Source organism: Eschrichtius robustus, chromosome 1 (assembly GCF_028021215.1).
Source record: "Eschrichtius robustus isolate mEscRob2 chromosome 1, mEscRob2.pri, whole genome shotgun sequence".
In the NCBI taxonomy this organism is placed as follows: domain Eukaryota; kingdom Metazoa; phylum Chordata; class Mammalia; order Artiodactyla; family Eschrichtiidae; genus Eschrichtius; species Eschrichtius robustus.
This window is the reverse complement of record NC_090824.1, coordinates 36,726,057-36,777,647: the sequence shown is the minus strand read 5'-3', so window position 1 is coordinate 36,777,647 and position 51,591 is coordinate 36,726,057. Positions and strand designations below refer to the sequence as shown.

The 51,591-nt window shown below is 46.8% G+C and overlaps 3 protein-coding genes across 6 annotated transcripts; 1 reads left to right on the top strand and 2 right to left on the bottom strand.

The window, feature by feature from the left end:
- Positions 1–646: 646 nt before the first annotated feature.
- Positions 647–17,786, top strand: CHURC1 (churchill domain containing 1). 3 transcript variants are annotated; one of them, XM_068544069.1, is made up of 4 exons: positions 647–768; positions 10,523–10,658; positions 12,215–12,285; positions 17,610–17,786. In XM_068544069.1, the coding sequence occupies exons 1-4, from the start codon at positions 649–651 to the stop codon at positions 17,700–17,702; spliced, it is 420 nt and encodes a 139-aa protein (XP_068400170.1). In that variant the 5' UTR covers positions 647–648; the 3' UTR covers positions 17,703–17,786. The 3 variants fall into 3 exon arrangements, with proteins under 3 accessions (XP_068400170.1, XP_068400160.1, XP_068400180.1); XM_068544059.1 differs by having other exon boundaries at positions 12,212–12,285; XM_068544079.1 differs by lacking the exon at positions 17,610–17,786 and adding an exon at positions 17,477–17,602 and having other exon boundaries at positions 12,212–12,285.
- Positions 17,787–23,249: 5,463 nt separating this feature from the next.
- GPX2 (glutathione peroxidase 2) lies at positions 23,250–26,569 on the bottom strand. Its single transcript, XM_068565296.1, has 2 exons — positions 26,297–26,569; positions 23,250–23,921 (listed from the first exon to the last, which is right to left on the bottom strand). Exons 1-2 carry the CDS (start codon positions 26,516–26,518, stop codon positions 23,571–23,573), a joined length of 573 nt encoding a protein of 190 aa, XP_068421397.1. The 5' UTR covers positions 26,519–26,569; the 3' UTR covers positions 23,250–23,570.
- Positions 26,570–29,415: 2,846 nt separating this feature from the next.
- On the bottom strand, positions 29,416–51,263 carry RAB15 (RAB15, member RAS oncogene family). 2 transcript variants are annotated; one of them, XM_068544027.1, is made up of 7 exons: positions 51,079–51,263; positions 35,942–36,002; positions 34,936–34,996; positions 34,361–34,438; positions 33,589–33,678; positions 32,286–32,351; positions 29,416–32,127 (listed from the first exon to the last, which is right to left on the bottom strand). In XM_068544027.1, exons 1-7 carry the CDS (start codon positions 51,200–51,202, stop codon positions 31,969–31,971), a joined length of 639 nt encoding a protein of 212 aa, XP_068400128.1. In that variant the 5' UTR covers positions 51,203–51,263; the 3' UTR covers positions 29,416–31,968. The 2 variants fall into 2 exon arrangements, with proteins under 2 accessions (XP_068400128.1, XP_068400134.1); XM_068544033.1 differs by lacking the exon at positions 34,361–34,438.
- Between the last annotated feature and the right edge of the window lie 328 nt (positions 51,264–51,591).

The window sequence follows — 51,591 nt, the reverse complement described above, 5'->3', positions numbered from 1 at the left end:
AAAGGTGCTGAGCCCAGGGTAGGAACCGAGTCTAGTCCTGGCTGACTACTGAGTAATTTTGTTACCCTAGACAAGACCTTTAACCACTGTTTCCTTGGTTTCCTCATCTGAAAAGGAAGACACATAGAGAGATAGAAACACGTTTCCCATTGCTTTGTCCTCCAGAGGCCTCTGGAATGGTCATTTATTATTAACATTTTGTGTTTTCAGGAGATTCTCTGCAGAACTATAAGTGCCTCTTCCCAAACACTTCATTTATTGCTTATTCCCCTGCCAAGATCTGAACTATCACGCTCACTGCCCTAAGAAATGGTATGGAAAGGTACCCAAATTGTAATTTCAGCTTTATATACGGAGTAAGCTGAATCAGCAAAAAACAATTCCCTTTCTTGTGTATTGTGACTTGGCTTTCTGTCAGCCTAGCCTCAGGAAGGCGCCTATTGGAACTTTGCTCGGTCCAAGATCCCTTTCCCCTTCCTGCCATATGGTCCACGGTCCCTTCCTCTCTCTCGGAAGGTTTCTAAAGTCCTACCCTTTGCTGTCGGTTGTTGTCTGGGAGACCAGACCCTACCCTAACAATAGTTGCTAAGGGGCGGAGACTTGGAATTAGTTCCCAAGACCCAACACTCCAAGTGAGTCTCTGGACGCATGCGGCGACTTTCTCTGAGCTCTCGCGAGGTTTCCTCTTGCCGGAAGCAGCGGAGGGACTTCCCCGTTAACTGCGTCGCGATGTGTGGGGACTGTGTGGAGAAGGAATATCCCAACCGGGTGAGCGAGTGGGCGTCGAGAACTTCCCTCTCCCTTGGCCCATGGCCGCCCCTGAGGCTTCTCATATCCCCGGCCGGCCTTCTCTGGGAGGCCGGGCGCGGGGCGGACTCAGCCGCTCCGCCCCATCCAGTGATGCGGCAGCTGTATGTAGGCACCTGACAGCGGGATGGCCTGCAGCCATCGGTTCCTGCTGATCCCCGTCCTGGCGACTGATATCAGCCGTCACCCCATTTCTCTTGAGCTCCAAGGGGAAAACAAGTGAAACCCTACCACCACCAGCAACCCAGTCGACAACAGAGGGACACCCCCATCTCTACCCTGGTCTCATCCTCAAGCTTCATTTGATAACGATCAGTGCTCTTCCTGAATTCTAGCGCTGGAAGGGACCTCTTAGGTCATCTCTTCTAACCCAGTTTTGCAGATGAAACTAATGCCTAGAGGGGGAGAAAACACTTGGCGAAGTTCACATTCTAGTTTGTGTGAGAGCCAAGACTAGAACTCAGGTTTCCTGGCTGTTACTTTCTTTTAAATCTCAGTTCCTTTAAAGCTCAGGAGATTGAGAAGTTTGTTTACTCTCATTCATTCAAGGTATACTTACTGAACGTTTGTATGCGTGTAACTAGATTACTTTGCTAGGCCAGAAAGGGATACCCAAGAAGAAATAAAAGGCAGCTTCCGTGCTGCCAAAGAGCTTACATTTTACGGGAGCACGTTATTAACAAAAAATGACTAGTACGGTCCATAAATGCTATTCCGGTTTAGAGAAAGGGGAGAGCAGTAGGGGACAGCGCTGTTCTCCCAACAGAAAGGTGGACTTCAGTTGGGACTTGAAGGATAGTTGTGACTAGGGTTGAAAAGGAAAGGAGGAGCTGAGGCTGGGGGAAAATAACAAGAACCAGGATTCTCATATTGGTTGGGAGGTAGAAAATCTTTATAGTTGGTTCTGTCTCTTAATATTTTGAATAATACTTAGTCTTTTGGGAAGGTTTTATAACAACATGAGCACTCATATGGTACAACCTCTTTGAAAAAGGTCTAGCATTATCAGAAAAAAAAAAAAAGTTAAAGGTATGCCTGCTGAATGACCCAGCAGTTCCCATTTTAGACAGATAAATGCATGTGCCTAGTGTGTTCCTGGAGACTGGTATAAGAATGTTCATAACAGCATTGTTTGTGGTAGTAGACTGGAAAAATGTGATATAGCCATAGCATGGAACACCATGAGTGAATGAGTAATGAAAGTGAATGGAGCAGTGGCTCTCAACTGAGAGTGATTTTGCCTCCCAAGGGACATTTGACAATATCTGGAGACATTTTTGGTTGTCACACTGGGGTACTACTGATATTTAATAGGTAGAGGCATTATGCTGTACCTTTACGTTTCACATTTCTGTGTTGTGTTCTATTTCATGCTTTTTTTTTTTAAGTTTAAAAAGAGATCTTTGTGAATCCAATAACGAAAACTGCACATTATAGGCACCATGAGGCAGATGTTTGCCGTGGATAGTGTTAAAGATATTAGGTTGGGGAATTCCCTGGCTCCATGCTTCCACTGCTGGGGAAACAGGTTTGATCCCAGGTCGGGGAACTAAGATCCCACATGCTGCGGTGTGGCCAAAAAAAAAAAAAAAAAATAGGATATTAGGTTGGATTTTTAAGAGTTGAGCTAATCAAAAGACAAAAATTATTTTGAGAAGTTTAGGCATTGGGCAACTATCAAAAAAAATTGAATAGGGAAATGATTCTGAAATCTTCTATTTAGGAAAATGAATCTTATGGTTGTATGTTGAGATGATGGGATGGGGGAAAATGTAAAAGGACAGCCCTACAGAGCATTTGGGGAACCAAATGGCAACAGTAGTATAGGCATGAGATAATGAAGACCTCATTTATTGATTGATTGATTGATTGATTGATTGCTGCGTTGGGTTTTCGTTGCTCTGCGGGGACTTTATCTAGTTGCGTCTTGAGTCGAGCGGGGACTACTCTTCCTTGCGGTGTGCGGGCTTCTAATTAGGGTGGCTTGTGTTGCGGAGCACGGGCTCTAGGAGCGTGGGCTTCAGTAGTTGCAGCACGCGGGCTCAGTAGCTGTGGCTCGAGGGCTCTAGAGCGCAGGCTCAGTAGTTGTGGCATAGGGGCTTAGTTGCTCCGCGGCATGTGGAATCTTCCCGGACCAGGGCTTGAACCCGTGTCCCCTGCATTGGCAGGCGGATTCTTAACCACTGCACCACCAGGGAAGTACCAGTCCTCATTTCAAAGAAAGAATTAACAGGACTCAACCAATTTAATGTAGGAAGGAAGAAGAGAAGAGCTGTCGATGATCTAAGGGTTCTCAATCTAGGCAGCTGGGAAATTTGGAAGTATTACAGAAATTGGAGCCATCTGGGAGGGAGGGAGAACCAAAATTGGGGGAGCAAATGATCAGATTTTTTTTTTTATCATGCTTCCTCCGAGGTTGAGAATGTAACATGCCAGGAGTCAAGTGAAAATATAGGATGGCAGTTTGGGTAAGAGATTCAAACAGATGAGTCAGCCAAATAAAGGAGTCAAAATAGAAATAATTTGTTCTCTTAGGAAAAGAATGTAGAGAATCAACCAGAATCAAGAACTGAGCTTCAGGGAATAAATTAATTTAGGAAGTGAAAATAAAAGTATAGGAAGAAGAGTAGAGAAAAGCACTGAGGTGACTGGAAAACCAGGAAAGCACCTGAAGCAGTTTTCTCTGATTTTATTCTGTTCTCAAATAAATAAAGGGCTGTCATAAGGAAGAACTGAGCTTTTCTTTGAAATTTCAGAAGGCAGATTTAGAAATAATTAGTGGGTGGATGTTAGGGGGTTGTAGGCTTTGAATCAGTATAAAGAATTTTCTAACAGATTTTTTTTTTTTAATAGAATGGGTAACCTTAGAGGAATTGAACTCTCTTCCTGTTGTTCTGTAGAGACTAAATGACTACTTGAAATCTCAAGGATCCTTCCAACTCTGGGATTTTTTTAAGTCATGAGATATTTTTAAGGGCGGTAAGAGCAGAAGCCACTCTGCTTGAGCCTAGCAAAGGAAAAGGTACTCAGGTGGTGGTAGCAAGTATAGTTCACTCATTCAGAAAGTTTGGCAGAGGAAAATAATGGATTAGCATGTTGGGTAGGTCTAAATGCAGAATGAGGAGGTAATAAATGTTTGATTATTTAGCTTTGGTTTCATAAAATTTCTGGAGTTTTGTGGTGGATGTTTTCCACAGGCTAGAAAATTTCTAACAGAGCTCTGGCCCACTTGCTTGTAAAATTACGCCAAGATCTTGAACTCGAGCATGAATCAGATTGGAAATGAACCATAATAATTTTCTGAACTCAAATTTTTTTACTCAACTGTGAACCAAACTATTTTTTTTCATTCAGAAAAGCATTTAGCAAACCAGTTGGAACTAGAACTCTACTGCATTTTCTAAAATAACTGATCAGGCCCAAAATTGTAATAAAACATTTCCACATCAAACTGGAAATGAAGCCTATATTTCATATAGTTCAAGTTTCAGCTCTAAAATTCTTAGTAATTCAGCAGCAATACAGAAATATAGCTTAAATTTAGGTTAATCAGAAGGAAGTAATGAGTGTAAATTAGTTATATGTTTAAATTAGAAATTATGTTTTATATACCTCACTTAAAATTAAACTATAAAAGTTCACGTACTCAAATTGTTGCTTAGCATTAAACCATATTTAATTAAATGCTGAGTCTGATATATAATTGGTAAAACAATTGTATGGAAATGGATGCTTTAAAATGATGCATTTTTAAATGCCTATATTAAAAAAAAAACAATCTGGAATCAATAACCTAACTTTCCACTTTAAGACAGTGAAAAAAACAAGAGCAGAGTAAACCCAAAGCGAGCAGAAGAAAGGAAATAATAAAGACTAGAGTAGAAATTATGAACTAGGAAATAGAAAAACAATAGAGAAAATCAGCAAAACTAGAATTTGGTTCTTTAAAAACTGTATTTTCTATTTTCAATTTTAAGTACTCCCTGACAAAACATATGCACTGTTAAGTTACACCATCTGAAATAATAGTTTTTTGGACGAAGCAAATTGCCCCAATCATTGTCAGTATAGTTGCGGATTTCTCAAATTTGTAAGAGTTTATCATAATATACTTTCATACTAATTATCATCATAGTATTCAACTATTCTTTTTTTTTTTAAATAAATTTATTTATTTATTTTTGGCTGCGTTGGATCTTCGTTGCTGTGCGCGGGCTTTCTCTAGTTGCAGCGAGCGGGGGCTACTCTTCATTGCGGTGCGCAGGCTTCTCATTGCGGTGACTTCTTGTTGTGGAGAACGGGCTCTAGGCACGCAGGCTTCAGTAGTTGTGGCTCACGGGCTCTAGAGTGCAGGTTCAGTAGTTGTGGCTCACGGGCTTAGTTGCTCCACGGCATGTGGGATCTTCCCGGACAAGGGCTCGAACCCGTGTCCCCTGCATTGCCAGGCAGATTCTTAACCACTGAACCACCAAGGAAGTCCCTCAACCATTTCTTCTTGCACATTTGTGTACCTTTATAGATCCTCAACCAGGATTTAGCTGAATCACATTTTCTAAGGATATTTAATGTTTGCCTTTTTTCCTGTCTTCTCGAAACTGTTATAGTTTACTGTTATTACTGTGGAATTGATTTAGATTTTATTCTTCTTTTTCCTCCCATTGTGAGAGCCTCAAAAGCTTCTCTGAATATTGTGTGCTTTAATTTACTTTCCCAAATTTGGACATTAATAATCTTGTTTCATCTAATAAAAGAATCATGCCTCACTGATGAAGGTTATCCTCACTTTCAAATGACCAAGTCCCTTAGAGGAAGCCCCATCAGTTTCTTATTTACTGTACTTGCATTTGCCATTTCAAGAATTTACTTCCCTACCTCACAACTGATAACATAGATCCCTTTTCTCTTCCCTCAGTGTTTAGAGTTTACATTCTGCCTGCTTATATGGTCAGATTACAGAGGTTAGAGCATATTGTATACGGTGCCTGTGTTTATGTGTGCAGTTCTGTTGAGAGTTCTGTTTATTTGAAAATGGTATTTAGATCTTTATTCTTTTAAGACTTTTTTAAAAATTACTTAATATCTTGGAGTCTTTGGCAGTCAGCTTTTATAGATTCAAGGCAGTCCCAGTTCAAACCCCAGCAGGAGGGGCTTCCCTGGTGGCGCAGTGGTTAAGAATCCTCCTGGCAATGGAGGGGACACGGGTTCAAGCCCTGGTCCAGGGAGATCCCACATGCCACGGAGCAACTAAGCCCGTGCGCCACAACTACTGAGCCTGTGCTCCAGAGCCTGTGAGCCACAACTACTGAGCCTGCGTGCCACAACTACTGAAGCCTGCGTGCCTAGAGCCCGTGCTCCGCAACAAGAGAAGTCACCGCAGTGAAAAGCCCGCGTGCCACATCGAAGAGTAACCCACGCGCAGCAACGAAGACCCAGTGCAGCCAAAGATAGACAAATAAATAAATTTTAAAAAAACAAAAAACAAACCCAGCAGGCTTTTTTGTAAAAGTTTATAAGCTGATTCTAAAATTTATATGGAAATGAAAAGAACCTAGACTAGCCAAATTATAGGACGTAAACTACCTAATTTAAAAACTACTATAAAGCTACAAAAATCAAAAGAGTGTGAGATTAGTGCAAAAGATAGACATATAAATCAAGGGAAGAGAATAGTCAAAAGTAGACCCACATATATAGGATGATTTGAGTTTTCCACAAAGTTGCCAATGTAATGCAGTGGGGAAAGGATAGTCTTTTCAACAAATGTTGATGGAACAACTGGATATTCATATAGAAATAAATGAAACTTGGTCCTTACCTCAGACCATATATAAAAGTTATTTCAAAATGGATCATAAACCTAAACCTACCAGCTAAAACTATAAAATTTCTAGAAGAAAACAAAGAAAATCTTTGCAACCTTGGGGTAGGCAAGATGTTTTAGAAGAAAAGCACAAACAATGAAAGAAATTTAGTAAACTGGACTTCATAAAAATCAAAACTGTTTGCTCTTCAAGAGACACCATTTAAAAAATGGCAAACCAAGACAGAAATATTTGTAATACATATATCTGACAAAGGGTTTGTACCTAAGATACATAAAGAACTTTTCTAACTCAATAAGAGGATAAACAATTTAACTTTTCAAAAAATGGGCAAAAGACTTGAATAGATATTTCACAAAATAAAATATATTAATAAGCACCATGAAAAGATGCTCAACATCACTAGTCATCAGGGAAATATGAATTAAAACTACAATGAGACAACACTTTACATCATTAGAATGGCTAAAATAAAAAAGACATAATACCTAGTGTTGATGAGAATGTGGGAAATCTGGAACTCACACATTGCTGGTGGGAATAGAAAATGGAAACTAATTGGCAGTTTCTTATAAAGTTTATATATATACCATATTTTTACTGTATGACTCAGCAATTCCACTTCTAGATATTTACTCAAGAGAAAGGCATATGTCTACACAAGACTTATACACGAATCTTTATAGCTACTTTATTCATAACAACCAAAAACTGGGAAGAACCCAAATGTCTTATCAACAGATAGATCCATGCAATGGGATACTACTTGGCATTAAAAAAGCAATGAACTACCAATACATACAACAACATAGATAATTAACATGGACATCATTTTAGGCAAAAGAAGCTGGGTGTAAAAGAGTATACTGTATGATCCTATTTATGTAAAACTTTAGAACAGGCAAAACTAATCTCTGGAGATAGAAATCAGGTCAGTGGGTGCCTGAGGTGAGATAGGGGTTGGAGATAGACTGCAAAGCAGGAAGGAGTTCCTGGGAAGACAGAAATTTTTGTATCTTGATTGGGGTAGTGATTACATTGGTATATACATTTGTTAAAATTCTTTCATGTATACCCTTACAATGTGTGGATTTTATTGTATGTAAATTATACCTCAGTAAAGTTTATTTTTTTTAAAGATCAAAGCACTTGTTCTTAATAGCTGGAAATTTATACTTTAATCCCAAGGCTTTTTTTCCCCTTTAGTAGTTATGTTGATGTGCCTATGTTTTAGTATCTCCAAACTGCATAGTTAATTTGATTTCCCCCCACCAGAGTTAACCTCTTAATACATAGCGCTACGAAGGCACTTAGTTAATGGTGGTGCTGGGAATCCAGGAGGGCTTCACTGTGGCATTGGTTAAGATGGGTCTTAACTCCCTCATACTTCGTAAGCTCCTTGAAGGTAGAAACGTATGTGACTCATCCTGGAGTCCTCGGAATCCTCCGCCATGCTTTGCACAGTATCAGGCACATAGCTGCATTGGAGAAATGCGTTAGTTTGAATGGTTTTTAGTCACATTAACTATTAAAAATACCTCAGTTTTTTTGTTGGTCAGAAATGAGGTTGAACTACTATCAAAAAAAAGTAACCCAATTAAAAAATTGGTAGAGGACCTGAATAGGCATTTTTCCAAAGCAGACATAGCCAACAGGCACATGAAAAGATGCTCAACATCACTAATCATCAGGGAAATGCAAATCAAAACCACGAGATATCGCATCACACCTGTCAGAATGGCTATTATCAAAAAGACAACAAATAATAAGTGTTGGTGGGACTTCCCTGGCAGTCCAGTGGTTAAGACTCCATGCTTCCACTGCAGGGGGCATGGGTTCAATCCCTGGTCGGGGAACTAAGATCCCACATGCCGTGTGGTGCGGCCAATAAATTAATTAATTAAATTAAATGCAAGTCTGGCTGATAGAAGCATGGTGGAAGCCCAGATGTGACCCATGCCACTTAAAAAATAAAGTGTTGGCCAGGATGTGAAGAAAAGGAAACCCCAGTACACTGTTGGTGAGAATGTAAATTGGTACAGCCACTATGGAAAACAGTGTGGAGGTTCCTCAAAAAATTAAAAGTACAACTACAATATGATCCAGCAGGTCCACTCCTGGGTATATATCTGAAGAAAATGAAAACACTAATTCAAAAAGATATATGCACCCCAGTATTCATAGCAGCATTATTTGCAATAACCAAGATGTGAAAGCAACCTAAGTGTCCATCACAGATGAATGGATAAAGAAGATGTAGTATATATATACAATATATGTTGCTCATCCATAAAAAAGAATGAAATTTTGCCATTTGCGACAACATGGATGGACCTGGAGAGTACTATGCTTAGCAAAATAAGTCCGAGAAGGACAGATACTGTATGTTTTCACTTATATGTGGAATCTAAAAAATCAAGCAGGGGCTTCCCTGGTGGCCCAGTGGGTAAGACTCCGCACTGCCAATACAGGGGGCCCAGGCTCCATCCCTGGTTGGCGATCGCACATGCATGCTGCAACTAAGAGTCCGCATGCTGCCGCTGAGAAGCCCACATGCCACAACTAAAGATCCCACATGCTGCAACGCAGATCCCATGTGCCTCAACTAAGACCCAGTGCAACCAAAATAAATTAATAACTATTTAAATAAATAAATATTAAAATAGATAAATAAATTTGTTCTATTGAAATAATCTAAAAATAAATAAATAAATTTGTTTATTCAAACGAATGAACAAAACAAAACAGAAACAAACTCACAGATTCATGGAACAAACTAGTGGTTACCAGAGGGGCGAGGGGTGGGAGGATGTAAAGGAGATTAAGAGGTACAAACTACTAGGTATAAAGTGAATAAGTTGCAAAGATGTAATGTACAGCAGAAGGAATATAACCCATATTATATAATAACTTTATATGGAGTGTAATCTATAAAAATATTGAATCAGTATGTTGCATGCCTGAAACTAATTATAATATTTTAAGTCAACTATACTTTAATTTAAAAAAAAGAAATAACATTCTGTAATAACCTAAATGGGAAAAGAACTTGAAAAAGAATAGATACATGTATAACTGAATCACTTTGCTGTACACCTGAAACTAACACAACATTGTTAATCAACTATACGCCAGTATAAAAATTTTTTTAAAAATGAGTAGAACTAGGTAGTTTATGAAGTGACTTTAAGTTCTGAACAATTATTAGTAAGCCTTTAGCAAAGACCTCCCTTGAGCCAGGAGCATATGTTGTTTACAGTTTCTTAATGACAAGTAAAACCCTTTCTCTTTTAAATGCCATGGTGTCAATCTGATGAATTGCAGAACTTACCTTTTCTGCCTGAATCACACGTATCCTAGGGACTGACATCTATAGAGCTGAGAGTTTATTTCTCTTTGTTTATTTTGTGGTATTTTTAAGGCTTGAAAAAATGCTGTTTCAGCAGTCAACTGAGCATCACAGTGGATAAGATCATTTTTATCATTGGCTCAGTGTTTCCATTTTGATTGAATTTTCATTCTAGCTTTATAATATGATACCTCATTTAATAGTGTTGGCTATTAGATTTTTCTGATTTTTCCTTTTCACATGTTATATTAAGACTTCATTAAGTTGTTTCTAAATATCCATTTGCATTTAGTCCTCTTAAACACAGTTGCAGTCCTAAGCTCTAACACTTCTTCAGTTTTATTTACTATGAATAATACTTCTAGAGGAAAGCTAGTAATTTCAAAAATTACTTGGTGTACACTTCAAGCAAGTAAATTCTGGCCATGTTTTTTGCCTTTAGAGACTTTAAGTCTATGAATCATTTTCACCAAGGATTTTGAACTATAAGAAAATTAAAATCCCCTCAAAAAAGAAAATTAAATTCCTGTTTTTCTTATTTTAGGGTAACATCTGCCTGGAGAATGGATCTTTCTTGCTGAACTTTATAGGCTGTGCAGTGTGCAGTAAGCGGGATTTTATGCTGATCACAAACAAATCTTTGAAAGAGGAAGATGGAGAAGAAATAGTCACCTATGATCGTAAGTAGACTTTTTTTCCATCTGAGTCCGTTAGCAGGTATCAGCTTTTGGGAGTTAGGTTGCGCAGTCTTATGAGGCCTATTTCACTATCGTATTGCAACACAAAATCACTAGTTAGTTTTTTAAGAGGAAAATGTTGGTAACGTCTCATTGATGTAGCATCATCAGATAGTCCACATAAATGACTTTTGCAGACAACTGAAGCTTATGATTCAGGCACCAATTTTCTTTTGTTTATCTTTAAAGACTGTGTCTTCTGAAACAAGATACAGGGACTTGTTTTTTTTAACTTAGGGTCATCCATGTGACTTTTCACTTTCTACCATAATATAATACAGTGATGCGCTCCAACAGCTATTAAAGTGTTTAGGGCTGTTTGCCCTTATACTAAATGGCTCTGGGATGCTATGGTTTTTTTTAGTCTTGTCTCTGCTTTTATAGCTTTTGTCTCTTTTGTTACTGTCAGTTTATAGTTTCTTTCGCTACTGTAAGTATGCTACTTTCATATGCTATTCCTCATCCTTGATACTGGGAAATCAAATAAATAACTATAATAAAAATAAATAAGTTCTGAGGTTGGCATTAAGAATCTCTACAAATAAATTAAGTATATGTGCACTTTCGTGCCCAGATATTATGGCAACTATTTAAATTGTTCACATTTCCTTTTTGCTTGTCTCCTGATTTTTTGGTATGTTCTGACTATATGAGGATTAAATGTGCAAATAATGATATTTTGAAAGAAAGGTGCAAAAGACACTAAGCCTTTAGAATAGAGTCAGACTATGGAAAAATGTTCTAAATTAGAAGAATCTTTTTCTTTCTTTGTAGCATGTACCCCTTTAAACTCTATTTTTTTCCAGGTAATAGAGGATAGTGGTCAAAAGCAAGGGCTCTGGAGCGAGAAAGCTTGGGTTTGAATTCTGGTTCCAACACTTCCTAGCTCAGCTGTGGTCTTCCTAGTTCTTATCCATAGTGTGCCTTTGTTTCCTTATCCCTACAAACATGATAACAATAGTATCTACCTCATTGGGTTTTTGAGAAGATTAAGTGAAAAACAGATACAAAGTATTTAAAACAGTATCTGGCACACATTAAGCACTCAATGTATCATAGTTATTATTACTAGATTGTTTTTACTAGAGCCTTTTGTTACTGCTAAACTCACTTTAAAGTCTAGTGTTAGCTTTTTGTTTATGATTGGTTAGTAGCACAATTTCTTTCATTCCTGAGAATAAAAGCTCCTACATAGTTAGACAGGTCCAGCTAGTTTCAAAAACACACTTACATATCCATTAATTGATTACCTTAGAGAGCTTTCAATAGGAATGAATATATGCACATTAAATCTCTGAGTGCAGGCTCTTAATTATATAGTGTTGCTGTGTGACAGAGTCTGGATTTTTTTTATCAAGGTAGATATTATAATGGGTTTCCTGCTATGTTAAATATGACAGAGTTAAGATTCTTTCAAAGCAATACCATGCTAAGACTAGAAATTTTACTGTCTTAGGATACCTTCTAAGACTTAATTAAGTCTCTCTCTGTTTCAGCAGATCTTTGTAAGAATTGTCATCACGTAATAGCCAGGCATGAGTATACGTTCAGTATCATGGATGAATTTCAGGTAAATGTATAAATGTCGGTATGTTATTGCGGGGGAGGGGAACAATAAGAGTACCCTTGAAGAATCTAGGTATAGTCTTCATAAATGAAGTACTAGTGAATCTTAGAGGAGACCCTCTCTTCCACTTGTGTAAGTTGAGAGACACTTCAGATGTGGGTGGATCTGTTCAAACCTGTCTTCACAACAGTCACAAAGCAAAACACATGCCTTACAAATGATATCTCAGTCCTGTCATTTTGCTTATAGAGAACAGCACATTATGGCTTCATATGAGGTTACTATTGTGCCTCTTTTTTCTCTACCCAGTTACATGATTGCACAATTCTTGGCTTTAAGTGTTGGCCTGCCCACTGCCACCATACTTGCTGAGCATGGAAATCATGCTAACGAAATTATCTTTGTTTCCCTTATAGGCATGTAGAGTCAAGCAACTCTGTAGTCTCAATTGCGATATTTTAATATTATTTGAAAAGTAAAATGACAAGATAGGTGTATCATGGTTGGAAGAGAGAAGCTGAATCATATAAGGATAGAGAATAGGGATGTAGTATAAGGATTAGTCCTTATACAATTGTGAGAGCATGTGAAGAATTCTACAGAATTCTGCAGGCTGGTGTAGGCCTGAAGTTGCTGAAGATTCACAGGTCTAATGGTCAGGAAGAAAAGCTGGACAGTGAGGGAGAGCCGAGGACAAACTGGAAAGCATGAGGACACACTTACCTGTATCTGCCCCTCACTGCCTCCGCTTTCAAGCCCTCAGATTGAGTTACTTATTTAGTGTGAACTACATGTTCATCCAGAGGATATGAATGTGAGGTAAGAGTTTTAACAGGCAAGGGAATTTTTTTTAATCCTTTAAATTTGGGTGGTGCTATATAATTAGGGAAAAAAAATCTTCTACAGCAGAATCTTATAAAATAGTATAACCACTTTCATTCATTCTTATTTCAGTGTGGAAGAAGGCACTTAGTCACCTGTCAGAATCTGGTCTAATATCTTGTGGTCTATCTTAACATCCTGACCACGTCTCCCCAGGATCCAAAAATTATGCTTCAAAGATACTTATATGATAGATATCACTTACGGCAAAATCGAGATCTCAGTGAATGAATAGTGGCCAAATAGGGGAATGAACATGTCGGGGGCTTAAAGAAGCAGCTCTGTCCATTCACGGGAGGAAAAGAGTGCTTATAGCTATTTTGCAGCAGTTCCTGAAGCTTCTGTGAGCTTTTTAGAGTCTGTAAGTGGATATTGAGATTGCCTGTTTATACCCTAATTGAGCCATTGTGTGTCACTGCCTTGAGACCAAAGTCTAGCTGATTTTCCTTTATGACTGAGCAGAGCCACTTTCAAAGCTCCCCAGAAGTTCCTTTGGGGTAGAAAGAAGGTAAAGGAAGATGGCTATAGTCACAACCCCTAGATAGTGTGGAATTCTCTTGGAAAAAACTCTTAAACTAGACTCTCCACCGCCAGTCCTTTCTCTCCCCACGTCCACTCCCCACCTCCCCCATATTCTATATTCTGCCACCAGCATATTTTTCTTAAAATAATGCTTTCAGACTACCTCACTGGCCTCTCCGTAGCTCACCTTCAGCTACAGTATAATATCCAAGCTCCCCATCCCAAGGTTCTTGCTGGGCTGGCCAGCCTCCCTTTCCCTCATTTCTCACTACTCTCCTTTTGCACACCATTCATAGCATTGCCCCAACTTTAGACTCTCTTCCTTCCCTCCTGTAGTAGAGATTTTTATTTCCTCCTCTCTATGGCTACCCCGCTGCATTTCCTCAGGAATCTCATGTTATCTTCTCTCTTCCTAGCATCCTCTTTTCTCCGTGAGATTTAAAGCATTTTTACATTAAATATATTTAGTTCTTCTTTATTTGTTAAAAATAAAATCCTTTTGTTTCATTCAGCTCCCTCTTTGATTCATCCTCTGATCATCTCTCCTTTTGCTTCTTTACTTGAATAGCTCTTTACCCTATTTTCCTTATTTCCCTGTGCTCCTCCTAACAACCTACAAACTGGTTTTCATTTTCACTTTACTAAAACTGTTCTCTCATAGATTTCCTATAAGGTGGCCGAATCCTGTGACCTTGCCTCAGTTCTCATCTCTCTTAACATCTCTTCTGGATCTGGTTTTGATAACCATTGTCTTTTTGAAGCATTTCTTCCCCTGGGGTCCATAGATCTAGACTTTTCTCTTTCTTTTTAAATCATTTTGACTGTTCCTTTGCTTACTCTCTGGTTTCCTCTCCTGTTTCTCCCTAACTGCTTTTCCCCTGAGCTTTGGTCTCTGGTCTAGGAACCTTCTCTGTACTCCCTCAGACATTGAGCACACGCACCCTCAGTGTCTGATGAAACCTATCGGATATCTCCCGGATCTCCTTCTTTAACCCTAATGCCCTCCCTGCCCTCCTTTCTTCCTTAGTTTCTCTTGCTTTTGTCTGTCTCCACTGCCACCCACCCCGTGTCAGGGACCATACTGCTGAAACCTAAATTACTGCAGCAGTCCCCACAGTATAGTTGTGCGCACTGCCCTCAAATTAATCTTCTGGAAACACATCATCCTGTCACTCGTCTGCTACTCCATACGCGATGTGCTTGCTCTGTTCCATATCACTGTCTTTATTCGTGCTTTTTCCTTGACTTAACGTGTCCCTTTCGCTACCTTCAAGCCAACTAAATCTTACCTCTTTCAAGCTGAACTTAAATTCTATCTCCTCCTTATTCTTAATAGTTCAGCCCATACTGCTTTCTCGCTTTTCTGAGCTCTTCTTGTACCCACAGCAGGCCCCGACTCCTGTGACTGGCCTGCTGGTAACTTCCATCTTAGTCTGACGACCCCAAGAACTCTTCATGCTCAGCTGCTGTGACTTACTTTCCTCAGCCCCACCCCACTCCAGCCCCCATCTTATCCCAGCAGCCGTTCAGGTTCAAGATGGGATTCCGACCATTGGTAATATTTTGTTTTGTTTTAAATGTCTTATGGGAAATTTAAACATAATCAGAAGTAGGCAGAATAGTGTACTCATCTCCAGTCCCCAGCTTCAGTTTGCTTTATTTGTACCACTATTTCCACATCTCCCCACAGGATTACTTTGAAGTAAATCCCAAGCAGATTACTACTTCTGTAAATATTTCAATATGAATCTCTAAAAGATAAGGATTCTGTTTTTAAACAAATTCATTTTTAACAAAACCATTGTTAAACAAAGTAAGATTTTCTGATGGCAAGAGTAGAGGGGAAATAGAGACATAAGTACAGAGTTTAAACAGAAAATAAATTATAAATGATTACAGGTATCCGGTATTTTTTATATCACCCTAAAATCCATTAAAAGGACTATATATTTGCCTCAGGAAACAAGAGGGAAACTGTGAGACTGCACTCTGTTCCTCTGTGGACCAGGGAAGGAGAGGACTAAGGGTCAGAATTAGCAGGTAATAATAGAGGGAAAAGGCCCATGGGACCCTCAGCGTAAAACAAGGATCTGATCTTGCCCAAAGGTGATTCCACCCACTCCACCTTTCCTTCCAAATCTCTACCCTCAGGCTTTGCCCAGGTGGAGCCTTTGAAGGTCTCCATGAATGACTGGGGGGAATTCTGATTCTCCTAACTTGGCCAGTTTGGGTGAAGGGTGTCCTGATCCAACCATATTCCTGGCATCCCAAGAGAGAATTCTAGACATATTTTCCCACAGAAGCTCTGCTATATGTGGTTAGATTCTATAGTACTTGTGCAGTATAAATTTAAAAGACTCCCTGGATTTCCCTGGGAACCTAACTGCCATGTGCAATGTTACTTCTGTGGGAAACTGCTTCTGAATTCCAAATAATTGACCTACAATGAAATTTGGATTCCAGACTGCCTATAAATTAAAGATTACAGGTGTAATCAGTCTTACTGATTTAGCAGCCTTTCCAGATTATACCATGTATTAGGTTTTTCCTTTCTCCCAAGTTAGACTGTAAGTTTTGCAAGGTCAGACTTTGTCCTTGCCTTCTCTCATGTCTACCGGTGCACCTGGCACATTGCAGAGCCTTTAGGCACTTAATAAAAACTTGTCAATGGATAGATTGGTTGAAAACTCAAATAGTTGTCTAGCTTGACACATTTTCCCATTTTGACTTTATTACTTTTTTCTTCATTTCCAGTGAAAGGTTGACATCCTACTAGTAATGTCTGGTAGGTGAAAGTAAGATTTGAAAGCAGTAAAACCTTGGAGAGAGTAGATTTTAATTTTGTTTTTGATTCATGAGACTCATATTTGTTTGCTGAGCTCTAGCCTTTGTTTCTACTGTGTGTGTAGAACAGACTTTAAAATTAAATGTGGTCTTTAAGAAACAGTCTTTCCACTCCTACAACTAGGTCTCCCTGCTGAACTCTCTAGTAGGAAATGGAAAGGCAGTTGCCTGGTTCTGAGTCTTCGTACTGTAGTCACTGTTTATCTCCGTGACCCTCTCTCTAGTGAGAGACCCATGAAACACAAACTGCCTTGACTGATCAATTTCCAGGCAGCCAACAATCTCAAAGTCAGATGTGGAAGTACTAATAGATTTAGTATAGATGCTTGTTTTCCTAAAGAAGATAAAAAGTTTTAGAGTAAAAGTTTTGAAAGAAATATGTTTCTGTAGTTTATGACCATATTAAATATTCTAGAAAGGAACAGCTGTAAGAACAGGACTTTGCGCTAAGGATTTTTGCCTAAAACAAAATAACTTCTGTCACCAGTCTGGACATTTGTTAAACCCAAGAAACAAAAAACTCCTTAAATAGATCAAATTCTAGACAACTAGCTATCTAAATATGAGACATGACATACTAATGGATTTAACATAATTGTTTATTTTTTCTGGGGTAGATAAAAATAGCTTTTTGGGTTTGGAAATTTTTTTCCTTTTTTGTTGTTTTAAAAATCATTTCTGTTGCTTATTAGTGTTGAATATTCTAGAAGGGAACAGCTCTAAGAACAGGAATTTGTCCTCAGGGGCCCACACTCAAATTGCTTCATTACTTTAAATAGCAGCACTAAGTAAGCCCAGTATGTGTGTTTTCTAAGTCCAGGAAATAGCCATGCATTTCCAAGATGACATTCTTGTATACATAGTAAATAGAGCGTCAGCATGTATTCAATTTATATAAACAAAAGGCTCTGGGATACACAGACTAAACCTAAGATATTGCTTATAGGTGTTGAAGAACTTGATCTAATGTACAGACACCATATCCATGACAATTTACAGAGAACAGTTTTACCAGAGAAAGTTATGAAGCATCTTTCTCCCAGTTCCTCAAGGTAATTGTGCACTTTATCTTGTTCTAGGAGTATACCATGCTGTGTCTGTTATGTGGTAAAGCTGAAGATACGATCAGTATTCTCCCTGACGACCCCCGACAAATGACTCTGTTATTCTAAGGATCCTTCTGCAGCTCTGTAATCACAATGTTGTGTTGGTTTACAATACAGCAAGCCTGATGGTTTGTCTGACTTAGTTTATAATGGAAGTTATTTGCATATTATTTTTTTCTGCTTAGGCTTACCTGTTCTCTGAAAGAAAAAGTGGGACTTCCCTGGCGGTCCAGCGGTTAGGACTCGGCGCTTTCACTGCCATGGCCCGGGTTCAATCCCTGGTCCGGAAACTAAGATCCCATTAATCGAGTGGCACAGCCAAAAAAAAAAAAAAAAAGTAAGAAAGAAAAAGTAATTTAGGGGATTGCTGTTCTCTAGAGCTGAGCTCTTCTGCTAAAGTTCCCAGTGCACATCAGTGCAGCCAGAATGAAGCATCTTTGTTAGCAGCTATGTGGCTGAAAAATAACTAGGATGGAAAGCACATCTAGTGCCCAGATCTTGGTTCCAATAAAAGGAATTAGGACTCCTTGGGGAAATGACTGAGTCTAGGACTGGGGCAGTAAATACACAGGGTGAGCTTGGAGCATCTTGAGCCACAGAAAAGCGAAGTGCTGAAACGAAAAATCACAATGATTGGGAGTATGTCAAAGGGACAGAAGAGCCAGCTGAAGGAGCTCCCAGAGACCAAAGTTGGAACAGTTTGAGCAACAACATAAAGTAGTATTGGATTATAAACCAAACTATAAATATTCATGAGTCCATACTGATATAAATGAATGACTGAATAAATAAATACATATACTGGAGAGAATAGACAAATCCCCCACACAGAAAAATTTCAAATAATGTATGTAGATACTCCTCACTCCTTAAGTATGGGTTTGCATAGTGACTTCCTTCCAAAGAGTATAGTATGGAAAGGGGGAAAAGTAACTTTAACTTTTAGTTCACTGAGAAACCTGACAAACACTAGCCTGGTGATCAAGATTATCATCATTGATGATGAGCCACGTTGATAGCATTACTCTTGATATGATGTGATGAGAATGACACTTTGCCTTTGTGGTCTTCCTCCCCAAAACCCGTAACCCCAGTCTAATCATGAGAAAAACTTCAGACAAATCCCAGTTGAGAGAGGAATCCCAATGGAGGAAAATACCTGACCAATACTCCTCGAAACTGTCAAGGTTATCACAGACAAGGAAGTCTGAGGAACTCTCACAGCCAAAAAAGAGCATGACTATTAAATGTAATGTGGTATCCTGAATGAGATCCTGCACCAGAAAGAGAACATTTGGTAAAACTAGGGAAATCTGAATAAAGTGTGGACTTTAGTTAATATAAATAGAGTGGTTTCAATTGCTCCAAAGGGATCTTAGAATATCTTACCTTGCATAGTTGAAAGAATTCTGGCTTGGGTGTCATAAAACCTGGCATGTAGGCCTCTGCCACTTGGTAGCAGTATAACCATTAAGCAAAGTGTCATTCTGGACTTTATTGTCCCCTTTCTATAAAATTGGACTAGTATAAATTGATGTTATACTTCCTTCACAGTATTATTAGATCCAAATGAACAATGAACATAAAATGCTTTGGAAGGCATATAAAGTTCTAGACAGAACGAGATGGTTTCAGTTAGTTCTTCTCATTATGAAATCAAAACTTAAGGGTCAGGCATTAAAACAGAATTTTTTCCTATTCATATCTCAGATGTTCTGAACTGAGTGAGCAAAGTTGTTGACATCAGGGAAAAGCTTTGTTTTGTAACAGGAATAATGATAATAGCTGAGGTTTATTGAGTACTTACTATGTGCCAAGGCCTTTTTAAGCAGTTGTTTAATCCTCATTAACAATTCCATGAGGGTAGGTACTATTGTTATCCCAGTTTTAGAGCCAGAGAAACTGAGGCACAAAGAAGTTAAGTAACTTAGTCCAGGTTACGTAGTTAGTACAGTGATGCCCTCAGTAATAGTGTTCAGTACACATGAAGTATCAGAGTCTAGCAAGGTTAGGAAGAGGTTGAGGATATCAGTGACAGCACTCTGAGGAATCTAGGCATGTCAGACCAAGATTTATTATTCAGAAAAGTTAAGGCAGCTGTTCCTTAAGCATCAGTTGTTTTATTCCTGGAAAATGCTTTCCACTTTCTGCAAATCTATATCTGACCTGCTGAGGAAATCGTTTGGTGAAATGAATCCAGAAAGCAGAGAAAATGTTTCATTACTTTAAATAGCAGCACTAAGCCCATTACAGCTTCTGAATTGTCCCTTCATGGAGTTTGCTAATGCTTCCAACTTAGTCATTTGGAGCTCAAGAGTATGATTTTATATGCCCCTCCTGATATCCTCATCTCTTGCAGTATGTGTAATTATCTGTTTTAGACAATATATTACAAAAATTTTAAACATAAGATCCTATCCATATATTTCATTATTATTAAACCAGCATTGTACTGTGTTTTGCGATACTTTATCATCTTCTAGAATTCTTTTATGGATCTAATAGAATAAAGACCTCTTGAACTCAGTTCTACTGCATCTATATTTCTCTGTTTAAGTAAAGGGGAACCAGGCAAAGGCATTGGTCTTCTTTGCTTCCCTTTCTGAGATACAAGAAGAAATCACCTGTAGGTGTAGTGGGGAACGTGAACTTGTCCTAGCACCTCATTCTTTCTCTACCTGCTCCGTGATGTACAGGTCTGGGGTCGACCTGGTTAGGCTCTTGGAGTTCAAAGCTCAGCCTGTTTGCTGTTGTGTTGTTTTAGCTAGCTCTGTCTTCCTCAAGTGATCTTGGGTTCTCCCAGTACTAATTAATTGACATATGATATAGTCTAGGAAGAGCCAGATATGGTTTGTTACTTGTAAGTCATCAGTAAGAAGTATACATTCACTGTTCTTTATTTCAGTGTAACAAGAATCCTTTCGCTTTCATTCTTCTGTTTCCTGAGCAAAGCTAAGTTACTTGACTGAATTTGAGGCTCTTAGTTTTAAAATGTATCTTTCTTGACTGTAGTACAAGTCTCTATTGTGAGATGTGCTATGGTTGGGTAGAAAGGAAATCAAGAGACCTGGGTCTGAAATTAGCTTTGCCACCTTCTCATGGTGGGACATTGGGCAAGTCGTTCTATCAGTACCTTGTTTTCTTCAATGGAAAAACAGACATAATCATGCCTCCTTCACGGAGTTTTAAAATCAAATGATAAAATGTAAGTGAAAATGTCATTAGGTCATACAGTGCTGTGGACAGGCAGCTGTCAGCGGTCTTAATGCAGAAACTCTGAGACAGAAGGAAGCACTATTGTGTTGTGGTTAATAGTAGAAGCTTTGGAGTCAGACTGACCTGGGTTTAACTTTCAACTCTGCCCCTCACTAGCCCTTTGTCCCTGAAAAGTGTCTTGCTCAATTACCTTCTCTTTAAATAGAGATGAAAATTCCTCAGGGTCAGTATGAGGATTAAATAACCTAGCATATAGAAAGTACTTAATGCAGTGTGGGCGTATAGTATATGGTAATTTGGATGATGGTTGTAATGGTGATTATAAGAAATCACCAGATTTGAAATCACCAATAAGGGTTTGGCTCAGTGTTCCTTAAACTAAGGAGATGGCAACGGTGGGAACATAGTCATGGAAATAATCATCAGTTTCAGTCTTGTTTGTATCTTGGCCCCCTAAATCACTTATTCCAAGCCATATTTTTTGTAAGAGCCCTCAGAGGAATGATTCCTTCTGTCCCTCCTCTAAATCGAGTAGCATTATCTCAGCACTTCTGGGAAAGCTTGTTTATGGGACTTCTCCTTACTTCCTGAGTGCCCCTAGGGAAATTTGATTAAAAGATTGTTTATCTAGGAAAGTAGGTGATTATATTAAGCTTTGCCTTGTCTGTTTATGACCATAAGCTGATATTTCTGAGGAGGTAAAGGGGACCAACAAGATGAGGAATAAAGAAAAGGAAACAATTTCTCATTTCTGAAGCAAACAGCATTTCCCTGACCAAGTGACGAGCCCTCTTCCTAGCATTAAGGCCCTTTCTGACTCTCTCTGCAGAGTCACTTATACTGTAATTCCCATTCCTTTGGGAGTCTCTAAATAATTCTCTCAACTTGAGCCTCATGGGGAAGACCCAACACATTGTTCTGGCATATCAGGCCCTAAGTTGCCTGTGCCATAATACCAGCATCCAGGATAGCTGGCACTGCTGTTAGACATCATAACAGGCAATAGCACTGTAAAGATGATGAACAAATCATGCTAGCATCCCACATGAATTCTGATTTTATTTCTTCAGGGAAGCAGTTTGTCTCTGCAGTTATTGCTCTAAAATCAATGCTTGGTCCTGCCCACAAACCCATACCCCAGCTCTTGGCTCTGACAGTAGGAATCTTGAAGGGTTTGAGTTCTCAAGAGTCAAATTAAGGATGGCCTTAATTTAGCAGAGAGTCTGCAGAAGGATGCCAGGGGATTCCCACTATACCACTCAGGTTACCGTTTTGAAATAAAGCACCACTGATGACATAGCTTTAGTAGACGGTCAGACAGTAGGGACCCTTAACCTCTGTTCCACATTTACTTCTCAAATGATGCAAGTGCTTAGAAAACAGTTACGGGGAACATCCCTCAGCATTTTCCCCTCAGCATTGGGGTTCTCAAGCTGTGTGTCCAGTTTGGAGAACTGTCCCTTCAGGGCTTCAATGAAGAGAAGTAAAATATTCCATCTAGTGGTCAAAGAAGGAAGGGCAAAATGAGAAGTTTCCAGGAAGAGGTTTGTGGGACAAAGTCAAAGGGCAGTGGCCTGTCAGCTGGTGTCTTTTCTAGAGCATCTGATAGGACCTTGTCTTGGTGGTGCTTTTGAGTATGCCTGTACTAGGTGAGGATTCTGGGGCACCGTCCTTCAAAGCCATTCGGCAGAACTCTGTTCTCACAGAGAACAGCTGCCGTGTTGGCGGGTTATAAACAGTCTGACTGTCTGAAGGGAGGCCCTCTCACATCCCCACCCTCATGGAAAAAGAAGTGAAACCAGTCATTCATGCCTAAACTTGTCTGTCTTGTTCCTGCATTTGTGAATTTGTGAGTGTAAGAAAGACAAGGGTGGAATGTGAACTTTAAAAAAGAGGGAGAGTCAGTCTAACAAAGGATCCAAAACAAACGTTACTCCACAAGGTGATCAGGAAATGGGTAAAGTACTCTTTGTGTTCCCATTAACTGTACCCTCCACGCCCTTGCTGTCATTAAAGTGGACCAAATTCAGCTTCTCAAGGTGCAGGTAACATTTAGTCAGCCCAGTACCCACAGTGAGAGTGACATCTTCCTGACTGGAATCCTCTAACTAACTTCCCAGTGCTTCCTCCACTTTTCTTCCCCTTTCTCCTCGTTATCACCTCCTTTCCCCAGTTCTGAAGAAGAGCCATAAAGTAATAATACAATTCACATTTCCCAAAACTCCGCCTGCCACCCAGACCTTGACCTGAGCCTGCTTTCCAGACAGTAATTGGAGTGTCCCCTCGATCAGAGCCTCCCTCTCCTCAGCCTTTGTGTGCTGCCAGCCCCTCAGTCCCACCTGCAGTTTTATGCCATCCCTCCCACCTCGGTCAAGGAAGAGACACAGTCTGGCCGTTTCCACACCCGCCCTTTATTGGACTCAGCCAGCAGGCTGGCTCCGGACCCTCACACTTCTCAGACACCTCCCATAACAGATTTAGGAAGGTGCCATCATTCTGTGAAAGCTCAGAGCCCACCCGTCTTGGAGCCCCAGGTTGAATCACCAACCAGAAGTTTGGGGGGGAGGAAAGGAAACAGGCAGACCAGAAAGGTAAGGCTATTCAATGAAGGGAACTGATCTGAAGGGAAAGCCTGGGCCCAGCAGAGTCTCCTGAGGGCACACTGAATGCTCAGGAAAGACACTCAGGGGCAGGAGGAAGTAGGAGATCTGCTGGTGTTTATATGGCAACTTTGAGGAGGCGCTTGATGTCGGGCTCGATGTTGATGGTTGGGAAGGTGCGGCTGTAGCGCCGAAAGGGTTCCCCCTCTGGCCCGATGAGGAACTTCTCAAAGTTCCAAGACACGTCTGAGCGGTGCACTGGGCTCCAAATGATGAACTTGGGATCGGTCATGAGGGAAAACGGGTCGTCGTAAGGGTAGGGGAGCTTATCCTTCAGGTAGGTGAAGACAGGATGCTCATTCTGACCATTCACGTCACACTTTTGGATAAGGGTAAAGGTGGGCTGGAATCCACCCCCAGGGCGGACGTACTTGAGGCTGTTCAGGATCTCCTCATTCTGACAGTTCTCCTGGGGGAGGAAAGAGACAAAGAGCTTGGGAAACGCAAGAGATGAAGGATCTACAAAGTCACCCTCCTGTACTCCCCAGGATCATTCTTTCTATTATGTATATCCGCCCCGCGTACCCCCACCCCCAGCTTGCTTCTCTTTCCTTCTTCATTCGCTTTGCCCTACTCTTGACTCGGAGTTTTCCCTCTCACAGCTATTGTCTGATGGCCATTTCTATTGCTAGGCCATTTCTGAAAGTTCTCACAGACCCTAGCTTGGCTGTTCTTGTACTGAAAGATTTAGCACTTTTGAGCTGTCACTTCTCTCCCCGATCTACCCTGAGCAATGCTTAGGGTATCTGTCTGAAGCTTCAAGGAAACTTGAGTTCTGGGCAGTAGAAAGAAAGGGAAAGGAGGCTCAGGTCATACTGCCTAGAACCCTCCTTCCACTTACGCACCCACACATACATGCCTACACACACACACACACACACACACACCACACACACGCACACACACACACACACCCTGCCACCACCTTCCCTTTCCTTTTGCCCTGGTCTTGCCTGTCTTTCTTCTAATTACCTCTGAGTGTTGAATCTAGCCTTGGCCTCTGCCCTCCTCAGCTCCTCAAACTAAAGGTGAAATTGAGGTCTAGAAGAATGGGATTTATAGCTTCTTCCTTTCATCTTGTCCTAGATCTGCAGTACAAGTAGGAGGAAGCTTTGATGAAGGAAAACCCCATCCAAGGAAGACTAGTTTTCAGGTGCCATAAAGGCAAAGTAGGTTAGAGACAACAATGAACGTACTGTAAACGGAATTACTTCGTGACCAACAGGCATGAATTAAATAGGATTGAAGGTTTAGTGTTCTGGAATAGGCCAGCGGAAGGGGAAGTTACGGAAATAAGTGCTTAAGGACCAAAAGTTGTGAATGTGTAATTATCGTTCCTTTCACTTAGCTTCCTGCACCTCACGCTCACTTGCTGTACTCAGCTAGGATGCTTTAGATCTCAACCTGTTGCCTGTCTTTCCTCCCCGCTGCCAGCACTGTCCTATCCCCACTTAGCATTCCCCACCCCTGACAGCCCGCAAAGACCCATGGAAACCCTTATTTTCCACCCCCATCCGCCAAGTCTAAGAGTCATATATCTCCCTCAGGGGAAGAAGTTCGTGCCTCTGACCTACTAGAACCAATTAGTACAGTCAGTTCCAGGCCATCATGACATCTTGAGCCCAGAGTTGATGGCTATTAGACATCTTATCTCCTAATCAAAAGGCCTGCTGGCTACTGGTAGGTTACAGATTCCCTCCAGCAACTGGCTGGCCTGAAGTGATGGAAGGAGGCATCTCTAGGGCCAGAGAGACACCTCTGAAGAAGTTTTACCCTTTCTGTCTCTCTTGCCCTGGCCAAGCCTAGAAACAGAACTGAGGCAGGGAAGGAACAGTGAGAGCACTCATGGTTTGGGCTCAGGTTTGTCACAGCCAATGACATTTTAGCCTTCCTGCCTATGTCTCTGATAATCTCTTCCTTGCCTTCATGCCACTGTGAACTGAACCCAAGGGATTATAATTGGAGGACATTCTGCCTGCTTGTGCTATTAAAATCCTAAGTGAAAATATAAGAATCCCTAAAAGATAACTTGAGGTGTGCGGGCTGAAGATCTATAACAACTTGACCCATTAATCAGGGACAGAGAGGTACGTGTGATGCCCAGAGGAGACACGTACACTTTGCAAACCCTTTTGCCTTCCCCCAAATTCACTCTCCACTTGGCTGATTTTAAACAAACAAACAAAACCTTTCAATCTAAATAGTAAAGTTGCTTGCATTTGCATATTACTCTATACTTTTCAAGTTACTTTTGTAGCTCTTATCCCCACAACCTCATAATAATCCTATCAGATAAGTGGTATTATCCCTAGTTTATAGAAGAGGAAACCAAAACAGAAAAATTGAGTGACTCTTCCTGGGGCACAGAGGTATTAGATAGCAGAATCAAATCTAGTGAAAATGAAGGTCTCCTGAGTCAGTTCAATCCTAGTTTGATTCTTGATCTTCTATTTCCTCCAGTCATTCATTCAACAAACATTTAATGAGTGCCTTCTATACCCAGGCACTGAGGACACAATGGAGAGAAAAACAGACCTGGTACCAGCCCTCATGGAGTGTAGTGGGAAGACAAGAAACCATAAAAATCCATACGTTTGGTGTTCTATCACAGACAGAATCATACTGACTTCTCCCTGGTACTCGCATGCACCTAAAAACCTAGATTAACCAAACATACCCCATGATTCAAGACACTCCAACACACAGAGTCGTCCTCCCCCTCTCTTTAGCCCACTGGAGCTGCAGCAACCCAACTCCTTGGGTACAATACCAGGGACGTCTCACCTGATGTCCAAATTGGTTGCAAGGGAAGCCAAGAACCACCAGGCGTCTGGGAAAGCGGCATTGCAGCTCGTTGAGTTGGGTGAAGTCCCGGGTGGTTGTGCCTCAGAGCGAGGCCACGTTCTCAATCAACACTGCCCTGCCTCGGAATGTATTGAAATCTACCTTCTCCCCATCCAGGCTGATAGCACTGAGGTCGTAGAAGGACTTGGCAATGTAAGCCATGGTGGGAGTGCAGAGTGAGCGGCAGAGCAGTGTGAGCCCACTTAAGGGTCTATTAAAGGGGCGGGGAGGAAGGAGGAGCCAGGAAGGATATCACAATGGGACTTTGAGCATCCCCAGGATGACTTAGCAAAAACAGTCACCTACCTGTAACTGCTGTTTGAGCAAGAAGGTCGCTCCTATTTACAGACTCTGAACAAAGCCACCTCCCTGCTCCACCCGGTTGGCAACCTAGGAAGGGCCAATGTGATATCTCTGAGCAGACATTAATAATTCACTGCTTGCAGGAAACCAGAGCCCCAAAGGTTGGACGGGGAGGAAAAAAGGCAGGGAGGGATGCAAGATTGACTCCTACTTGCCCCAAGAAATTGTTCTCACTTGGCACAGACAGTTATTGAGTGCCTGCTGAGTGCCGAGCTCTGAATTGTGCAATTGAGAGGTCAGGGTCTGCCGAGGGCTGAAGGATGAGGAAGAGGATTGGGCGCATGTCCCCTTGACTCAGACTACAACTAAAATATATATGTAACTGTTCACATTTCTCTCTTTGGCTCTTACTTTCCACAAGCACAAAATCAAAGGGACCGTTAGGAGGACGGTGTGTGGTTTTCTAAAATAATGGCTTTCAGTGCCTCAGCTTGCACCAGTCTGAAGAGGGGAAGCTGTGTTTGTCTTGAAAAGTCTCTCAGTGGGTGATGGTACTTGTCCTGGAGAGCACATCTGCCCTTGCCCCTGTGCTGTACCATCTCCTCTAATACCCCACCCCCCACCTCCACAGGGTCATGAGGATGCAGTTGGTTGTGGCTGGGATAACAGAGAGGAGTCACAGAGCAGGTGGGTAAACTCAGAGGGGATGGATGCCCCTACCTCTTATCAGACAAAGACTCAGTCCCAAAGACTTCTCAGAGGGGCTTGCGCTGGTCATTCCCCACAGAAGGAAGTGTGCAGGGAGTCAAAGCTGCTACGGTTCTAGACCCAGCTAGGCCACTCACGATGTTTTCAACACCAGCATGCAATGTGTTGCAGGACATCTGGGGACCTGCTAAGAGCTATCATGGGAGCACAGCACTGGAAGCCCACAGAAACTAAAAAGACCTAATGCTTCACTTCATTCTTCCAAACACCCACCAGTGCAAGAAATCAGGGGGGTTTTCTTTGTTTTTTTGTTTTTTGTTTTTAATGCCTGGATTTCTCCATCTTTAAAGCTGGCTATTAGGCTTTACCTGGCTTTGGGATTTTAGAGCGAAATTTCAATAACAATGCAGTTGTTTACTAGAGAGGTTTTCACAGGTATGTGTCCATTGGGAACTGTCTCCTAGAACAAAGAATAAGCCAGGTTGGGGAGCAGCTGGTCTTGAGAATCTGATTTGTTGAGAAGATGGAGGAAGTACTTTCCAGGAAGTACCCAGGTTTTCTGTTCTGTAGCCTGTTCATGGCTGTTTATAGCAACACGGGAATCCATACATCTTAACTGGCTGTTCCCTACAAAAAAGCCTCCATTACCTAAGTGGGAATGGAATCTTTTGCCACTAGAAGAGGTGGCAGGAAACGCAGAGAGAAGTGTGTCCCCTGCTGAGGCTGGGTGGAGTTGCTAGAAAAAGCAAATAAACGCCTCCTAAGCCACTGAGCCAAGAACTTGGCCTTGATAATGGGCTAAACTCTTAACATGAACTTGCCAGATTCACCTGCATGCCTACCACTTCCCTAGTACTCTCTGGGCTTCCAGATGCCTCTTACTGGCTGCCCTTCTGGGACCCCTCTCCAGGAAGACCATGGAAGTTCCTGAACTGAGGAGTGGAGGTGCCGTCTTCCTTAGGTACACAACATCCCTTTTCTCCAGGGGCAACCTAGGACACCTTGAGTCACCCAGCTTCTCACCTTTCACGATTGAACACAATTGATGAAGCTCTCCTAAAATACCTCTTTGTTTCCAGCGTTACCTCAAACTGGCCTACTTTCCAGAAGCTTGTAACTTTGTACACGCACTAACATGGCTTTCCACAGGGACAGTAGATGTTCTGGAAAGTTCACTGGCTTAGTAGCCAGAAAGCCTAGGTCAATGGTTCTCAATTCTGGCTGCAAATGAGAATTGCATGTAGAGATTTTTCTAAATAGAGATGCCAAGCTTTCCCCTCTGGAGATTTCAATTCTGGTTGTTCCTTTTAAGCCTTGACTCTGCCACTGTTCCTTGGGGCCCCTAGGCACCTGTTTCCTTATCTGTCCAACTTGGATAAAGATAATCACCTTCCTTATCTCACACAGCCGTGATTGTCTGATTGTTCCAATAAAGGAGATAAAGCATTACAAGTTCTCTGTAAATTGGAAAATGCAGGTTAAGATCTTAGGCTACCGTTGCCCTGCCTTGTTTTACTCCTTCCTTCTTCATTTTATCTTTACTTCCAAACATTCTCTGCCTCTTCCATCAACTCCGGACCCCAGAGTAATAGTATTCAACAGTCCCCAGACCCCAAGATTCTAGACTGCCTTGTTCCCTTGGGGTATCCAAGCACAGGGCTAGGATGAACTTCTGAAAGATTACTTAATCCCACCTCATGCCTTCAGGAAGACCTGTTTCTGTTACATTCCAAGCAGATGAGAACCTTCTTGGTTTTAAAGACACCCTCAGACATAGATATTCAGCATCTCCCCAATGACTCTACTCAATCTTATTTCCGCAATGGGAGCCCACTGCCGAGCAATGGGGGCTTTGCTTGGGGCTCCCCTGCAGGTGGCATTAGGAGAGGCACCAAGCGGAAGACGTTTGCTGTTTCCATTGTCATTCTTCTGCTGTTGCTTTAGGATTCTGTAACCTCTTCTACCAGCACTGCCTCTCTCCCTCCCCCTGAACTGCCAGGGTCCCAGTGAGATCTACTCCCAGGGAGTCACACAGGCAGTCACACCTGTGACTTGAAATATTCTTTATTTTGTAAACATCTGTGTTTAAAATAGATGAACCCTGCTCACAATTCATATCCTGGACCCGAGACACAGCACACGAAGTTTACCCGTCACAGGGAGATGGTGGGGCTCAGGAGCAGGTGGAGAGCCTGGGGCTGTGCCGAGCCTCAAGACGACAGGTGCAAAGGTGGTGAGGAGCCAACAGGCAGGCGCACCTGCTCAACAGTCTAAGGCCAGGTCCCAGGCTACCTCCAGGACTGAAGTTTAGGGGTGAGAGGCTGATTCTGGTACCTCATGAGCATAGCTGCACCCTAAAATCCCACCCCCCCCCTCCTGCCCCATACCTCTCCCCAGCTGTGGCCCTTATGGATGGGGCTTCTCAGGCCATAGAATCCTAATCCCAAATTTTCCCTTCCAGAACCCCTAGGGTACAGTAAAAATATAGTCCCTCTTCCCCAAGGGGGCTAGGAGAGAAAGGCAATGGTGCTCGGCCAGATCTTCAGGGAAAGCAGCGACACTGACCACAGGTTGGAGCCAATGGCCAGTATAACTTCCCCTCCCTCGAGTCCCTGGCTAAGGGCACACCGAGGGTTGGCACTGCTGACCTCCCCACCCCAGAGTGATGCTGCATGTTTTAACACCTGAGGAGTTAGTCCTCAAGGAAACATCCTCAGCTGTAGTCGTGACTTAGTCCTAAAGAGTCAGCTCTTTACATTTCTCATTAGCCGACGATTTATAACTATTCCTGCCTTCCTTTTCCTTCCACTATGATAACCCATCCCCCATTCCTTCATCCTGAGCTACCCTCTCCCGCCCTCTCCTGATTTGATAAGAGTCGGAGGAAAGGTTTGGCGATTTCATCCCCCACCCATTTTTTCAGAGGAGTAAGGAAGTGGGGTTCTTAATCCTTCACGTGTGTGTGTGTCCTGGATTTTAGTCCTTAATTAGTGAATGTTCAATGCCCAGTTTTGTTTTCACTCCAGTGCCAGCCATGCAATGCAGCTTAAGACCGATCTTCCTCCCTAGGCTTCTCCCATCTTGGGAAGGTGGGGAGGAACCCTACTAGGGCTGGTAACTGACTTGTTCCCTCCTTAAAGGGCCTCCTGCAAACGACTCTTGGACCATAAGGGGTTAAAGAAACTTCTTCCTGAAACAAAGGGCCCTGGAGGAGGGAGTCCGCTTCCCTCCACCTGTAGCCACAGTGCCGTTGGCAAACCCTCAGGCCTCTGAGTCAGGAGCTAGAGGAACAAGATGAGCACTTGGTCTTGAAGGCTGAAGGGAACAGCACCGAGCGTTCCTACCCAGGGCTTGCCTGCTTTCTGCCCATGAGCTCCCTGCCCTTCTCCCACAAACTTTGGGTCTCGGGAAAACCTTGAGAGCGGAAGGCTGGGCTCGGTGAAAGACCACCATCGTGGTTCTGTCACCTCTCACCTGCCAGGGTGGTGGGGAGATGCCCATCTTACATAAGAAATGGAAGATGGGGCCCAGGAATCCCTGCTGCTGCCGAATTCCCCTCTGGTTTGCAAACTGCTGTCCCGGCTCTTAACCTGATATATAGGAGCTGGTCCTTCACTTCCAAACACTCCCCTTCCCGGAGTGTGTGGTTGGCCCCGGGGCTCTCCTTGCCCCTGCAGTGCCCTCAGGCCTTGGTCCACATCTTTAAATTCGGGAGCCCGGGGGCAGGGAGAAATAGTGCACACGCTGCACGGCAGGTAAGAGAATGGAGGTGACTTTTTATCCCTGCCACCCCTCATCATTTTTTTTCTTCTCTGAAGCTCAGTTCCCCCAAGAGGCAGGAGGGCAGGCAGCCAAGTGCAGCGGAAGCTGGGGACGGGAGGTAGGACAGCCCCAGGCGTGGGGACCACCAGTTTGGGCCTTCCTTCCTCTCTTGCCGTTCCTCTTTCCCCGGTCGCCGGGGAGGCAGGCCCATGGCACAAGAAGGGGCGGTGGGGAGGAAAGGACGGGAAGACTTTCCCACAAAGCGGGGTGGGGCTTCTCCCGGAGCAGAGCAGGGAACGTGCCCCTGAGCCTGAGTCCACTCCCTCGGCCCGGCAAAGAGGGAGGCATTGAGAGGTGCTGTACCAGCAGCCACACGGGACACGTGGGGGGCGGGGGGAGGCCTCTGATAGGAACACAGCTGAGGGGAAGGGACAGAAAGAGAGGTGGGAAGAAGCGAGGAGAAGCGGAGAGGAGACCAGATGCACTGAGAGAGAAGGAACCTCCAGTGGCCTTGACTCCGGACTGGGCCATCGCCTGGGACCTCAGGGTAGTGAGGCGGTGCTCGTAGCACATCAGGGGCTCGAGGCAGGCCTGTGGCTGGGGAAACAGGCTGGAGGGGGCCATCCCGGGGGGAGGGCGGGGGGAGGGGGGCGAGGCTGCTCGGACAGGACAGAGGAGCTGCTCCCCGGAGCCAGGCAGGGGGAGGAGCAGCGGCCGAGACTCCACAGGGTCACCCGAAGGAGAAGAGAAGCGGGGCAAAGCCCAGGCTCCCCGTGTGCCCGCAGCCCTCCTGCGGGGAGAGGGGACTGTGCGGGGCGGGGGCGCTCCGCGCAAGATGCTCAGCACCAGCAGGGTTTCGAAGAGTTCTCCGGGCCCTCGGGTTTGCCCTCATCCTCCTCCAGCTCCGCCAGGGCTAGCTCATTGCTGGCGGGTGTCCGCAGACCTTCCAGCTCCTTCCTGTGGGCCTGCAGCACCAGCTCGGTCAGGCGCGTGAAGGACTGGAAGAGCAAGGAGCGCAGTTAGTCCAGGTCTCCCCTCTTCCCGGCACCCCTGTGGCTGCCCGCCCTGGGTGGGGCTCATCTGCTCTCAGCTGCTCTGCTGCCTCGTCCTCTCGCCTCCCCGCCTCGCTGGACCCAGCTCAAGAGACGGGACTCACCTCTTTAATGTTGAGGTTGGTGCAGGCACTTGTTTCATAGAAGTCCATGCCATACTCTTTAGCCAGCTGCAAGAGAAGAACATTCCTGAAAGGGAGTCGCTAAGGGAAGGGAGGTGCCCGCAGCACCTGGTGCATCCTTCCTGCCACTGCACTCAGGGCCCGTGCTGTGTCGTGTGACAGTTTCTCAGAGTAGACAACCTCTCAGATGAGACTAGGACTTCCTAAGACACAGGCTAGCAGAGAATGGGAGACGATGCTCCACAAATGCACCCACCCCTGCCCACCTACACACAGGCACACACATACACCCAACACACACACATCACGTGGCAGGGGCCAGAGACACAAAATTATTGTGACAAACTAGTGAAAAGCATGGGCTTTGAGGTCAAACAGACCCAGGCTGGAATACCAGTGCCGTCACTTAAGAGCGTATGACCTTAGACAAGTTACTTCTTCCCTCTAAGCCCCAGCTTCGTCATCTGTTCAAAGGGGACGAGAGCATCTATCAACCAAGGCTGTGGAAGGGTTAAATGGGGTCATGCATCTGTAAGCACTTGCTTAGCACAGGGCCACACATACAGTACTCAACAAATAACGAACGTTCTAGTAGGAGTTGGCCTCTATTTTCGAAATGTTCCATGACCATGTATTATTTTTTATACTAAAAAACAATTTTATTTCAAGTGCTAATGGGCTGCTATTGACTGAAGAGGGAGAGGAAAAACTCTTGAGGCCCTCAGAGTAAGTGGGTGACTCTGGCCTCAGTGGTACCCATCTTTCTTTCTGTTCTCTGGGAGGACGGTCTCCCTGTGTGCTTGGACATTCCCTCAAAACCATCCTCCTACCCTCTCTGCCGCCATGGCTTCTCCGAATGTGGGCCCTTCATGCCTTCATTTCCCTTCCTACCTCTTTTCAAGTGTAAGGAGGACAGGGGGTGGGTGTGGAGAGGTGGGATGACTGTAGGACAGAAGCTATGCCTGGATACTGCTAGAGGAGAAGGGAGCGACTTGAAGTCCCTCCTCCGCACTAACCAGGGTGGGCTCTTAGGCAGAGGTAATCCTGCTTTGGGGGCCTTGGAGCTGGGAGAGGTCTTTGTTTCAGGATGGACCCCAAATCACTGTCCTAAAGGACAGAAAGCAAACTCTCAAGGATGGCAATTCAGCCAGTGCCTTAGGCTACTGTGGAGGTAGGGGGGGTGTCTGATGATGGTGATAGAACCCTGGGTCCCAGTTCTCAGGCCTGGCCCAGGAAGCCAGCCAAAAACCCAAGGGATGGATTCAGCCAGCTCACTCCCACTTACCTGCTGCCCTTGCTCTCTTCCCACCTGCCGTTTCTGCTCTTCATCAGCCTTATTCCCTATAAGGATCTTCTGGACACCTTCTGGTGCATACTAGGGACAAAGGACAGACAGAACTGCCAGTGAGTGCTGCCTTTCCCCCAATCTCCCCACCCATATAGCCTACACTGGCTTCCACACCAGCAGCAAAGTTAAGAGCCCTAGGGACAGAGTGGGCTGACTGGGTGCAGGTGCCAGGCTCTCCCAAGTACCATGGCTGACCCCAGGGGTCCCAGAGGGATGTCACGGGGACTGTTGAGGGTAGAAGACACTGATGCTTCCTCGGGTTGGGCAACTGGAAAGGACATTGGACTTAAGTCCAGCCCCTCACTCCACAGATGAAGAACTGGGGACTCAGAGTTCAAATGGCTTGCCCAGGGCTCCGCAACTGTGGTGGCAAAGCCAGGACTGGAACCCCAGTCTCGCAATTCCACCTGGCCCTGACATTTCAGGAAGGAAGCTGTTCACAGCGTAGGCTCTGTCCTGATTCATTTCAGGGGAAGACACAGCCATGGCGGCCTGGCAGGGTACAGAGTATGGAGGGCATGGCTGCTTGGGCTTCTTCCTCATGTCTTACTCACCCAGAGGTCTTGATCCGGGGCTGCAGAAGGCAAGGGTTCCTGGTAGTGTTTGCTCACCAACCCTGATAGCTTCAGCCCTTCCCATGTGGCCTTCACCTTGCTTTCCCCCCTGAGGTGCCCTTCCCCACCCCCAAGAGTGAGGCAGCACATCCTACCTCATCCACATCACTGACCCACTTCATGATGTGCTGGTAAGAGCGCTCGCTGCTAATGTCGTAGACTAAAAATATTCCCTGAGAGAGAGAAGGAGAGAGAGATGGGGCAGGTACATGCACACAGAGACAGTGCACAGTCATGGGGTCAGAATCGGGTGTGGTACCTTAAATGCTGGGTCCCAATCTCCCTTCTCCTGCTTAGCACAATGAAGATCCCTCAGCACCCAGAAAAGTCTCCTTCTCTCTCAGACCCCCAAAGCTGTTGCTTCCTAGGCTCATCACAGAGCTCTCTGAGGCAGAAAGGCACCAAGACTTCGATGTGGTCTTTGGCCCGGGGAGGAGGGTGGAAGTTGAGGGTGAGGGTGGGGACCTGCCAGTAGTGAGTGCTCAGAGAGTAGCTGATGAATGAATGATCAGTGAACGACTGAAAGACCGCCCTGAGCCCACCCCCCTCACTCCCCAGCAGGCAATCCGAGGGCCCATTGGGGGATGAGTGGCACAAATATCTCAAACGCCCAGAGCCAGGAGTGTGGGTGGCAGCATCCCACCTCTAAACCCTGAAAATAGTGGCTCACCTGGGCCCGTCGATAGTACTGCTTTGTGATGGTCTGATATCTCTCCTGCCCCGCTGTGTCCCTGCAATAGAAAGCCAGCCCTTCAGAAGAGCAGGGACCATGGAAGCAGGTGGGGAGGGGAGGAACGGGAGCTGGGAGACCCTGTGCCTTTGCAGGAGAAACTGGAGAGCTGCAGGGTGAAAAATCAGTGGAGCTTTGGTCCCCGAGGGCATCCAAACGTATCTGACTCTGCAGCAGAGAGGGCTGGTCATAGGTGCTGACAGGGCTTGTGGGTCCTTGTCAACTGTATCTGCACTAGGAGCCACAACCATAACTGGGTCTTGGATAACTGTCTCTAGGATTTGGCCATTGTGTCCAGACCGGTGGGACTGCTCCATCTCCAGTCCCTCTGGGACCTCTGCAGGCAATGCCCATACCACTCTGAAATTGGGAGGCCGCTCCAAATGCTGGAAAGGCAATGCTTCCAGGAGCAACAGGCCAGAGAGCCATAGCGGCCCCCTGTGGCTACTTATGGGAACTGCACTGTGCTGTAGTGAGGAACTCCGACCAGGAACTCCCACCGTAAGGATGGGGCGTAGCCCTCCCTCTTTGGAATCCTACCTCAGTGCTATGCAGGGCAGCACGGCCCAAGGGAAAAGTTTTATTCGAAGACAAACCCGCAGTGCTTAGTTTGCCAATTCCTTCTAATTCTTGCTTTTTGGTGACTTGCGGTCAGTCCCATAAGTTTCTTAAGAAAGAGATGAGAGGGAACTCCCTGGCAGTTCAGTGGTTAGGACTCCGCGCTTTCAGTGCCAAGGGCCTGGATTTAATCCCTGGTCGGGGAACTAAGATCTCGGGAGCCACAGAGATGAGAGATTAAGGCTCATGGGAGCAGGAGGTGGGCTTTGAGACTTCTGCTTCTCTCCTTTGAAGAGGTGGCCAGTTACTCCAGATGAAGCCTTGGGATTTTACACGTGGCAGTGGCAGCTAGGGAGAGCCCCAGGTCCTCTCCTCCTACCCAACTCACCAAATCTGTATCCGCACTTTGATGCCATCTACCTCTATGGTCTTCATCTTAAAGTCAACACCTGGGGAAAGGAAGTGAGCAAGAAAGTTAGGAAGGGGGCTTCCCTGGTGGCACAGTGGTTAAGAATCCGCCTGCTAATGCAGGGGACACGGGTTCGAGCCCTGGCCCGGGAAGATCCCACATGCCGCAGAGCAACTAAGCCCGTGCGCCACAACTACTGAGCCTGCGCTCTAGAGCCCGTGAGCCACAACTACCGATCCCGCATGCCACAACTACTGAAGCCCACGCGCCTAGAGCCCGTGCTTCGCAACAAGAGAAGCCACCGCAATGAGAGAAGCCCGTGCACCGCAACGAAGAGTAGCCCCCGCTCGCCACAACTAGAGAAAGCCCGTGCTCAGCAACAAAAAATAAAATAAATAAATTTTTAAAAAAAGAAAGGAAGGATACCCGCTGAGAACTGAAGTATGGCCCAGGGCACTCATACCTGAGGGTCTCCTTTTGGTTTAATTTGGCAGAAAGATGGCACAAGGTAAAGGCCTTCTTGAACCAAAAACTGACCCTCAGGGAGTGTCCAGGGCTTTGAATGGGGCTTCCCTTCCTCCTTGAGCTGCAAGTTGCCAGGAGTAAAGGGCCTGTGGCACACGGGAAGTGAATATGGGGGAATCCACTCAGTTGCTGCCTTACTTAGCCCCAAAACGTGTCTCACTCTACTCCCGTGTAAAGTCTTCCTGATTTATACTTCTGCAGAGAACCACTTGTATTTATCCCTCCTGGAACTCTAATCCCTAGGAATAGCAGTCCACCTCATTTGCCTGGGTTTATTCTCTCTCTGCCTTATTAGCAACCAGGAGGGGGGTTATGGTGCCGTCGTGAATGTGGGGAAGGCACAGAGACCCTGGCGAGAGAGGAGGACTGTTTCAGCCCCACAGTGTGTATTAAGCCCTCAGCACCTAGCAAAGGCCCACCAAGGAGACAACCTAGTGCATCTGTTGCTGACTAGGCCCTTTTACCAGAGGAGGCATTGTTGTTTACTAGAAGGAGCATGGGCTTCAATGTCAGGCCTGTGCTTGAATCCTAACTCTGGCCACTTAACTCATAGCTATGACCTTGGGCACCTTGCTTCTCTGAGCCTCCATTTTCTCATCAGTAAAATGGGGACATTACCAATCATTTCAGAGGGTCACTGAGGAAACCAAATGAGATACAGTGCCTGGCACCTGGTGGACATTCAGTCGGTCGCAGCTATCACTATACCAAGTACAGCCCTGGTCTACACGGGTGCTCCCGGGTCACTGCCAGTGACCACATGAAGAGGCAGTGGCACAGCATGTCGTTGGGGGAGGGAGGGTAGACAATCAGGGTTCTCAGGCTCATCTGCCCAGGGGCTTGAGGAGCTAAGCTGCCACAAGACACAGGAAACGTAAGGGATTTGGCAAACCAGTCCAGCGCAGAAACGTATCTGGGGAATTTTGCAGCAGAAGTCAGCACCACCAGCAGCATGCAGGCTTGAATCTGAGTGACAGCAGTGATGAGGCGCCTCTCCCCAGCCCTAACTGTGCCAGGCACTGTGCCCAGTGAGTCAAGAGCTGTGTCTAGGAAGTTAATTAAGCTGCAGTCCTCGTGCACTCCCTGGAGACAAGTCAGGAATGGGCACCATTAACCAGGGTTCAGGTGAGAAACAGGGTGAAGGCAGAGTTCTGGCCCGTAGTCCCCAGGCTGCACAACACAGCCCCAAAGGTGCCAGAATCCCCAGCGCCCCTGCCCATTCCACGCCGGTATTAGTTCTTTGCCAACAGGAATACATCCCCCCTTATCCACATTGTCCCCAGCTTTCCACAAACACAGACATTAAATTCAGGCTCTTCCCTCTCACCACTGAGACCAATCATCATTTAATTAAAAGGGAGAAAAAGATTCAGATGGGACAACCTGAACTAAATCAACTTGCTTGGAAGTGAATCATTTTTCACCTGCCCAAGCTGATTCATATCTATTGAGCTGTACTTTTCCAAATGGGTAACGTCTGGCAGCCATTCTACCGAGGGTGCCAAGAAAGTAAAAAAAAGAGGAGGGAGAAAGAAGGAGAGGGGCCCCTGGCCTTGGTGGGGGGCAGTAGCGTGCTCACCCCCTCCCTAGACAAGCAGTTGTCAAGAATTTGCTTCTCGGGACTTCCCTGGTGGTCCAGTGGGTAAGACTCCACGCTCCCAATGCAGGGGGCCTGGGTTCGATCCCTGGTTAGGGAACTAGATCCCGCACACCAAAGCTAAGTGTTCGCATGCCACAACTAAAGATCCCGCATGCCACAACTAAGACTTGGTGCAGCCTAAATAAATAAATATTTTTTAAAAAAATTTGCTTCTCCCCAACACCCAGCATAGAAGGGAATCAAGAAACCTTTGTTCTTTCCTGGTACAGTGCCTTCTTCCCAGGAGAATCAGTGATTCTGTTCATTTTATAATAAAGCCAGCTCATCCTCGTACCAGCCCAGCAAGCCCAGTCAAAGGACAGCACCTTGTGCAAAGTGGTCACAAGGGTGGGGAGCTGGTGAGAGAGAGGAATCTATGTCCTTTATTCCACAAACTTCTATGGGAACTTACTTTGTGCCCTGCACAGTGCTAGATGCAGACAAAGTGGCCAAAAAAACAGATGGTCCTTGCCCTTACAGAGCTTATTAGACAGGAAACAAAGGCCCAGGGAGGTAAGATAACTAGCCCAAGGTTGGCACAGCAAGTAGCAGAGGCCTGTTTGATGGCAGAGCCCTTGCACTGTTTCTTGGGGGAATGAGAGGAGAATAGTGTGTTAACCAGGCAGAGAGGCCTTACCTACGCTTTTCTGTTTCTCTCTGGAGAAGGGCTCAGCTGCGGGAGGAGCCCCCAACACCAGGGAGCTTTCCCTGACAATGAAGGCAGGTCTTAGGAGAGGCAGGGCTGACAAGAAGACAGGGAGCCGCCCTGGGAGTGAGCGCTGGGCTTGGATTCCTTCTCCCCTCTTCCCTCGCTTCTTAGCTGTGTGGCCAGGGACCAAGGCTGGGGAATTCTGGCGGCTCATGGCACCTCCCCACCACCGTCTTGCAACCTAGACCCTCCTGACCACCAATAAAATTTGTTGTAACATCTCTGAGAAATAAAATGCATCAGTATTGGCTCTTCACCGGCACTAAGGAAGAAACATAGAAAGTCTATGCCTTCTGAGGGATCTTCCTCTCCCACCCACTCCCCTCCTTTTTAAATTGAAAGATTAACAGCCCAAAGGTCTTCTAGTGGAATCTGTTGCTCTACTCTGCTCCCATACACCCTGCACCTTCCACGGTGTCCATCTACCAGTCAGCCCTGGCCTGCCGTGTGACCTGTGCCCATCCGTGGCCCCTTCCCTGTCCCTGCGTGGCTGTTGGTTTTTTTCCACTGCTGAGCACTGCAGGGCAAAGTCAAAAGACTGGCCTTGTTTAGTCGCCTAGACACTCACGCTTTCTCACCTCCGCCACCTCAGAAGCTGTTTATTCCAGGTGGTTCACCCACCACGTTCCTCACAGCCACTGTCTTCCCTGCTGAAGGGCTCAGTCCCGGTCCACCCTCTCCCTACCACTACCGCTGAAAGCATCCAGGAGAACACCCTGCCCACTGTCTTGAGGGCAAAGTGACAGCTGCCTGATGAAGCCTTGCTGTGAGGCCCACCTCATTTCCTCAGAACGTCCTGTCGTCTCCACCTTCCCTGGGGAAGAGTCCTCTATCCTTTCCAAGTCTCACCTCTCAGCTGTCATCAGCCCCCTCTAGGTGTACATTCCTATCCTAATAGTTTCGCCCCTCTCTGTTGCACCTTCAAACTCTTCAGGGAGAAGAGAGATTCTTCATCTGTCTCCACCCCTGGTGTGTTCTCATCCTGGCTCCTCTAAAGCAGCACTTCTCAAACTTTAAAGTGGATGCAAATCATGTGGGGACCATGTTAAAATGCAGATTCTGATTGAGTCAGTGTGAGATGCGGCCTAAGATGCCGCACAAGCCTCTGGGTGAGGCTGATATTACTGGTCCACGGATCACACTTTTGACAGCAGGCTTCTAAGGACAGTGGTTCTCAAAGTGTGGTCCCCGGACCTGCGGCATCAGCACCAGCCTCAGTCAGGGCTTGTTAGAAATGCCAGTTATTGGGCCTCGCCTCAGATCTACAGAATCCAAAACTCTGGGCAGGGGTGGGGGTGGAGGTGGCTAGGAATCTGTGTTTTAACAAGTTCTCCAGGTGATTCTAGTACATGCCGAAGTTTGGGAGTTCCATCTGGACTGAGACTTTGCATGTGAAGTGTCAAGTGAGGCAGCATGGGAGTTCTCCGATTCTCAAGGTGTACTTTGCAGATGCTCAGCTTTAGAATCACCTGGGGTGATTTAAAAAAAAAAAAAAAGATACTACTTTGACTTTCTAGACCTAATGAATCAGAATTTGAGAGTGAGGCCCTGAAACCTGTATTTTTAACAGGACCACGGGTGATTTTTTAGATAGAGGAAAGTTTGAGGGTTCTAATTTAGTGGAAGAGCTATCCATTGGCACTGGAGTCAGAAAGACCCGGGTCTGAATCCTGATTCTGGTACTTGCTGTGTGGCTTTGGGGAACTCTCAACTTCTCTGAGCCTCAGTTTGCTTGTCCATAGAATGAGAATACCAGTGGCCTCCTAAGGGTTGGTGTGGGATATAAATTAGATAATATATGTGCAGCTCCTCATAGGTAGAAGATAGTCCTCTCACTCCTACCTTCCCTTTGCTAAATAAAGGCTTCTTGGGGAGGAGCCAGGAAAACAAACCCAGAGCACCCTTGATGTGGGAAGGATTGCAGAGTCTAGTCCCTTGCTACTCCGCTACCCTTGCTCATCCGGAGACCGGCAGCATCCACGTCACCGGGGAGCCTGTTAGAAAATGCAAATGGGCCCACCCAGACCTACTACATCTAAGGCACACTAACGTTTGAAAATCACTGTCTAGCCCATCTCTAGGTAGAACACACGCATGGCTCATGATACTGCTAAGAATCATAGCACACGCCCTGGCTAGGGGATCCAGAGCCCTTGGTTCTCATGCCAGCCCTATGAAGGAGGTAGGGGCAGGGATTATTACCGTGAGGTACAGAGAAGCCAAGTAACTTACTCCCTTCCCACACCCTATGGCTCAGCCAGAACTGCAAACAGGTTTCTTAAAACCTACCCAGGGCACCTCACTTGATCAGTGGCTTCCCAACCCTCCGAGGCTGCAGACTCTTACTGCCTTTTGTGTCCCGCCCCTGCCTTCCCCACCCCTGTTCTGGTATAACAAGGTGTCTAGTAGTGGGTACACATGGAGCAAGCCCACCATAACCTATTATCAGGGAGCCCCTTGCTCCCTGAGAGCTCATGATTTCACTAAGCCCAGATGCATTGCCTTGCACAGCGCCACGTCAGCATCCCTTCAGGAGGACCGGCTTCCTTTCCCGGGCACAGGGGACACCCAGGTGTGAAGGAACAAGCAGCTACCTCCACATTGCTCCGGTAGAGGTTCTTGGAGACCTTAGAGCCCCGGGAGCAGAAAGTCAAGAAGACGAGGCCTTAGGTACTGGGGCTGGGGACAGAGGGACAGGGCAGGGGAGACGGCACTGGCACTCCCTCAGCTCCTAGCTACTGCCCCAGTCCACAGTGGAGGGCCTGTGAAGACCATGGAAAGAAGGCAACAGGGCACATCCAGGGGAACGGCACTGCTTCCCATCACTGTCTGCCTCCAAAGAAAACCCCGGAAAGCATGGAGGGAGTGCAGCTCAAGAAGCAGAGTGGCTTGAGGACACGGGGAGGGGGAGGGGGAGGGGGAGGGGTGGGCTGGGACAAGGTGAGAGAGTGGCATGGCCATATATACACTACCAAATGTAGAATGGATGGCTGGTAGGAAGCAGCTGCATAGCACAGGGAGATCAGCTCCGTGCTTTGTGACCACCTAGAGGGGTGGGATAGGGAGGGTGGGAGGGAGACGCAAGAGGGAGGGGATATGGGGATATGTGTATACGTATGGCTGATTCACGTTGTTATACAGCAGAAGCTAACGCACCATTGTAGAGCAGTTATACTCCAATAAGGATGTTTAAAAAAAAAAAAAAGAAGAAACAGAGTGGCGAGGTCATTAACAACACAATTGTGAGGTCAGAGTTTGGTTCCAATCCTGCCTTTACCACTAATTGCCTGTGTGGTCTTGGGAAAGCTACTTAACTTCTCTTTGCCTTAGTTTCCTCACTTGTAAAATGGGGATGGCAATCCCTGATGTCAGAGAATTTTTGTGAGGATTATGAGATAAGCTACAAAACCCATAACACAGAGCCTGGCACAAAGAGCTTCATTAAATCTTAGCTGAAAAAGCTATCTCCTATGGGGGGGATGAGATTAGGGTCATGGCTTAGGGAATAGAAAGAGCTCTAGAAAGTAGGAGGGAGCTCATGTCAGGAAGAGGAAGCAGAGTGGTGCAGAGAGGGCAGACAGCCACACTAAGCTGGAGTGTTTCAACAAAAAGTGAAAATGCCACCCACCATGGGAGCCCCATGGCCCCCAGAGTCTGGCTACACCCTAAATTCTGGCAAAGCTAGGTGTGCCTGTTGGTGAGCCAGCACCTCATGGGTTAATGTCAGGTGCCAGCTTGCCTGCCCGCCCAGTGCCACATGCTTCAAGTGGAAACAGGACTCTTCTGGGTGCCAAATGTTATCACCGTGATCAACCGCAGCCCAGAGGCCCGGCAGCCAGCGTGACCTGAGCCTTTTCATCAGCAATGAGACGCCACCACAGGAACAACTTAATACATCTGAAACCCAAGGCAGATACCCAATCCCTGGAGCCATGTTGGCTCTGGTTACCAAGCTCAAGTCCCAGGAAGGACCCCAGCCCCTCCCCCTGCAGGAAACCAGCATGTACGGGACAGAATGTGTGGAGCTCACGTGGGATGTGGCAGGAGGTCACCCCGAGCAATCCCAAAACAAACTGTCGGGGAAGGCAGACCCTGCGGGGAGGTGGCTGCCTGACTTTGCCACCCCAAACAAGGCACCAGCGTAATCCCTTGCCCTCAGCAAGAGAGGAAACCATTTCCCCGCCAGCTGAGGGACAAGGGAGGGGAAGAACAGGGAGAGGAAGAAGACAGAAGGAGAGCTAAGAGACAAAGCTTAAGAGAAGATTCCAGGCACAAGTGTGCCTCACACCAGTCAGGTGAGGGGCGGGGGAGAGTGTCTTTGCCCCAAGCCTGCCACTTAATGCATCACCCTTCTGTCTGGGAACTCTTAGCCTCACTGTCAGTGGGGCTGCATGCCACTGACTTCCTCTTACCCAGCTCCGGAATGACTGTCCCTCATGCTGGCCTCGTTCAGGGGAAAAGATGCCCCCAGGCTCTCTCTTGAAGGGAGAGTCTTTGGAGACCCTGGACCCAGGAACCCAGGGGCTATTATCATGCAGAAGGGTTTCCCAGTCAAACATGGACTCCCGTGATGCGGAGAGGAATGCATGCCCCAGTGCCTGAGCCCTAGGATCTCCTACTCCAGAGTCCTGGAGGGTCACTTCAGCAGCCTGGCTGAGCTGATGGGCATCATCTGACACCAGCAGTGACCCTGAGCAACAGGCAATATTGACCTTAGTGTAAGACACTGACCTGTCATCTCTGCATTCACCAAAGAGGACCCCACTTGCACAGGGATCACGGGAGCCACTTTCTTGCTCCTTGCTATGTCTGAGCTTCTCCTATAGCATGTATCTGAGCAGAAAAGGTAAAAGCTACTGGAAACTGTTCACCCTTTACAAAATGCTCCCCTTCTTCTCCCCTCTTCTCACAGTTCCAAACTGTACATGAGTACATAGTGAGTTTCTCATTGTCTGTGAGTCCCAAGAAACCAATACTACTTGCAACTTCCCTCAGGGAAGAGCAAAAGTTCTCTAGGAAATGTACGCATGCATTCATCCATTCATTCATAACAAACTATTATTGAATGCCTACCATGTGCCAGGACCTAAGCTAGGTACTTGAAGACACAGCTGCAAATAATACAGAAAGATCCTTGTCTTCAGAGAGCTTCTATTCTAGTGCGGAAGACAGATAATAAATAAGTCAACTAGTAATTTCAGAGAGTGATAAGTGTTGAGGCAAAAGCAGAATAATGGAGTAGAGGATGAGGGCACCCGGGCACAAGCTGCTTTAGAATGGCTGGTCAGAGAAGATCTTTTAAAGGAGGTGACATCTGAGCTGAGGACTAAATGACAAGAAGGTACCAGCAGGGGGAAGATCTGGAGGATCAGGGCCCCAGGCAGGAACACATTTCAGTCAAACTTGCAGTTCCTCAGAAGAGAAAAAAAAGAGGGGCCACATTATTCTTTCCTCTGTGATAAAAGAGGGAAAGCTCAGCAAGGCCCTGCCCTTCTCTGGGCTCTCCTGGGGACCCACCAGTATCACGCACGTGTGCGTACACATTCATGAACATAGAAACACACATTCATGGACACAGAAACTTGTCTGGAGGCTCTAACTGAAGAATGTACCAAGAAACTCCTCAAACACTTGCAAGGCCAACTTGGAGACCCCCCGCCCCCCACTTTACGATGAGATCTCTACAGAGACTGGCTCACGTGTGTAAAGCACACCATCCCTGTGCAGAGTAGGTGTTCGGGAAACATCGGTCCCCTTGCCCTTCCCACTGCTGCATGCACAGACCTCCACAGGGCCTCCGGGCCGTGTGCCACGCGCTCCAGCTAACCCCGTCCTGCTCCCCTCCAGCAGACCCTTGACCTGGGCCTTGCTCCCTCAGCCGGCTGCTGAGTGGTCCGTGGGTACCGCTGAGGCAGCCGAGAGCCGCCAGGCTTCTGACCACTCACTCCTCCGCCCTCCGCAGAGCCTCTTCTGGGCTGGGCCGTGTTGACAGGCGGCAGAAGGTTCCAGGAGGAAGAGACTGGAGCCCGGAGCCTCAGGAGCAAACATCTTGGAGGGAACAGGCCCTCTCGATGCGTCTGCCCTCACACGGAGCCCACAGAGCAAACTCCCAGCAAGGCTCTAGCTGAACTTAAGCTGGTGCGACCACGGCCAGGCAGAAGAGTAGCAGCCCCGAGTCGTGAGGCGTTTTCCACACACCCCGCCCCCAGCCCCGTCCCCTGGGGCACCCTGCTTAGTCTTCAAGGCCTCACTCAAATGTCACTTCCTCCGTGAAGCCTTCACCAACCGATGCAGGAGGAATTTATCACTCCTGTGTGATTCCAAAGCATTCTGACATGGCTTCTGCATAAATTCTGCTTGTCTGTTTGGACGCCTGACTCCTCAACAGCTCTGTGAGGGCACAACAGCATCTCGCTCACTTCGTAGTCTCATTGCCTGGCAGAAGGCAGATACTCAGTGTATATTATTCAACAAAACTGAATCAATGAAAGAAAAAAAAATGAATGAGTAGGTGTGTGAGGGAATAAATGAGTGAATGAATGAAGTCAGTACATTCCAGGAGAAAAGATCAGTGGAGAGAAAATTGTAATCAGAGAAGAGGGATCAGAGAATGACCCATATTTTGAAGCCAACTGTCGGCTCTCTCTTTGGATCATGGGGCCCCAGTCACAGAGTTCTCCGTAAATACGTTATCAAAATAGTAACATGCGGGCAACACTCAGATCTCATCCTCAAAGGTGCCCCGGCCAGACTCCTCAATCACGACCCCGGACTGTCCCCCAGAGGGTCATGTCAAGGAAGCAGACTCAGCCAACAGCAGTGGTACAACTGTCCCTCCAGCCCAGAGCCCTCAGATGGGGTGAGGGAGGCACACGTCCTCTCCCCTTTGGCTCCCAGGAGAGAGGTTCTGCTTGGCAGCCTTGGATGGGCCTTCTGGGGTGAGCAAGGGCATGCCCAATGCAGTTGGGGAAAGTGGAGAGGAGATAGTTCAAGTTGGGGTCACCTGCGTGCAAGACGTGAGCATCACTTCCCTCGAGCCTCAGTTTTCCTAGTTATAAAATAGGGCCAATGATTAGTTCTTTCCTCCTCAGTGGGAGGGATTACATGTCCAGGAAACTCTGTGGTCCCCTTGACAAAGCACATTACCCAGGGCAGAATAGCCAAGGAGAGGTCAGAGGCCTGTGCAGAAAATTGGCACTTGTACAGGGAAACAGGCGGAAATATTAGATTACAGAAAAAGGCACTCTGAGAAGAGGTGGCAATCAGGGTAGAAGAGTAATAGCCAAATATCGACTTTCTTATTATAAAGCTCATCACCAAGCTGTCTGGGAAGCAGGGAGGAGGAGAAGAGGAGGAGGAAGAAGCAGGAACCAGGGCGCTCGAAGCTGTGGGTGAATCTGCAGTTGTGCAGGTGGCACAGGTGCACAGAGCAGCTGAAATGAGGGCTTCTGAGCCATTCTCAGGGATCATGTCCTTGGTGGGGGGGGTGGTGTGCACAGCAGGGCTGGAGGCAGAGTGACACCTGGCTGAGGTCAGAGCCCTGAGGCAGAGCCGTCCTTTCGGGGGGTCACGTCTCTCCCCACTCCTCCGCCTCTGCACAGCCTCGCCAACTCACTCTTCCTTCTCAGCCCCGGCACTGTCAGGGCAAGGGGGGAAATAGCACCAAAGCGGAAATGAAACCCAGAGTCTACTCATGTGCTCCCCAGGAAGGGCAGCTGGCACCCCGGTTCCCATGTTGTTCACTGCTGTCCCCCCAGCTCCTTGCCCGGCTCAGAGCGGCGGGTGCTCTGCAGAGTGCCCCAATGACCGAATGCACGAGGGATGGACGGGATGACCTCAAAGCACATATCGACAGTTTGTTCATCTCCAGCTTTCTTATGAGCTAGGGATAATCATAATACAATGAGAGCAGCTGCCTTTTTTTTTTTTTTGAGAGCTCTGCCAAGTGCTTTGTATCTGTTAGCCTCTGTAATCTTCACAAAGACCATTAAGGAAGATTCTGTTACTATCTTCCGTTTACAGATGTGGAAATTAAGGGCAGAGACGTTAAGTGTCTGTAAGGCCACGGCGAATCTTAGGCCTGTGGTCTGCGCTCCTTCTATTCTACTCAGCTTCTCACCTCCCCTTCCTTTCTGCAGGCCTCCCAACACGGTGGGGAACACAGACCCACCTGACCCTCCCGCAGGGTACACAGCATGTATACACAGTGCCTTACGGTCTGGGGACCCGCAGACCTCAGGACCACGGTGCCCAAGCATTGGCCCCCATGTTTGTTAGGCCACTTGATTGCAGGCTATTGATCTCTCCCCCCTGGTCCTTCCCCAGCCCACTCCCCCATCTTCAGTTACTCACAAGCCCTTTCCCCAGGCAAGGAGAGCCAGTTCAAACAGAACTTCCTGAGAAAGATGCTACTGCAGCAGCAAACCCAGCCTGAGGAACCAAGCCTGAAGCCACAGCCGTTCAACCAGTCAAGCCAGAAAATTATAGGCCGAAGCCTCCTAGAAGCCCAGAAGGTGGCCTTTAAGACAAAAAGGTCCCCAGAACAGGGACAGAGATGACAGGGTCTCAGGGAAGACCAAGGACTGGGGGGAGAAAACCAACTCACGGGCAGTCCCTACAGCTTGCATGAACGGCTGACACGTGGTCGCCACACAGAAAGGAAATCAAAGGTCCCCTGCACGTAGATGTCCACTAGGATGGGACATCATCTCCCCGCTGGGCAGGCAGCGCCAGCCACGTGAGGCCCTCTCAGATTTGAACTACTCGCTGCTTCTGGAGGGAAACAAGAACAGGTGATTGCGTGGAGTTTGGTGTTGGTGCCACAGGAGGGGGAGGGGTGGAAGAGAGAGGAGGGACGAGCTGAGAGGGTCCTACGTGCCCACATACTACCACTGGTCTCCCCTGACTGGTCTCCCTGCCCCAAGGCCTAAGCCCCTCTCCCAGCCAACATCCTAAGTGCCATCTTCATCCCCCTGCTCAAGAAACCCTCGACACCATTGCGAAGGCTGGAGTTCCAGCTCCTCAGCCAGGCCCTCAGTGCCCTCTGCCCTCATTTGTTCATTAGTTTAACATTTATGGAGAGCGTGCCCGGCCCTGTTCTAGGACTATGAAAACAAAGAGGAATGAGGTTTGGTCTGACCCTCAAGGCACGTGAAGTATAGTTTGGGAGACAGAGAGATAAACAGAGGAATGTTCTCCTCCCCTAAAAACTCCCTTCTGTTCCAGCCAGACTGCCCAGAGTTCCATGAACACCCACTGAATTCCCACCTCTGTCGGCTCTGCTCCCGTCGCTCCATCTGCTCCTTCCCCTACAGGAACTGAGATGCAGCCCACACTGCAAGCCCTCTCTCCAGCCTGCCCTCCTCGCTGAGCCTCCCTGCCGCTTCCGGCCACAGGGCCCCTCTCCTTCTGCGACCTCCTCCATCTAGCGCTTTGTGTAGCGTTAGCACACGTGCACGGGCCCCTCACCACTCACGGGCTGCCTCAGACCAGTCTTGCGTGGTTATTTAGCTGCTGATACCGAATGTAATACCTTCATTACTAGGAACACTAAGGATCATCATCCATCCCCTACATTTGAAGAGTGCTTCACAAAGTGCTCGCAAAGAGATTCTCTCACTGTGGCCAAGGCTCTTTTTCGCCTGTGTTGCTTCCCCAACTAGATCACAGGCTTCTGTGGGCAGGAAAAGGTGGACTGCAATCTGTCTCTAACATGCCTGGCACGGTACTTTGTAGTGAATGCTTAGTTAATTGGCTTAACAGGTGAAGAAACAGCAGAAAACATCACAGCGCTGACTGCCCGCCTCTGCATGGGCCCCTTCAGGGTCAGCACAGCTGCATGGGAAATAAATGCCTGTGGCACGGACCCAGCTCAGGGCCACCTGCCCACCTGCTGACCAGAAAGAAGAGGGGCGGTCAGTGCCTCCACCTACCTGGGAGGTCTCCTCACTGCCCCCTGCAGGCCCATTTCTGGAATGTCACATGCTCTTACAGTAAGTGGCCTAAACAGTGAATCACAAATTGACATGATCCAAGAATCTGAGCTCTGTCTTGGTAGTAATTGGTGAATTGCCCTGTTTTCCCTATTCCACAGAAGCAGCTCTGGGAAAGGTGCAGAGATCAATGTCCATGATGGTAAAAGAATGTGTCTCAGACAAGGAGCAGCTTGGGAGAGGTGACCCTGGGTTTTATTCTTCTGGGAATCTTCAGGTCGCAAGCCCAGATATAGGACACACTTTTTTTTTTTTGGAATGGATAAATTAATGAATAGGACTTGGTAGTACCCATTTTCTTGGCTCCTTGATTTGTCTCCTGGCTGCCCCTTCCATCTCCCTGCGGAACTTTTTGTATCCCAGAAGGGAAAGCTTTTCTTGACCATCCAACTCTTCTCCTAAGTCTTAGTTGCAGCCAAAAAACACGCCTAAGACAAGGCAGAGTCACAAGTGCTGTGGAAAGCTTTAAACTGGAAAGCATTTAAGAAACCCAGTGGGGCAGATTTTAAAAGGCTGCTGTGAAGAAAGGCAGGTTTCTCTCTCTTCCATGGAATCTAAACTCCTAAAAAGTCCTCTCTATCCTGGGGAAAGGTGGACCCAGCCATTAGTGCAGAGAAAGTGCTAACCTGCTGCCCTTTGTCCTCAAGCCTGCAACCTGTCCTCATATCCCATCTGGTTCCTCAGCCATTCCCAGGCGTTTCCCCAACATCTCCTCTTCCCTGAGCCTTCCCCAGAGGCCTGCAGCCCTCCCTTGGTCTCCAGACCTGTCCCATCCCTGAGATGTGTCTCATTCAAACAGCGGCTCAGCCCAAGCTCCAGAGCCTCCTAGGAGCTAGCTTTACAGCTCCCCTGAGGAAGATGAATGCATCTATCTGTCCCCTGATCCTGAGCCCCTTGAAGATAGTGAAGCAAAGAGAGAATGAGACCCTAGGAGCTCAGTGATGATGACAACGGTAATAGCAGCAGTCTTTTACAAACGTTATCTCATTTAATCCTTACAACAGCTGGGCAGGTAGGAACTGTTATCATTCCCATTCTACAGATGAGAAACCAAAGCTCAGAAGCTTAAGTGATATTCAAGGTCACGCTGCCCCAAAGTGAGGTTTCCAGGTCTGTCTGACAACAAAGCCTGCCTCTGAACCATGAGGCTCTGGTCCTCCTGGCTCTACCTGCTCCCTCTTTCCTCTTGGCAAGGAGTCTGTGTGGGGAGGGAGGGCGGAAGTCTCAAGTGGAAGCCTAGTCTGGGGCCCTTCCTGACAGGAGAGGGGACCTGGGCGGTGCTGAAGCCACTCCAGGACATCACTCAGGGAACCCGTTAGATGTGAGTGGAATACCCTCCACTCAGACCTCTCAGAGGAGGAGGCCACTCAGGGTCCAAGAGGGGACTCTCAGAGGGGAGGCCACCCACTCCTTCCCAGAACGAGTGAGCCCATAACAGTCCTGTCCGGGATGCCACAAGGCCTCGTCCCTCTAAGCACAGGCTCCAGCATTGCCAGAGCAAAGAGATCTATTCTAAGGTGAGTCCTGCCTGCCTTCTGACCCCCTTGCCTGGCAAGTAATCCTCCTGGTCCTCATCCGCCTTCAAAACAGATGCTTCAGCTGACTGCTTTTCTGAAGCTGGCTAGTAAAGGCCCCCTTCACCGGCACATTGGCTCTCACCTTAGCCATGCCCTCCTCCCAGGTGTCCCACCTTGTGGCTTCCCTCCACAACTGTGCCCTGTCAATTCAATCCCTTTGGCTCCTCCCTTCCTCCTCTCTTCCCCCCTCTTGGCTCCACACTGGGTCGCCCCTGGACTGAGGGTACCCAGTGACTCAGTAACTCGGCTCCCCACACAGCGAACCCCTCTCCCCGAGCACAAGCTTTTTTTCCCCTCCCCCTCTGCACCTGAGGGTGGGGGGATGTCATATCGGTGGCTTTGATTCTCACTGCCCCAGCTTGGGGTACCCAGGCCTACGCCACCCTGTTGTCTCGGCTTCCACGGGGAGGCTCCCCAGCGTGAGGCCCGAGCGGCTTCCATAGTCACGGACAGCAGCAGGGAGCCTGTCACCTCCAGGAACCCAGGCTTAAATCCCCAGCCGGTGGCCCCTCACCCCGGGACTCATCCCCTCGTTCTCGCCTCCCACGACACCGCCTCTAGCCGGAGGGGCGGACCCTTGTTCCCGGGCTGGGGAAGGGGCAGGGGCCGCCCCGACAAGGGGCGGCGGCGGGGAGGGTGGGGCGCCCGGGGCGCCCCCGGCCACCGCCCCTTACCGATGGTGGAGATGTGCGAGGAGTGGAACTCGTTGTCGGTGAAGCGGCACAGCAGGCAGGTCTTGCCTACCCCGGAGTCCCCGATCAGCAGCAGCCGGAACAGCACATCGTACTGCTTCGCCATGGCTGGGCCGGCGGGCCGGCGGGCCGGCGGGCGGGCGGGCGGCGGGCTCAGCCCCGCTCGGCCCGGGCCATCGCGGCGCGCGCCCGCCCGAGAACTGCGCCGGCGGCGAGAAGGAAGCGGGGCCGGCCCGCGCCGCCTCGCCGCCGCTCGCTCGGTGCCGGGAAGCGTGTGCGGCGGGAGCGCGGTGGGAGGAGAGAGCCGGCCCCCGACCGCCCCTTCCCCTGCGCCGCCGTCGCCGCCGCCCGGAGAGGGGGCGGGGAGCGCGCGCCGGGGAGGAGACCCCTCGGCCGGGGTGGGGCGAGGGTGGTGCGCGCTCCCCGCCCCCAGGGTGCGCAGCCCGGACAGGGACCCGCCCCGGGACCCGCCCTCTTTACGCCGGGACCCGGGAC

Coding starts and splice junctions, on each gene's coding strand:
- CHURC1 (XM_068544059.1), top strand. CDS start 649: ATGCGGCGACTTTCTCTGAGCTCTCGCGAGGTTTCCTCTTGCCGGAAG. Junction 769..10,522: donor AGAAGGAATATCCCAACCGG/GTGAGCGAGTGG, acceptor TTCTTATTTTAG/GGTAACATCTGCCTGGAGAA. Junction 10,659..12,211: donor AGAAATAGTCACCTATGATC/GTAAGTAGACTT, acceptor TCTCTGTTTCAG/CAGATCTTTGTAAGAATTGT.
- RAB15 (XM_068544027.1), bottom strand. CDS start 51,202: ATGGCGAAGCAGTACGATGTGCTGTTCCGGCTGCTGCTGATCGGGGAC. Junction 36,003..51,078: donor CTCGCACATCTCCACCATCG/GTAAGGGGCGGT, acceptor TCCTTTCCCCAG/GTGTTGACTTTAAGATGAAG. Junction 34,997..35,941: donor AAAGTGCGGATACAGATTTG/GTGAGTTGGGTA, acceptor TTTCTATTGCAG/GGACACAGCGGGGCAGGAGA.